We start from the raw sequence: 72,089 nt of genomic DNA on the forward strand, positions 1-72,089 counted from the left end.
GATATGGTTACCAATCACGTCTCACAAGTTTTGAGTCAGTAAGCAAGAGGCGGAAACTGGAAGATTTACTATTGTTGAGGAGTAGTAAGGCTCCTATTCGTCCACAATTATTCGGGACAGTCCCAGTTTGCAAGAAGTTATTCGATGTCCCCACAAGGCACCGCTGGGACAGGTACTTGTCTGGAATTTATATTTAGATTACTATTTTTTCGTTTAATTTTCAATATAATAAAACGGATGGTGTGTTGCGGGAACATTTCATACCTAAATAACATATTTCAAACGTTTACTTGGGTCTTCACAAATTAAAACATTGGTTATGTTGATTAGTAGATAGCTTTTTGTGTTCCTTGGCGTTCTTTTTGTTCTATGCTGTTGTTGATGCCCGTGTTGTGCCTTCATGAAAGTTAAATCGATGCAGGTGCTTCAAGAAAAATAGAGCTTGTTGAAGTATCCAGCAACGAAACATGAAACATTCTGTACGTTTTGCAATGTTACACATTGAAATGCCCGTAGTGGAAGTGCAGGAAGGAACCTGTTAAAGATCTTGGAAAGAGATAGAAAGAGAATATGACAATTAAAAAGTAAGTGGAATATCACATTAAATCATGTTAATAACAAGTCAAGTTGTAACTTGAAAATTTCTCCTCTTTTATTGAATTGTCTGTTTCATGACTGGGGTTTAATGTCAGTATTTAAATGTTTTATTTTTTCAAATATCCACCCGTATTTGGTCTTCGGACAAGAGGAACGTTTCAGTGTCAACTGTTTCTAGGGCAGTGAATGCCTTGTTGAATGTAAATTAATCCTCCGTGGATATGTAAGGTAAATTCCTTTAAACCAATCAGTTGCAGAAACAAATCAACAGTAGGGAAAATTATTTCTAAAATATAGATATAATATTGTGATATAATAGCTATTATTAAAGCAACAAAATGTTAAATAAATTAGAGAATTGTTTTTTTTTTTTTTTTTTTTTTTGCTAGTTGCTTTACGTCGCACCAACACAGATAGGTCTTATGGCGACGATGGGACAGGGAAGGGCTAGGAGTGGGAAGGAAGCGGCCGTGGCCTTAATTAAGGTACAGCCCCAGCATTTGCCTGGTGTGAAAATGGGAAACCACGGAAAACCATTTTCAGGGCTGCCGACAGTGGGATTCGAACCTACTATCTCCCGAATACTGGATACTGGCCACACTTAAGCGACTGCAGCTATCGAGCTCGGTAGAGAATTGTTAGACTATGGGATAATCATATTAAAATGCATTTAATTGACAGATATTTAGTTTATGATTTGAAATATAAAGTATATTAGAGAGTTGTCATGTGACATTACGGGAGGCATCCCAATCTGAAGATAGAAAAATCTTGTGGGGTTAGGCTTGGCGAGATACCTTCTCTTTAGTATTTAACACACCTACACTTATATAGAATGTTTATACTGCTCATACGCCAAACACGTTTTCAGTCTTTGCTTAATTAGTGTACTTTACCCCGATACAACAAACTCACATGACAATAAAAACAATAGGCTACGTTATTCGTGGTCAAAACTGCTTTATTTCCACTCTAATGAGCAACACTTCGAGTATGTGAGCCATAGAATATTCTTAACCAAAAATATGTCTTTTTCCTCATTTTCACGAGACAACATGCCTGTCCTTTACATCGTGGCGTGTAACATATCACTTATCTCCTTGGTATCGTTGCAGTCCTCCTATCTGATCTGTTTACACAGCTATTTTATTTGATCACCAAACAAAATTGATTATTGTGTGCTGACCTACAGAAATATCCATATTACTATATAAAATAGGTAACGCTAAACAATAAGGCTTCTAAACGAACATTCGTGTGTTACGTAGCCCTACTGGTTGCCCATAACGGTGCATTGATCAGATAATGGTTGGTTTAAAATGTTAAATAAACCATTATTCCCTAATACTTCTGAGCTTAACCGACCACTTTTGTGCGAGCCTATAATTTATTCTCTGTGTCTTTGCATCTAGTGGGGTGATTTAAAGACCGCTTACTCCATAAGTCTGCCGGAAGGGCTGTGGTTTGCTTGGTTTCGGTTGCTAGCAATATTTCATTGCGTCGTAGCAGTTCCCATGAAGAATAAAATGTACAGCATATTGTGCTGGAAGGAGTCTGTAACTAAACTGTAAATATGTATCTAACTACTTAATTAATTAATCATTACTATCACTATAATATACAAAATATTCTGAACCTGCATTCAATCAAATCTATCAGTCACTACTGATGTGCATTTAGGGCAGTCGCCCAGGTGGTATATTCCCTATCTGTTGTTTCCCTAACCTTTCTTAAATGATTGCAAATAAAAAGGAAATTAATTGAAAATCTCCCTTGGTAAATTGTTCCAATCACTAACTACCCTTCGTATAAATGAATATTTTCCCTAATCTGTCCTCTTGAATTCCAACTTGATCTTCATATTGTGATCTTTCCTACTTTTAAAGACACCATTCGAACTTATTCGTCTACTAATATCATTCCACGCCATCTCTCCACTGACAGTTCGGATCATACCACTTAATAGAGCTGCTCGTCTCATTTCTCTCAAGTCTTCCCAGCCGAAATTTTCCAAAAATTTTGTAACGCTACTCCTTTGTTGGAAATCATCCTTAACACATCGAGCTTCTTTGCTTTAGATTTTTCCAGTTCTCGAATCAAGTAATCCTGGTGAGGGACCCATACACTGAAACCATACTCTAGTTGGGGTCTTACCAGAGACTTACATGCCCTCTCCTTTAAATACTTACTACAACCCCTAAATACCCTCATAACATTGTGCAGAGATCTGTACCCTTTATTTATAATCCCACTTATGTGATCACCCGAATGAAGAGCTCTCCTTTTATTAACACATAGGTACTTACAATGATCCCCAAAAAGAACTTTCAACCCATCAACGTAGTAATTAGAATTAAGAGGACTTTTCCTATTTGTGAAACTCACAACCTGACTGTTAATCCACTTTATCAACATGCTGTCCATCTCACAACATTATCGAGGTCATTTTGCAGTTGCTCACAATCTTGTAACTTATGTATTACTCTATACAGAATAACATCATCCGCAAAAAGCCATATCTCTGATTCCACTTCTTTACTCATATCATTTATAAATATAAGAGAACATAAACGTCCAATAATACTGCCTTGAGGAATTCCCCTCTTAATTATTACAGCTTCATCTACTCTAATTCTCTGAGAATTATTTTCTTGAAATATAGCCACCCATTCAGTCACTCTTTTGTCTAGTTCAGTTGCACTCATTTTTGCCAATAATCTCCCATGATCTACCCTATCAAATGCCTTTGATAGATCAATCGCGATGCAGTCCATTTGACCTCCCCGAACGGAAATATCTAGTATATTTTGCTGGTACCCTACAAGTTGAGCTTCAGTGGAATAACCTTTCCTAAACCCGAACTGTCTTCTATCACACCAGTTATTAATTTTGCAAACATATCTAATATATCAAAAATATGGTCCCTAGAAAGAAACCATAATTAAATTTCATCAATTGCAAATGTTAAAAACATTGCTACACAGCAATCCAACTGATGAGTCCACTGCTACACTGGACGTAACGCTGGTAATTTCACGATTATAAAGCCTAAATAGCTTAAATGTCTAATATAATCAGAAAGAATGCTTTCCCAAGGCTTACATTCAATGCATGTCAAACTGACTGGCCTGTAATTTTCAACTTTTATGTCCAATACCGTTTCCTTTTTACACAGGGGCTACTATAGCAACTCTCCATTCACTTGGTATAGCTCCTTCATGCAAACAATAATCAGTTAAGTACTTCAGATATGGTACAGTAATATGTCCCAACCAAGTATCTTTATTATATCCCCATAAATCTTATCAATTCCAGATGCATTTTTGGTTTACAACTTTTGTATCATATTGAAAATGTCATTGCTATCATAGGTAAATTTTAATACTTCTTTAGTATTAGTCACCTCCTCGATCTGGAAATTATCCTTGCAAACAACCAATACCGCTGACTGAGTACTTCTCGCATACACCCTCCCCTTGTTCATTAATGATTCCTGGAATGTCCTTCTTGGAATCCGTTTCTGCCTTGAACTACCTATACATACCCTTCCAATTTTCACTAAAATTTGTATTACTGCCAATCATGCTTGCCATCATGTTATCCTTAGCCGACTTCTTTTCTAGATTCAATTTTCTAGTAATTTCATTCAATTTCTCCTTACTTTCACAGCCATTTCTTTCTTTCCAACCCGCACCTCCTTCCCAGTCTCTTTACTTCTCTATTATAATAAAGTAGGTCTTTATTACCACCTTTAAAAGTAAAAACCTATTTTCACATTCCTCAAAAATTTCTTTAAACCCATCCCAGAGTATGTTTACATTTTATTTACCGTTTTTCACCTATCATAGTCACTTTTTAAAAACTCCCTCATGCCTGTCTTTCCAGCCATAGGGTACTGCCTAATAGTCCTACTTTAATACCTTCCTTTCTAACACATTTATTTTTAACTACGACAAAAACAGCATCGTGATCGCTAATACCATCTATTACTTCGGTTTCGGTATAGAACTCATCTGGTTTTACCAGCAGCACATCCAGAATATTCTTCCCTCTAGTTGGTGCATCACTTTCTGAATAAGCTGTCCTTGCCGTTTGTTGATTATGTTTCTTGTCGTTCGCATTACCTTCCCAATTGGTAAATTGAGATCACCCGCTACAATCACGTTCCTTTCCATATCGTTTCATACATAGCTGATTATCTTATCAAATAATTCCAAATCAGCGTCAGCGCTATCCTTTCCCGGTCTGTACACTCCAAAGACATCAAGTTGCCTGTTATCTCTAGAGATGAGCTTTATACCTAGAATTTCATGTTTGCCATCCTTAAGTTTTTCGTAGCTTGCAAATTCTTCTTTCACCAGAATGAATACTCCTCCTCCTACCATTCTTATACTATCTCTACGATACACACTCCAGTTCCGTGAGAAAATTTCTGCATCCATTATCTCATTTCTCAGCCATGACTCACTCCTATCCCAATATCTGGTAAGCATATATCTATTAAATTACTTAATTCTATTCCTTTCTTTACAATACTTCTACAGTTCAACACTAACTGTACCCTTATCACCGCTCCCTAGACCACCCCGTTTCCCTGAAAGTACCTCCATATAACTCTTCTAAACACACTTCTAAACAAAATATAGACCTTTATGCTACAAAGACGCGTGCAAGAGTCATCCTGTACTCGAAGAGGAAGTGCCTGAATAAATCGACGTATTTCCATGGTTATAATCTATATTAATTACACCATCACACAATTACACTTCTACTTTGTTTACACACCGTGGCCATTTCTCTACTGTTTCTAACGCTAGGACAGCTTGTTCATCCAGTGAATGCTAGTAGGCGAAATATTTGTATCTTGAAGAACAGGCAAAAATTCCTCATCATCTTAAAATGGGAGGTGGTGAAAGCTTTGAGGGACCTAATAATGCGTTACGAAGTCGTGGTGTTTGCTATCTTGTACAGGGCGGAAGTGCTAAAATTGTCACCCCATTGAATAATTGAAAATGATCCTCCTATCCCCAGCACAATCCTTCTACAAAGAACTAACGCACACTAGAATACTTCTGTTATATGTAGAAAGTCAAGACGTAACTCAGAATGCTGATAGTTAATTGCAACACGCTTTGAAAATTTAATTCTTGCATTCATAATCTAAGATATAAATAATTAGCTGACCCGGGCACATTTTCATGTGAAATTATTGTATGCCATGGGTTAGCTATAAATAAATTGATTATTATTATTATTATTATTATTATTATTATTATGACAAACCCTACTGTTAATACAACGAGAGTCTTGGACTGTTGAATATTAGAGATCTCATAGAGAGAAAAGTGTACAGATAATGCAGGTGAAAATTAAGGACTATCCACATATCATCAAAGAACTTAAAAATCACAGTGAATTAGAGTTGTACAAAGAACATACACAATATGCAAGGAAGGATTCATTCACACCTGAAAATAAGCAATATTCCAGTTTCATGAAAACAAGGAATACAATTTTCACCCACTTTTTCGAGTGTTTAATTTACTACAAAGAGGAAAACGTCAGAAAAATAATTACGAAATGTAAATATGTGTCCGCATCCCAGGGTGGTACAGTTATTTTCAGGTACACTTCCAATGGCGGTGAGTTGCATGTACAGTACATGTTTAAGCACATACCAGCCCTCCTGCAATCTTAAATTTCTGGCAGTACTGGGAATCGAATCCCGGACTCCAAGGACGACAGCTAATAGTACTAACCGTTACATTACAGAGGTGGATAGGAAAAAAACAATTATTATATATTAAAGGAATTATTTATGCATTCTTGCTCTTACATTAAAATAATGACTCGAACCTCATTTAATGTGGTCAGTTAATGTGCGATTAGTGGTACCCGTGTGCTACATCTCAATGATTAAGAAGAAGGAACCTCAACGATAAATGCGTATTACCAATTGAATGGACATAGCGAACTCGATAGCTGCAGTCGCTTAAGTGCGGCCAGTATCTAATAATCGGGAGATAGTGGGTTCGAACCCCGTTGTCGGCAGCCCTGAAGATGGTTTTCCGTTGTTTCCCATTTTCACACCAAGCAAATGCTGGGGCTGTTCCTTGATTAAGGCCACGGCCGCTTCCTTCCCATTCCTAGGTCTTTCCTGCCCTATCGCCGCCATAAGACATATCCGTGTCGGTGCGACGTAAAGCAAATAGCAGTAGCATCATCATCATCAACAATAGAATGGACAGTGTTAACAATAATATTCATAAACAGGTGAACTCTAATATTATACTACTACTACAGTTTTCGGAGACACAGGGTGTCGGAATCTTGTCCCACGAATTATTTTACGTGCCACTAGAACTACCAACATTCAGCTGACTTATTTGTACCACATGAATTATTTTACGTGCCACTAGAACTACCAAAATTAAGCTGACTTATTTGAGCACTTTCAAATACCACCGGACTGAGCCAGGATCGAACCTGCTTATTTCAACTCAGAAGGCCAGCGCTCTTGCGCCTGAGTTACCAACTCCGTCCGGCAACAGGTAAACTAAAACCATTGTGCTTTTTTCAAATTAAAAGACTAAGATACATTCAGGGAGATATGTGCATACATTATTTCTTTCGTATAGATTTATTTAACATTTGTAATACTTTAAGTGTCAATACAAGTGTTCTGTTCCTGGTCACATTTATCTTATACCTTTGGAAAGTAATTTTCCCACTGGATGAAGGAAATGCTATCGGTCGCGTACTTACGTTGTTTTACTTCTGAGCTCCAATTTCGAAGCCCGTAGCTCGGACTCGACTCTTGGGAACTTCCCATACTTTTTAGGGATCTCGGCGCTATTAGGTTCTCCAAGTTTTATGTTCACGGGAGCTTGGAAGTGCCTCGTTAATTCATGACTATTTTACATTTTACCTAGCGTTACAGATCACTACCAATTACTTCCTGTTAGTTCGAGAGATTGCCTCCTCAATATATACAAAACTTCCCTGAACTTTTTTTCAGCATTTGAAACTAAATGTTAAGCAAGACTTTCAGGAAGTCCGGTCCAGCGGTGTAGGGGGCAACGCATCCGCCTGTCACCCGGCCGGGTCATGGGTTTTTAATTGTAATGATTAATATTCCTGACCTGGGCACTGGGTGTTTGTGACGTCCTTAATCTTCCTTTCCCCACACACAACATTCCACACTATCGCCATTCCAATTACATGAAGGTTCATACAATATGGTGCCAGTAGGAGCAAAAGATCCACATGGGTCGGCGCCCCGAACAAATATCATTTTAATAACAAACAAAAAAAGAACTTTCAGGAAACTCCAAAGCCCACGAAATGCATAGGCCATTTCTTCGGCAAAAAGTTTCCGAAGGAACCAAAACCCAAACTCCACAGCACTTGACGCCCTTGAAAGGGCTTTGGCCTGCCCAGCGACCGCCGCTCAGCCCGAAGGCTTGCAGATTACGAGGGGCCGTGTGGTCAGCACGACGCATCCTCTCGGCCGTTATTCTGGGCTTTCAAGACTGGGGCCGCCATCTCACCGTCAGATAGCTCCTCAATTCTAATCACGCAGGCTGAGTGGACCTCGAACCAGCCCTCAGGTCGAGAGAAAAATCCCTGACCTGGCCGGGAATCGAACCCGGGGCCTCCGGGCGAGAGGCAGGCAAGCTACCCCTACACCATGGAACCGGCAAATTGTTTCCCACTGTGCGGAAAATAGATTATGCTTCCGGACTCATGCCATTTTGATTCTGAGACCCAATTTCCAACCCCGCCAGCTCGGAAATTTCGAAGAATTTAAGGAATATTCTATTATTTCAGCGATCTTAAGAGTATGAAGTTTTCTGGTGCCAAGTTTTATGTTCTTTGGGTGCCTAAATGTACGTCATATGCGTGACTATTTTGACTTTTGTACCTACCTTTATAGAGAGCCACATTTCTACACTTAGCATAAATGTTGTCTAAAATTGCCAGCCCCACGGTATAGTGGCAGCGTGTCTTGCCTTTATTTCCGGTTACCAGACGTTCACTCAACCTCATGAGAACAACTGAGGATATGTTGATACGACAAGCAGCGGACTAGTTCACGAAAACAAAGTAATACGGCTGAGAATGTCGTCACACTGTAGGCCATCTGGCTGGGCAGCAGTCGTCGTGGTAGGCCAAATCTAATAGGCTGCTGCCTTACAGGGGTGTCTGTAATAATTAGGAAACATGTATTGTAATTATAATAAATAACTGGTAAAAATCCAGAGGTGAACATAATACTTAATGAGAAGAAAGCTGTACATGAGATGGTCACTGCCACCACCCTAACTAAATATTGAACATCAAAAATTCCAGGTCCTTCGTCTATTGGTCTAACGACACTTTTCAAGAAGTTTTTCAAGGAATTAAGCGATTATATAACCATGGAAAGCTTGAAGAACTTGTTTCTCTTTTTCCCAATTGTTTTGTCCAACAAGTACTGAGAAACAGGACAGACACTTTCTGGTTGAGCAACAGCAGCAATTTAATAAACATTGAATAAGAACGTTACGTAACAAGTAAGTAAATTCATAATATCTCGCTCTGATACACTGTCATGAACCCAGATTGAGACGAGGAGTCCAAAGCTTTTAGGTTCAAACCCAGCCCACGCTAACATCCGGAAGGTATTTAGAGTGTTGTATTTGTTCCAATTATTTTCCAATGAATAAATGAAAAGATGATTTCATGATACGTCAAACCACTCCCAGTCTCAGTCCCAGTTACCATTAAACACTTCCGTATACCGTGCATCATACTTCCAAAGATATACAGATATTGCATGTTTCTGATGGCCACAATGTCTCTAGCCACGGAAACTAAGCAATAGTAAGCATGCTGTAGTTAGTCTTGAAACACTGTTACCAATGCGTTTTCACAGACAATAATGCTTTACCGTGAAGTTTTCCTATCTTTATTGTCACGGGAATTGCTGCATATAGCTTCATTCTTGATCTATATGTGTTCAAGAGTTCGAGTCCACAACTTCTAAGGCTCCGTATTTACTTCTTTTTTAGTTTAGTGGTTTTGTTCTTATGTTCCTTCTCTTTACTTTTCCTGCCCATAACTGCCATGAATTTCCGGAAGACGAACCACAGGATCACTAAGAGGACGAGTGGAACTAGAAGTAAAAAGGCGATGACGTCGAGAAGCAAGTACTGGTAAAGAGGCAGGTCAACTGCAGCTGATCGGAGATGGGGTGCTCCACGATGTCTGATGACGTATTCAGTCCAGAAGACGGCGGTGTCAAGGGCTGACTGAGGCCGATCGTGGAACAGCTGAGATAGCCGCCTCGCGTTTTCCCGATAACTGGAAAAGAACAAAACATTTGATATCCATTAGTACAGAGCATATGAATGGTAAAAATAAGATGCAGTAGAACCTCTTGGTTGAGGAAGCTGAAATGGACTTGTGAATCAGTCAATTAGAAAAAGACACGTGCCTAGCAAATAGCTCAAAAAAGCTAGTAAAATAAATGGCGAATGCGTGAATTTTTGAATGTTGCAATTCGTCGCTCGTCGCTCTAGAACTCAAATGAAGAAGTGAAGGGAATTAAGTTTTGTTAAAAGTGTTTGCTCCAGTATTGTACGTTTTTGCTTAGCGGCGGGAAAGCATGGTGGCAAAGTCACTGTCTTCTCACAAACATGATCGTGGTCGAATTTCAGCCAGTCAATGTGAAACTTCTGGAATGACGCCTCCGAGGCTAGATTTCTACGAAAAACTTGATATGCTGTCCTATTATCATGATTTATATATAATTTTAACGTGAGCAGTTTTATTTTGGAACTGAATCTTATTTTTCTGGGGGTTCGTTGTTTAGACAGCATCTCTGTCAATAAAATTAAGCTTAGAGAGGGTTGCAAGCCCTAAATGACATCATTAACACAGTATTTTCACATTATTTACCTACTTTTACAAGTAGGATAGATTAATCTTATGTTACTGCCCTGTCAGAGTTGAATTAATAAATATACCAGTTGATAGAAATCAGCCGATCAAAACTGAACTGGTGACTGTATAGCTCGATGAAAATTATTTTTATCCTTCCTTCAACCCAGAGGATCGCGATCTTTGAGGATATTCCTTTGTATCCGTCCATCCTTCGCGGTCGTCTCCCAAACGATTGCTTGTATGAGGGATGTGTTGTTTATATTATTTATACGGTCTGTCTAGCGTGTAGGGCTCGTCCATGTTTCCTATTCCCAGACACATTACCTAATATTTATGGGCTTTCCAAGGATTCCTTCTCTGCGTCGCATGATGTGACTAGAAAATTTGAGAACCTGGTATTGAAAATCAACTCCTTCAGGATGGATTCGTTGGTCCAAGAATGTTGTTCAAGAAATGTGAAGCATTTTTTCTCCAGCACCACATCTCAAACGAGTTGGTCAAAAATGAGAGTTAGGATTCTATTAATAAAGATATCAACCAACAATTTTCATTTATCTGTCAGCTTTTACAAACTAACATAGTCTGATCTTACGCTTATGGCCCGGAATTACATTGTACTTGTATGCCAAATTCTTAGGTAGCAATGTGAATTCTAAAATCGACCCAGCAAATTTTGTGATCACAATCAAGGGACCCCTGGTACTACGTGCAATCCCCATCACAGGCACGTAACTTTTTATTTCGTAACAAAAGTCTGACAGTGACTTACATTTTGCGGACACTTGGGATATCATATTATTTAACAAATATATCATAAATCCGGCATTACTGGTTTAAAAAGTCAACACATCATCGAAACTGCCAAGCTGGGTTCAGAAGGCCAGCGCCTTTACCATCTGAGCCACTCAGCCCGGCTGTTTTAATACACACCTCCACATCCCCACATCACATTACATTAGCAAACCACACGTCAAGTTGACGGGTTCAATCGTAGTTCAGTCCGGTAACATCTGAAGGTTCGCAATATGTTAGTCAGCAGATTAAAGTAAAACAGCTGCCGTGGGACAAAATTCCGCCACCTCGGCGTCTCCGTAAACCGTAGAAGTAGTTAGTGGGGTACAAAACCAAGTATATTATTGTCATTTACTACCTATCACTACAGAAGCATACACCAGTGAATACATTCTTCCATATAGAGTGTCATCAGGAAGGGCATCCGGCCATGAAACAATGCGAAGTAGTCATGTGTGACCACCACAAGGATGTGCGAAAAGCAGCTAAATAAGAAGAGAGATAACAATGCAATTAATTACATTTCGTGTTTTTAAAAAGCGAAATACCATACATATATATTTGGGATGAAGAGAATTGTACTGAATAAGTCTAAATCACATTCAGTGGATATTGTTATCACAATTAAATATGAGTCCAAGTAAAACTAATTTGTAACTGTGAACCTGCTTTAATAGCATGCGTTCAACAGCACTGTTCCTGACTAAATTATTTGTAAAATGATATGAGCGAAATTATTTGTTTGTATAGTCCTAGTCCTCGTCTCATTATCCAGATATAAATGGATGTAGAGCATTAAAAGCAAGCATTTTTCGGTTACTTGACATTTGAGCAAAGAAATGTTACATTTCACCTGGTAAATGAACCGTGAAGAATCCGGGAATCATTGGAATAAGCAGCGTAGTACGTTTACAAACACTGAGGAACAATCCATTAAGACAGACTGCGCTGCGTGCTTTAAACACTTAATTTCTAGAACAGCAGTAATAAATCATAACGTAACAATGATGACGTTAATTGAAGCAGCCTAATTCAAGATCTCATGTATTTCAAACACAGGAATCAGGACCTATTAGAATAATTTGTCAAATGAAATGGGGACTAGTTTTCGACATTTGTGTTATTATGTATTACAATACCTAAACTACTTATTATGCAATATTAACCAAGGGCAATTTATAAATACAGTACGTACAAAAGTAAATAATGAATTATAGACCTAACTATTAATAAGAAATAATTTCATCTCGTTATGAAAGAGTGTAAATACATATATATGTATTATTCATATTCATGATTTTCATTCAGCGACACTGATAAACCAATAGATTTTTGCAGAGCAATCTTGGATGGAGTTTCTCTTGAGAATTTTCCCTTCTTTTTCGCGTTAAACCCTTTCAAGTTCTTGAAAACATTTCTCCATCACATTTTGTACTTTTGACCGTTACACTCTTCAAAGCGGACATCAAGTTATTACGCATATCAAAGGGCCTGTCTATCCTAGGCGGAAAGTTGTGTTTGATTCACCCAGAAGAATATGGGTTAAATTCTCCGTCAGGAAGTCGAACATTTAAAAAAGAGATTTCTACTTCTGGAATGGCACATGTTGTCGAGAAAACTTAGCCTTCACCAAAATAGATTACGAGGTTAATTCCCGAGGAAAAGGCGGCTGGGCAAGAGCTAACCATCTGTCTAACAGTACAGTAGGTTGAAAGGCTATACCTTTGCCTTCTCCAAGGGATTGCATGTACAGAGATGGCTTTGCTTTGCTATTACACATATCACGTCGAAGTATTTATAGAGCTCATGAACACCATATTCTTACATGTTAAATTGTTAAACTCTAAAAACTTCGGTAAGTGGTTATTGTAATATTGAAATAAATAGTAATTTTGTCCAATATTAATATGATGTGCGATAGGCAAATGAGTTTATTTTCTAATTGTCTTTGACTTAATCCGGAGCACCACACACAAAACATGTCCACATCATAGTGTACTTTTCCTTCCTGATGTCCGGCTCCATGGCTAAGTGGTTAGCATGCTGGCCTTTGGTCACAGGGGTCCCGGGTTTGATTCCCGGCTGGGTCGGGAATTTTAACCATAATTGGTTAATTTCGCTGGCACGGGGGCTGGGTGTATGCGTCGTCTTCATCATCATTTCATCCTCATCATGACGCGCAGGTCACCTACGGGAGTCAAATCAAAAGACCTGCACCTGGCGAGCCGAACATGTCCTCGGACACTCCCGGCACTAAAAGCCATACGCCATTTCATTTTTCCTTCCTGATGACTACGCAGTTTTATTAAAGGAGGCCCCGGAGCAGCATTATGCAGTCGTCAAGTCAATACCAATTACATCATCAAAATGTGCCAACTGTTTTACCTCACTTACGGGATACACTTATAAGTTTAAACAAGTTTCAGCATGACTGGTAGAAAAATACCGGCATCATTTGTGTAGGAGTAGAAGTGGATGTCATGCAATGTGTCAGATCTCCTCAGCTCCTTTACCTTTATTTCTTGATTGAAAATAAGATGAAACTACGCTCTTAATTCTGACTGAAAGCCTTTATGTACGAGAAGAGGCTCTTTGCAGAAATTGTGCGACATGACTAAAAGGATGTCATTCTAACAGTGCTGTACGGTGTGCATTCTGGTATGGGGTACAGCAAGTGTGATAATGTCATCGATATCTCATTGTTTGATTTAGACAGTTCGAAATTGACTTAAGATATGAACGACTGTAGACTTACTAATATTTTGTTCTTCCAGTCCGTGTAGCGCAGGGTGTGAAAATCTCGCTTGTGAGGTCGATTTTTAATGTAGGGCAGGGCCTCTCAAACGCCCAAAATCTCACGAGTGCAAACTGCGGCGCAGAGTTCCTGTGCACAGTGCATCGGTCCTACTTGGCTCGGCTCGGACCAACGCTTCGTCTCTGGGCTACTCGGCTAAGCTCGGCTCCACTCGGCTCGGATTTGGAGCGCTTCGGAGCAAGTGAGGAAGAGGGGGACAGGGGGAGAAAGCGAGACAGGCGTGGGTAAAGAGAAAGGCAGCGCTATTGCTCCAAATCGAGGAGCGGGGGTCTGCACTCTGGTCAATCAAGCGAAGTCGTCTTTTGCACCATGCACCCTGAGAGGCCCTGATGTAGGATTCCCATCCAGTGTGTTGTGCAGCTCCATTTGGTGTATTGTGAAATGTTAGAAAATATAATTAATTTAACTGTTGTACCCACCATTAATGGGACAATCACTTAAGCATGTACATGATTACATAGTTTTTGATACCTCAATTTCAGTAGACTCATTTGTTCAGTAAAGTTGAGCGTCTTTTTCGAGTTTGTACTTTCACACCGTTAACCAGAGTACTGTACGGCTCCATGGCTAAATGGTTAGCGTGCTGGCCTTTGATCACAGGGGTCCCGGGTTCTATTCCCGGCAGGGTGGGGAAATTCAACCTTAATTGGTTAATTTCGCTGGCACGGGACCTGGGTGTGTGTCGTCTTCATCATCATTTTATCCTCATCACGACGCACAGGTCGCCTACGGGAGTCAAATCAAAAGACCTGCACCCAGCGAGCCGAAATCCTCGGACACCTCCCGGCACTAAAGGCCATACACCATTTCATTACCAGAGTACTCGAACAGGAAATTTTCAACGAGTCTAGACTTAGAATTATAAAACGAGACCAGTGAGTCTCAACGAGTCTACATGTCCTTTTGCACAGCTCTAGTACCTACTGTACGGGTTATATGCACCACAGCCTTTGTTTGAATTAAACTAATGTTACTAAAACGTTGTGTCTAAATGATAAGAACTTCTTACTTGACTTTTTTTCTGTATAACAGAAAAGATAGATTTTCTGACTTTTGCAGGGTTCTCACTAAAGAAACATTATATATGAAACTCTTTCATAATCCTTGAACTAATTGCTTACCAGTATAAACTGTTACAATTGCTTTAAGAAATAATGTTAATATGTTTGTAGAAATATTACAGATCACATTTGAGAGCAACATTGGTGGACTGAAACAGTTTGGGAATGTTATTTTTAATCCAAAATATGAGCCTAGAAAATTTCTAATAACTGCGTTAGAAATTAATCTACTGAGCGAGTGGCTGCGTGGGGGTTTCCGTTACACAACTGTCAACTTGCATTCGGGAGATAGTGGGTTCGATCTTGGTTCAGTCCGGTGGTATTTGAAGGTGCTAAAATACGTCCGCCTTGTGTTGGTAGATTTACTGGCACGTGAAAGAATTCCTGCGGGACAAAATTCCGGCACCTTGGCGTCTCCGAAAACCGTTAAATTAGTTAGTGGTACGTAAAAAACAATAACATTATAGAGATAATGGGTTCGAACCCTACTGTCGACGGCACGGAAGATGGTTTTCTGTGGTTTCCCATTTTCACACCAGGCAAATGCTGTGGCGGTACCTTAATTAATGCCATCACCACTTCCTTCCCACTCCTAGCACTTTCCCATACCTTCGTCGCCATAAGACCTATCTGAGTTGGTGCGGCGTAAAGCAATATATTTGTAAGAAAATAATGTAAACCAGAATCGACATTGCAAGAAGTGGTTCCTGAAAATGAAACACCTTGTCTGAAACAGTGACCTCCTATTCGAAATTCGCTAGCCTGACGTGAACTTGTACATGTTACTGGTGTTGTTTTTACAGTGTCGAAGGATGGGCAATAAAGTCAATTAACCGCCTGCACGCCTTTGAAATGTGGCTGTGTAGTAGAATGTTGAAGACCACGTAGGTAGACCACGTCATCAACGAAGAGGTACTCTCTGCTGTCATGAAGTCATGTAATGTATTAGCCCTCGCTAAACGCAGGAAAGCAGCTTATCTCGGTCACATATTCATAAATTACAAACACAGCCTGATACAACTAATCATAGAAAGCAAGTTAGAAACGTGGACGTGGGCGGAGAAAATTATCCTGGACGCGGAACCTCCGACGGTGGTTGGACATCCACGATACGCCGAAATTGATATGGAAAATAGCAAAACCTACTCCTTAATGGTCACCAACCCTCCGTGAGGAGAAACAACAACAACAACAACAACAACAACAACAACAACATTAATAATAATATTAATAATAATATTAATAATAATATTAATAATAATAATATTAATAATAATTTTATTAATAATAATAATATTAATAATAATAATATTTATTATAATAATATTAATAATAATAATATTAATAATAATATTAATAATAATAATTATTATAATAATAATTATTATAATAATATTAATAATAATAATTATTATTATTATTGGCTGTTGAGTTAATTTACTCCATAAAAAAGCCGTTATATGTTATTTTGCGTCAGTATGGTACTTAGCGGAATTTAGCGGATTTTCAACAAAAATGTAGCGGAAAAAATATTTTTGCGTTGGCATAACTGCTAGGCCCGATTAACAGTCCAACAAGTTTGACGCTAGAAATTCTGTAGGAGTGTTTCAAATATTCTATTGTAGGCTCATATACGGCTCTTTTTCCCTGGTCTACCTCTTCACTATGGCTAGAGCTCACTTCAAATCTGATAGTTGGATCAACGATCACAGCGCTTTACTTACTTCCATTGATGGTGATTATGTCGATCCGTCTGCTGCTCCCTCCAGCGGCAATACAAGGAAATTCTCATACATACACTTCCATAACTTGCTGAGAAAGGGCAGTTGCAATCTTTGTCCGGGTCTCGTGATGTCTGGTGTTTCTAAGAAACTCCCCTCTTGGACAAGACCGAGAACGTGTGAAAGGGTTTAGGTCTAGCTGCACTGTCTGCAGCGGGTTCCGTCTCGCCATCGTCCTGGGAGAGCAGGCACTGGAACGACATTATAACTGTAGCTTGAAGGGTTCCGTCAACTCAGATCTCGACAAACCGTTCGGATTCTAAAGTCATTCCACGCCATTTCTCCAGTGACAGCTCGAAACATACCACTTAGTCGAGGAGATCGTCTTCTTTCTCCCTTCCCAGCCCAAACATTGCAACATTTTTGTAACGATACTCTTTTGTCGGAAATCACCCAGAACAAATCGAGCTGCTTTTCTTTGTATTTTTTTCAGTTCTTGAATCAAGTAATCCTGATGAGTGTCCCATACACTGGAACCATACTCTAGTTGGGGTCTTACCAGACTTTTATGCCCTTTGCTTTACATCCTTACTAGAACCACTAAACAACTTTGTAACCATGTGCATAGATCTGTACACTTTATTTAGAATCCCATTTATGTGATTACCCCAATGTTTACTAGATTCTCCATGGTTAACAATGATATACCGTTTCGCATTTATAATGCAGTGACAATATCTGCATCGTCCCTGCTGGGGATCACTGGGAAGCTTAACAGCCAGTCTCTTATGAGACTAAGAGACTGGCTGTTAAGATTCCACTCTCTTTGACATAGTGATAGCTGCTTCTGTGGATCAGTGGTAGAGTGTCGGCCTCCGGATCCCAGGACAGCGGGTTCAAACCCGACAGAGGAGGTCGGATTTTTGAAAGCCAGAAAAAAGTCCATTCAACACTCCATGTCGTTTGATCTCTGGTAACACATTTGGTGTTTACCCGACAAAATTCATCAAATCTCAGCCATAGACGCCCAGGTAAGTAGACCGAATCCTCAGCCTCAGCTTGTCTGCATTTGTTTGGTGTTGCAATCGTTACTGTAATCCTGCTGAGCTTCGTAGCGACCACGAGAGTTTCGGTTTACACGGTCTGCCATCTAGTAGGCGTAGAGTAAATCAGAACGTCGAAATTGACGATCAGGCAGCCAGATGGCGTGAAGTTGAAATGTCTGCACACGGTACCTGAGGCCGTACGATTATTATTATTAGCATAGTGATGTGCCAGAAAGAACCTAATTTCCACATAAACACACCAAGCTCATCAAGATTATAGTAACGATTGTAACACCTAAGGCTAGTTACTTTACGTCGCACCGACACAGATAGGTCTTATGGCGACGATGGGACAGGGAAGGGCTAGGAGTGGGAAGGAAGCAGCCGTGGCCTTAATTAAGGTACAGCCCCAGCATTTGCCTGGTGTGAAAATGGGAAACCACGGAAAACCATTTTCAGGGCTGCCGACAGTGGGGTTCGAACCTACTATCTCCCGAATACTGGATACTGGCCGCACTTAAGCGACTGCAGCTATCGAGCTCGGTGATTCTAACACCAAACAAATGCAGACAAGCTGAGGCTGCGGATGCGGTCTGCTTGTCCTGTAGGCCAGAGCTGGTGTAGAAAATGAGTGAAATCGCTTAGGGAACCAATCCGCTGAAATCCGTTAACAGGAGTTTGAAAATCCGTGAAAAGAACCGCTATCCGCTAAATGAAACAATATCCGCTATTGCATTAAGAATCCGTCAAATTTAGCGGAAATACCGCTGATTTGGCAACACTGGGGCCTAGGGGAACAATGCTTATTTTGTGTGAAACTTGTGCAAAATCTGGGGGTTCCTAATAGCATCCACTTAGATGTATCCATATTAGTGATCAATGGGTTACTTCAAATTATTCGCAATCACTTTTACAACTATGGACTACGCGTAAGTGAGGGTAGCATCCTGCTTCACAGAATTTCCACCGAGCATGCTCAGAACGTTTTAAGTAAGCCTCGGACGTATGGGAGTTCCACTCCCATTTGACAGGCGAACGATTCTTTGCTTCTTGGCGAACTAAATGGAATTCGAAGGGGATCTATCAGTATTAATGGGGTTTATGGAATAAATAACGTAGAACTGACTGAGATGTGTTAAGAGAATGATATTCCGGTAAGGGGAGATAACGATGAAGAGATAGGAGATTGTAAAGTGTATTTGACGGGTGTTGAAAAAGGAATGGCAGGGTGTGGGGTAGGATTGTTCATCAAGAATACTATTGCACACAAAAAAGTTTCTGTTAGGCACGTAAATGATTGAATGATGTGGGTAGATTTGGCATTTGGAGGAATTAGGACGATAACTGTCTCAATGTATTCAGCATTGGAAGGTGCAGATGAGGATAAAGATGACAAGTTTTACGAAACACTGAGTGACATTGTAAATCAGGGTCTACAGCAAGGATAGGATAGTGCTAATAGGCGACTTCAATGCGAGAGTTGGAAATAGAACTGAAGGATACAAAAGTGTGATTGGTAAATGTGGGGAAGATATGGAACCTACTAGGAATGGGAAGCGTTTGCTGGACTTACAAGCTAGTATGGATTTAGCATTTAGAATACATTCTTCAAGCATAAGGCTATTCACCTCCACACATGGGAGGATAGGGGCACTGGATCCACAATAGACTATGTCTTAACCGACGCTGAGCTCACGAAATTTATTAGGAATGTGAGGGTTTCCTGGGATATTTTCCATGTTACGGACCACTACCTAATCTGTAGCGAACAAGGTATCTCCAGGCCTAGGACAGAGAAAGTGAAATCTGTCTGCAGACGAGTAAGGGTAGAAAATCTCCAGGACGAGGAAATTATACAGAAGTACATCAATATGATTAGTGAAAAGATCCAAACAATGGGAAGTAAGCAGGTTCAGGATAGAGAACAGCAAGGGAATTGCTAGGAGCAACTGTGTGTAGATATAGAAAAAACGAGCATCTTGGTGGAATAATGAAGTGAGAGCAGCTTGTAAACGCACCGTAAAAGAAGGCGTATCAGAAATGGCTCCAAACCAGGACTGATGCTATTACATGCCAGTCTGCCAAGCCCACTAAATTACACTCATCAAGTGACATTTTCACACCATTCGTAACAGGGACTGGCTGCATAAGGAAGGGCAATACTAGCATCGCTCATACCTCAGTTATTTTCATATTGTCAAAGTCTAGGACGACATTGAGACAGTTGAATTAAAGTTTGTTCTAGCTCCCTCTACAAGACATAGTGCAGTGTAAACACTAGATCTTAACAGCAAAGGCATACGTAAATAATAATAATAATAATAATAATAATAATAATAATAATAATAATAATAATAATAATAATGTGGCCTCAGATATGAAGTTCAGGCATTTTTATTTGGTTCCATGAAGTTTGCCTACGCATGTTTCGGCCCCGGATCAATACCAAATGTGTCGCCTGTGTTCTTTTACATGCGACGTACGAAATTGAGTGTTGAATGGACCATTCTCCCTTCTTAAAAATCGGACTACCTCAGTTAGGTGTGAACCCGCGATCTTGAGACACGGACACGGACACACTATGTAAGGATGTAAGGAAATCATTCAAGGTGTACGTCACTGGAAACTTACCTCGGCTGCGTAAGTATCTTCTTTAAGGCGTTCAGCACAATATCTTTCGTTATCGGCAAACGTGGGTCGATCAGCTCTGCCATACCTCGGGATTTATAGTATTGTGCGTTATGGTGCTGGTCGCCAAAGAACGGTATTATCAGCAAAGGAACCCCATGGTGAATTGCCTCTTGAATGCCCATCATCCCACCGTGGGTTATAAACACCTCCGTATTACGGTGACCTAAATAAAGAAAGCAATTGCCATTATAGAAACTGTCACATTAGAAGCAAGTCATTTCTTTCTCTGCAAATTAGAGAATGTATAAATAATGAATGAATAAATTAATGCAGCCTATTATGAGTTTTTTCCTTACCCTTCTTCGTAATATGTTGCAGCATTATCTGTCACCGAGTGGCAAAAGCCACTTCTAATATAACACGCCATTCGGCGCATAGACAGATAAGAAATTATTATAAAGTTTTACTTCTCCTTAATAGAATAAATACCACCACCATCACTCGCTAATAGGCACCTGTTACTGGTATACCAAATAACTTCCACAACCTCACGGCCGACTTCAGTTGGAAGTATTCTAATGAATTAAAGACACATATAGGAGCGCTGTCCTCCATTGCTTTCTCCCAAACTCTACAGCTACTAGACCCTAGACTGCATGTGCTCATCGTTACAAGTGATACAAAGAGAAGGTCAAGAATCTTTCCAGAATATACTTCACATTAAATAGAAAATAGTAGCATAGCGTACCCAAAATGTCGAACTGAGGCATCCACTTTGCTGCCTTTATTTTGGCTGGTAAGCCACCTGGGATAGCATCTCCGTTACATTTCCAAAGAATATTCTGCGGCAATTCCTGAAATGCCTCCACGAAAGCTTTCAGCGTTTCTTCTGGGAATGTTTCTGCCTGTATCAGGCTTCCAAGGCTGAAGTAGATCACTCCTTGATGGGATTTGTCCAGAAATGTTTTAATATCCTAGAAGAAAAAATACAGACCAGGTAGGAAATGATTTTACAACAAATAGCACATTTGGATATTCATCTTTTCCACACACAAAACATTGATTCAGATTGCAACAAGACCGTTCGATGTACTGAGAAAGTGAAATGTTTCCACTTGGTTGAACAAATTTTATAACAAAACAAAATGTAAAATGCTATTCTAATGAATATTCATCCTGGCGAAACGTAGAGGTTCAGGGCCCCACATGGGTCTGTTTTAGGACCTCTTCTCTATTTATATAACTGTATAACTTCACCAGTTCTCAGCTGCAGGCATCACTTATACATGGACAATGTACAATTATACTAACACTGTGAACCGGAAGGACTGCTTGAAGCAACAGAGACTTTCAACAAAGGTTTCAAAGAAATATGTAACTGCATGGACTTGGACTAAACGACACAAAATCTCATGCAATCGTAACTTCGCACCCAAAAATTCACGCTAATAACCTTGTCTCTCTCAAAATTATATCTGGGTGAGTCAACAATTGAATATGAATCGGTCAAGGCTCTAGGGATACCCCTAGATAAACACCGTTCCTGGACGCAACACATCGCGAGTGTTTTCAGAAACTTATTTCCAGCTCTACTTGATACGAGATTCCGAAGACTTTTTTCTCGGGTTTTGAAAGACCGGCTTGTCTATATGTTAGTGGTATCTCATTTTGACTATTGTGATGTAGTTTACAGTGGCCTGACTGACACTCATGCTGATAAATTACCGCGTGCTGAAAACGCTTGTGTGCGCTGCATAAAGGACCTTCTGTACTACGACCACGCCACGTCTACGACGAACGTGCTAGTTTTAAGACTAAATCAACGCCGAAACCTTCATACCCTATTTTCTCTTTACCGAATTCTCTCTATATCCTCCCCACCGTAAATCGGAACGTGGCCAAGAAAACACACACACACACACATCTATACCATCCACTGATCTCTATACATGGATGGCTGGTAGCTTGGGTAGCAGTAAGCCGAATAGAAGATGACTGGCGTAGTAAGATGGCAACGAGCGCACGGTGCAGTAGACAACGAGGAGCGCGCTTGCTTTGTTCATGCTCAATTCAGTGACGCCAGGCCTCTTGATTGTAGTTCCACGGGTGTTCTGTGCTGTGTTATTACAATACCCCACACATTTACAAAGGAATTAAGATGAAATACATCAATGAGAAATCACTAGTTTAGATATTTCACACGCTGAATTGAAACCACATGTTACTTCTGCATGTTAGTAAATATAAACAAACAAGGGAGCCATGCTTGTACTACTACAATCAACACAAATACGAATTCCTAAATATAAATAATACAAATACATAATATATTTAAACTATCAAAGTATACGTGTGTGGCAGATATAAATTGAGTACTACATGGAAGAGGTACAACATTCTCTCCGTCAGTTCAAGTTACAATATTTCCTAACATAACGTAATTGTATTGATTACGTGGTAAACAAGTGACTGTCAGCATGCCGAAGTGTACTTCTACGGCAAATACGCCGCGAAATACTTGAATATCCAGCGAAAAACACACAGTAAACTATATCATTATGCCGTTACAGGAGAAGTGGGTGTAGTTCTGGGCTTTTAAATGTCTGCGGGCTCATATTAAATGGCCTCTACAAGCTTTAAACAAGCCGGAATTACTAAAATAAAAACACCGAGCTCGATAGCTGCAGTCGCTTAAGTGCGGTCAGTATCCAGTATTCGGGAGATAGTAGGTTCGAACCCCACTGTCGGCAGCCCTGAAGATGGTTTTCCGTGGTTTCCCATTTTCACACCAGGCAAATGCTGGGGCTGTACCTTAATTAAGGCCACGGCCGCTTCCTTCCACTTCCTAGCCCTTCCCTGTCCCATCGTCGCCATAAGACCTATCTGAGTCGGTGCGACGTAAAGCAACTAGCAAAAAAAAAAAACAAAAAAAAACATTTTCTGACAGAGGAAGAATAGGGCTATTTTTTTGTGAATAAAGAGAAAAACCGAGTTTTTGGCTCAAAATACGAAAAATTCAGTCATACTTCCCCTTGAGAACGCACAATTTCGTGGCATACATGTATAAAATTTACAGCAACGTTTCCAGAAACTGTTTTTCACTCCTATTATATTACCGATCGCTAATTGCATGTATTCAGCACCTAAGTTAATATTTGTCGGCCGTTATTATACACTCATTTTTATTGCTATCCCGGAGTTTTACTGACCTCGAAATGACTTGCCGGTGTTCCCAATGTCCTTATGCTTTGAGTGAACATGTTTCTATATTTTTAATTATTCCAATACGCCATTAATTGCGGTTTAAAATTGATTATATTATCATTGTTCCCCCATAAGGAGAGCTCTAGGATGGGTACACCAACATGGCAAACCGCGCACTCAACTTGGCGTACTTTCTCCTGCAGCGGAGAGCTGGCATCAGCGATCCATGTATAGAGATCAGTGATACCATCCCATCCTACAGGTGACCGGACATTTGCGGTCACCACAAAATCACGGACATTTGCGGTCACTGAGATATACTTGTGCCCACTCACAGAAATTCCCCCGCAGTCATAGGAGATTTGTGGTCACTGCAGCAGGCGGTGGGCCTCATTAGCTTAATATCGGGGCATCCCCGCTAAGCTGCCTGGGCTCCTGCTCGCTCATTCTAGATGAAAATGTTTCTTTCGCGCGGAAAAACACCATTCTATATTGAAACTTCCTGGTGTAAGTATTTACCGGTGTGTCCTGTAATGGAGTTGACAGTTACTAATAAGGCAGAATTGTATGTTTCCAAAAACATGGCATGACTTGTTCTTCCATTTCATACTCAGGTGACGATTTCATGTTGATTTTCTCTATACTTTCCATACATATAAACATTGTAAAGTGCCTTCAAATGTCCGGTGATCGCAAATGTTTGACCGCAAATATTCAGCAACCGTCCTACAATACGATATATAAACTCCTTTTTCGTTTCTACAGCACTACCTAGCACCGTCAGAGAAGCCACCCCTGTTAAATTCAGGAAGCAGTGACATCATCTTAATAACAACTGCATTTCCTAAATTGTATATTGTTAGCAGTACCGATTCTAAGTAGTTATTTGCTTATGTGTAGTTCCTAAGTAGTAAGGATTCATTTGTATACGTTAATATTTGTTGTAGATACTTTATTATGTGATCCTCATCATTATCATCATCATCATCATAGCCCATCACTTGATTACTACCATTATCTTTATTGGTATTCCATTAAAGTAATAGTTGTAATTGTTATTTCTGACTAGTATTGTGCATTGTATCTCATAATCTGGTCAAGTGGAAGAGAGGGCCAAATGGCCCTAATCTTTGCCAGAAAATATTAAGCAAACCTACTTTAAATTAATTACACTTCCTGGAGTAGTAGAAAGTGAACATGTTGTACGATTTAAAAGATTCTGGCCAGTTTCTCAAATAGATAGACTAACCAACAATGTGTGAGTTTATAGCGTATAAAAATTGCAGTTTTTGAACAAAGGACTGTGAATGCTGCACATTTGCAACAGATATTTTAAACAAGTGACGATTCGACCATCTAAATATCAATTTTGACCTCTCATATTCAGTACTATTAGAAAGCTCCCTTTAAGCCGGATATGTTATTACTACAATGGTTTCCCTATGATCCTTAGGGACTATGTTATATCGTTTCAAATATTTCAGATTGTCTTTATTTGCTTCGTGTCTACTCATGTTGTGTGCATCATTGAATAGAGAATCTTACCCCCTACAAAGAGGTATCATTGAGGTACAATAAGGTCAATCAGTGCAGATGTTACATAATGTAGGAAATGTTACAATTTTTGTGGTTTAGGACTCATGAGAGCTAGATGGGAAGCATATGTTCAACAATTTAGCATCTGAAATCGCCTGTTTCATGTTGATGATGCACATCTTTACTGGGTGAAAGACTGCGAGTCTGAGAAAATCTCAGTGTTCACTAAATTAAATATCAGTCATGTTGAAGCAAAGGAATAGGTCGTGGCTTCTGAAAAGATTTGCGGAACCAGGCTTCTCAGTAGAACGCGCAGTGTCCGGGAGATGTGCTACCACGCCCCGCTGTCTGTTTCCAGACTGCAGCGAGCTTGAAACGTTAGGATACGTGTTAGAATCACGCTCGATACGCGGGGTGCTTACCAATACAAGACACCACAGAGTCAGGACTTCAGTGGCCACAGATCTGAAGTCTTTAAAATGGGAAGTATACGAGGCATTCCATTGTTTGCCGCAGGGTCGGTTCGTGAGGTACCGGTAGTGCCGGTGTGTCATAGTGCAACAATGTAATGAAAAGAGAATATGAGGACTTTTTTAATTTCAATACAATCGATTAAACTTCCAAACTTCCAGTTTTAATATTTGATAAGCAGGACTTTCCAATACTCTTCAGTAATCTCTCGTACTTTTGTAAATGCACTGTTTTGAATACTTTAGCCAGGGCAAGAGATTACTATCTTTCAGTACCCCTGTGGTCACTCATTTTGCATGAGCTGTTGCTTTCCACAGATGCACTGTGGAAATAAAAAGAAGGATTTCCCTGTGTAAGAAAGCCTTTGAGGAGAAGAAGCAGCTCTTAACTAATAAATCCTTAAATACTGAACAAAAGAAATTATTTATCAAAACGTTCATTTGGAGTGTGCTGCTATACGGCTGTGAAGGATGGACTCTCTTTAAGGAGGACGTGAAACGACTAGAGGCAGTGGAAATATGGCTATGGAGGAAGATGACTAGAACTAGCTGGATTGAGAAGAAAACTAATGAAGCAGTGCTTAGAGAAATAAACACCCAGAGACATTTAATAACAACGATAAAAAGGAGAAAAGCATCAGTTTTCGGTCACAATCTCCGGCATAATAACTTCATAAAGAACTTGTTCGAAGGCAAGGTGATGGGAAAGAAAGGCAGAGGGAAACCACGGAAGAAGATCATTGAAGAGGTAGTTGAGATGATGGGATGCCAAGGTTATGGAGAGATGAAAAGGATCGCAGAGAGAAGAGATCAATGGTTGCAGCGACAAGGCGAAGCCTTTAGATGATGATGATGATGATGATTTTGCTTTCTCCATGGATAAATAAAACGTATGCGTGAGCTATATAATTAACCATCCGTCTCGCTAGGCGACAAACCAAACGAGTTAATTCGGAATAAATAGGTAACAAAAACGGCCAAAAAGATAAAAACCGTTTTTTAAATTCCATTTTGTTGATTTATTGACGTGATAATTGCCCACAGTGATGCTATTCGTCTCACACTCTAATTATTAGGGCGGATGTTGTTGATCTAAAAATAACTGAAAATGATCAACAAAATGCCCTTAAATTTCTGGAAAAATGCTGTAAAATATATAAACAATGACTTCAAAATATTTGACCAAACTGAATTCTGGTGACTGTGTAACAAAGATTTGATAAGTACTGTAATATATCCTTATTCTGTTAACTGCTCAGCTCTTGCTGGCTGTAGTAGTTTGCCTCCCGAAGAACCTGGGAACACGTGTTGTTCTTCGCAGTCCTTACAGCTTTCACATGTTTTTATCGTTGAATGTGCTGTTGTACAACAAACTTCCTTTCCGCACTCACTGTACCATTGCACAATTTTACAAAATAAAGTACGCCCATCTGCTGTAAACACGCATTTTACAAATTATAAATTAAAATTAAAATTTAAAAAATTTAAAAATTAAAATTAAAGATACACTTTGTGATACCGAGCAAGTGGCTGCGTGGTTAGCAGTACGTAGCTATCAGCTTGCACTCGGTTCGAGCCCCTCTGTCGGCAACCCTGAAGATGGTTTACTGTAGTTCCCATTTTCACACCAAGAAATTCTTGGGGCTGTATCTTAACTAAGGCCACAGTCACTTCCTACCCACTCCTAGCCTTTCCTACCGCGTCGTCGCCTAAAACAACGTAAAGCAAATTGTAAAAAATAATAAAAAAACATTGTGATGGTTTCACATTTGGCATATTTTTGCACAGCACTACTTGGAAGGATAATTCTGTACTGAAGCGGAAAGTTAGATAACTGTTTCCAATCCCTTCTCCTTTCCATTCGTTCTTGGCTCGCGGGGGTGAGTGACTGACTGTAGGGGCGGGGGCGAAGGCTGGTGCATTCCCTGAGATAAGTTAAGAAACACTTTCACTGGGCGAATTGGCCGTACGATAAGGGCCACGCATCTGTGAGCTTGCAACCGGGAGATAGTGGGTTCGAACCCCACTGTAGGAAGCCCTGAAGATGGTTTTCCGTGGTTTCCCATTTTCACACCAGGCAAATGCTGGAATTAAGGCTACGGCCGCTTGCTTAATACTCCTAGGTCTTTCCTATCCCATTGTCGCCATAAGACGTATCTGTGTCGGGGCGACGTAAAGCCAATTGTTAAAAAAAAATGAAATACAGGCTTTCTCCTAATTATCAGAATTCTGTGTTGTGTCCCTGCACATATCTTGAGAACACCAGACACACAGGTAAAAATCCTTTCCTCAACCTTTCTTAGTCACCAACAACTGCTATCCGTTTGCTTGGTCTTGGAAGATGTTTAGCAAATTTAACCATATGTATGAAAAATGTATTATATTTTATGTTGTCACTTGTGGACTTTTATCATACATGCATAAATTTTAAAAAAAACATTATAAATGATCTCAACATTCTTCAAAACGCTGTACATTGACCTAAAACTTTGTAGAAAGTTGAAATAATGACTTATCATCCCAAATCGGCAAAATATGCAAAATAATGCGAAGTAAAAACGTGTTGTTATAGTTTGTTAAATCGCAGAATGAAATTCTACGCTATTGAGCAATGACCTAATGCAAAGGGGGGGGGGGGGAGATGACATTTCAACAACATCCGCCCTCTATTAATTACCATCCGCTCCTTGTAAATAAACATGTATTGAACTGATTATCCGACATGTCTTTCATCACCTAAGTCAGACTGGCGCCGAGCGACATTGTCACAAAATCTCTGCGCGACAAGCCCTACCCTGACCCCGTAGGTATTTTCTTAAAAATTTGCTTGGAAAAAGAACAACTAGCCTACTTACCTGAGGTAACTTCTTTCCCAAGTTGATGTGTAATCCGGCTACTTCTACCATAGCAGGAACCAAGGGTCTCGTCTCCGTGATGCTGAAGTGGCCGTTGAAAAGTACCAGGCTGACATTTTTCTGGAGCTGTGTCACTGAAGGTACATCGTCGCCGAAGTATTGGCTTACCAAGCGGTCAGTACGGAGATCAGAGAAGATGTAGCTTCCTACCTTTAAGGTTTCAACAAGCAGAGTATTATACACTCGTTCAAAGAAACTCATTGGTGCACTATAGTCTCCGAAGTAACATGGGATATATGAAGGATTGTCTGGATTTGCAACTCTTTCATTGGCCCAAGGATAAGGTACTGCTGTCATAACGTTTACAATGGGAGCTTTGAATTTATGACCAAAAGCCATAGCGCAATCGACTGCAAATATTTCTGTTATTACAAGATCATATTTCTCCTTAGAGTGGATTAAATTCTGCACTTTTGGATGATCGAATACGGTTTTACACACGTCCATGTTGTGAAACCAAAAGAACTGTAAGGTAGGAAGCATTGTGGAGAACTGAAGTGCGAGTTCCACAGTGAAATTGTTCATGATATTGGGTAATGATCCCTCAACGCTGATATCCTTATAATTTTGAAGAGGAGTCTTCTGTGGAAAATGGCTGACAACGTCGACCTCATGTCCTCGTGCAGCAAGTGCCTTCAGAAGAGGTTCAAACATCTGCCAATGGCTGTATGCATTCAACTGTACTACGGCTAAGATTCGCGCTGATTCGGTCGGTCTGACACTGTAGCTCACTAGCAGTAGTGTCAGGAATAATCCAGCGACCACCTGCATCTGTAACATAATAATAATAATAATAATAATAATAATAATAATAATAATAATAATAATAATAATAATAATAATAATAATAATATTGAGAAGTAGAATATAATAAGAAGAAGAAACAACATTGGACCGGTGAAAAGAAAGAAGATGTAAGAAGAGAATGAAGGAATACTGGTGTCAAACAAAACTGAAATCATAAAGAATTATTTAAGTGGTCCGTAGTTGGCCAAAATCGATTATGAATAATAATAATAATAATAATAATAATAATAATAATAATAATAATAATAATAATAATAATAATAATAATAATAATAATAATAATAATGTCTATGCCGAGCTGAGTGGCTTAGACGGAAGAAGCACTGGTTTTCTGACCCCAGTTGATAGGTTCAATGCCGGCTCAGTTCGATGGTACTTGAAGGATTTCAAAAACGCCCGTCTCTTGTCGGCAAGTAAAAGAACTCCTGCGGGACAAACTGCCGGTATATTGGTGTCTCCGAAACCCTCGAAAGTAGTTGGTGGGACGAGAAGCAATTATTATTATTATTATTATTATTATTATTATTATTATTATTATTATTATTATTATTATTATTATTATTATCCGCCTTCGTAGCCTAACGGTTAGCAATATTAGCTGCCGTCCTCGGGGGTTCGGGTTCGGGTTCGATTCCCGCTACTGTCAGAATTTTAAGAATGTCAGGAGGGCCGGTAGTGGTTAAATGGTAAATGCAGCTAACCTCCACTGGGGGTGTACCCCAAAAGAGCTGCACCACCTCGCGATAAGGACACGAGTTTACATATTAATATTATCATTATTATTATTATTATTATTATATTATTATTATTATTATTATTTTGCTATTTGATTTACGTCACACCGACACAGATAGGTATTATGGCGACGATGGGATAGGAAAGGTCTAGGAATGGGAAGGAAGTGACCGTGGCCTTATATAAGGTACAGCCCCTAGCATTTACCGGGTGTGAAAATGGGAAACCACGGAAAACCATCTTCAGGGCTGCCGACAGTGGGGTTAGAACCAACTATCTCCCGAATGTAAGCTCACAGCTGCGCGCCCCTAACCGCAAGGCCAACTCGTCCGGTATTATTATTATTATTATTATTATTATTATTATTATTATTATTATTATTATTATTATTGTCCAGCACATTGGCTGAATGATCAGTGTAATTAACTTCGGTTTGGAGAGCCTCAGGTTCGATTCCAGGCCGGGTCAGATATTTTAACCGTAACCCTTGGCTCGGGGACTGGGTTTTGTGCTTTCCCCAACATTCCTGCAAGTCATGCACCACACACAATACAATCCTTTATGACAAAAGCACGCAGTTTCCTATACACAACAGATGCCAACCACCCTCGTTGGAGGGTCTTCATTACAAGGGCCTCACCAGGCTAGCAAAAGCCGCACGAAATTATATTTTTGCTATTACAATTCTGTATGAATAATGTTGAAATGTTGTCCGTCGGTCTGGCCTTTCATTATTTTGATGGTACATGAGATTACTTACTTTCTTTCGGTCATAGTTTGACGATTGTTATATCTGCATTCTGTCTCTCGGTCTGGTTATTTGTTTGTTTGTTTGTTTGTTCGTATTTTGGTTTTCGAGCACCGCTCACTTTAGCAGCGAAACTTAGCGAAATTTAGTCAACATTCTTTTAAGTTTATTTTGTAGTGCCGGCTTCAAATGGGTTACTAAATTTGAAAGGTGTAGTATTTTGGGATTGACTCATTTGCACTACTTACTTTATGAACCTATCCAGTCTGAAACACCCTAGTGTGTACAATTCTTTTACAATGTTCGACTTTTACTCTTTGATATATGGGGGAAAACCGTCTTGTTCCGACGAACAATCCACTATCCATCACTGCCACGACTAGCATAAAGAGACTAGACGTCAAATTAAGTTTAAATTAATCATGTATCGGTTGTCCGGCTCCATCGCTAAATGGTTAACGTGATGACCTCTGGTCAGAGGGGTCCCGGGTTCGATTCCCGGCAGTGTCGGAAATTTTAACCATAATTGGTTAATTCCACTGGCAGGGGGGCTGGGTGTATGCGTCGTTTTCATAATCATTTCACCCTCATTACAACGTATAGGTCGCCTACGGGAGTCAAATCTAAAGACCTGTATCTGCCGAGCCGAACTTGGCCTCGGACACTCCCAGCACTAAAAGCTACAGGCCTACGCCATTTCATTTTTTCATGTGTTGCTTGTTATGCGTAACACAGCGACTTGTGTCCCTAAATTTACCAGGTAAAATAAAATTTAGCCTTATCTCGACGTGTGACTCATACAAGACGATCTTTTTCTACAGCTTTTCTCATATCCTGACTGTATCGCAGGTGCAAACTGTGTCGCACAAGGGGATTTTTGCCCTGCTTTTACTGCCGGATGTCCTCCCTGCCGCCAATCCTATGTGGAGGGATGTATTTACTATTGCGTGTCTCTGTGGTGGTTGGTAGTGTTATGTGTTTTGTGTTTTGTGTATGGAGAATATACAAACACAAATAACTAGTCCCCAAGTCACACGAATTAACCATAAGTGATTGAAATTCCAACCCGAACACGAATCAAACCTAGGATCCTCTGAACCGAACGCTGACCTTTCAGTCAAGAAGCCGGACAGTGAACTACATAATATGACCGAAAAATGTATATAACGTACTGTAAGTTATGGAACGTTTTGATTATACGGGGCGAATTGGCCGTGGGGTTAGCGGCGCACAGCTGTGAGCTTGCATCCGGGAGATAGTGGGTTCAAACCCCACTGTCAGCAGCCCTGAAAACAGTTTTCCGTGGTTTCCCATTTTCACACCAGGCAAATGCTGGGTCTGTACCTTAATTAAGGCCACGTCCCCTTCATTCCGACTCTTAGGCCTTTCCTATCCCATCTTCGCCATAAGACGTATCTGAGTCGGTGTGACGTAAAACATATTGTAAAAAAAGTTTTGATTTTACATTAACAATTTAATCTACCTAATTATGAAAATGTTAATGTTTTTACGTCCAACTAACTGCTTTTTCGCTCTTTGGAGGCGCCGAAGTGCCCGAATCTTGTCCCGCAGGAATTCATTTGCGTGCCAGTAAATCTACCGACACGAAGCTTACACCCCTGAGCACCCTCAAATATCACCGGACTGAGGCAGGGTTGAACCTACAAAGCGCTCTACCGTCTGAGATACTCAGCCCGGCTTATGAAAATGTTCACAGATAATATAACTGTCTAGTGTATCCCTCTTAACTGTCTAACCATCCAACTTGCAGCCAGTTACTTATATCGTAGATCTCATGTCCATAAAGGCTTTGATTTTCAACATAGCAGGTGAGTCAACTACATAATACATATCATCTTCTCCAATTATTGATAAGGTGAAAGTTCCTTATGGTGATCATTGTAAGTACCTAGGTGTTAATATAAGGAAAGATCTTCATTGGGGTAATTACATAAATGGGATTGTAAATAAAGGATACAGATCTCTGCAGATGGTTATGAGGGTACTTAGGGGTTGTAGCAAGGATGTAAAGGAAAGGGCATATAAGTCTCTAAGGCCCAAATGGAGTATGGTACGGGACCCTCACCAGGATTACTTGATTCAAGAACTGGGAACAGTCCAAAGAAAAGCAGCTCGATTTGTTCTGGGTGATTTCCGACAAAAAAGTTTGGGCTGGGAAGACCTAGGAGAAAGGAGGCGAGCTGCTCGACTCAGTGGTATGTTCCGAGCTGTCAGTGGAAAGATGGGGTGGAATGCCATTAGTAGATAAACACATATGAGTGGCGTCTTTAAAAGTAGGAAAGGTCATAATGTGAAGGTAAAGTTGGAATTCAAGAGGACAAATTGGGGCAAATATTCGTGTATAGGAAAGAGAGTTAGGGATCGATACAACTTACCAAGGGAGATGTTCAATAAATTTCCAATTTATTTGCAATCATTTAAGAAAAGTTTAGAAAAAGAACAGATAGGGAATCTGCTACCTGGGCGACTGCCCTAAATGCAGATGAGTAGTGATTGATTGATTGATTGATTGATTGATTGATTGATTGATTGATTGATTGATTGATTGACGCTGTATTTTTATATACCACGTGTTGTGCAGAAAATGAAATGGACCACAGAGTGGCCGAAGTACGACTTACGGATAAGAGCGTATAGTCTTGGACGGAATTTTGCGTCAAGAGAAGCTTGGGAATGTCGGTAACAACATGATGGACAACGTATTTTATTTATTACTTCCCAAAATATATTCACTTCCTAATCAATGGAGAAGTGACAATGAATGAAGGGAAAGTAGTTGGTGCACGCAGAGAAGTTAGACACTGATCTCTGAATGTTGCCTACAAAAGCTGTTAGAACTTTCGCCCACCACATTCAGTTAGACATCAGGGTGCCATTCTGGACTAGACGTACCTATAGGAAAGTTGTTTCCCGATCCTTGTATGGGCTACTTCAGTTGCTGCGCAACACTGCCAGTCATCCTGTATAGGGTAGTCTGAGGATGAAGCTAACACTGGCGAGTAAATAGATAAAGAAAGAAAGAAAGAAAGAAAGAAAGAAAGAAAGAAAGAAAGAAAGAAAGAAAGAAGGCCGTGGTTGCTAGTAAAAGAAGGAAAGAAAGAAAGAAAGCCGGGATTACTAGTATGGTTACTAGAGGTAGGAAATGAAAGTGTCCTCTTCGTTTAAGACCGGATGCCCTTCCTGACGCCAACCCTTCATGGTGGTGGTGTTGGTGGTGGTGATTATTGATTTAAGAGAAACTACAACTAGGCAATCATCCTCTATTAACACTAATCAGAGAGAAAATAAGCAAGTGTCCCAGTACTTCGAAAAATGAAGGTATCGGCCAAAGAAAGGCAAAAGCCACGAAGGGCGTGAAAATGAAGGACTCCCTAAACTTATTACCATCGATGTCGGAAAAGTATAACAATGGCCAAGGGAAGTCGGATATGATAGATGAAAGTAAGGAACCTTGAACAAATAAATGGAAGCAATGCCAGACTCGGCTAGGGGAACCGTGGTCACCAACCCACGCTCCAAAGTTGAGAACCGCTGGTCGCCCTTTCAGTCGCCTCGTACGGCAGGCAGAGGAGACCGTGGGTGTTATTCTACCACCTCTATCCACCTGGAGCGATATATTCACTATTGCATGTTTCTGTGCTGGTTAGTACTGCGATATTAAGTGTGTAGGTGAAACTGTGTACGATCACAAATACCTAACCCGCGCGCTAGAGGAATTAACCATACGGAGTTAAATTCCCTGACCCTCCTGGAATAATCGAACTAAGAGCTCTTTGAACAGAAGACCATTACGCTTGCCATTCAGCCAAGGAGCCCGACAGCAAATGAAAGCGACTGTGGAAATATAAAAGGAAACATGTATTACATTGATTCTTTCATTCAACCTGGGCAACTGATTCACAAGTGTATCTGCTGTAATGCATCGTTTAATCAGTTAATTATGGTCAAGCTAGCGACTGGTTTTAGAATTTATTACGGATTTATATATTTTGATATTTAGAGAGAGCGAAAACTAGGGAGAGAGTTACCCCCATCGCCAACAACAGCGAAAAAACAGCTGCCAAATTGGGATCAATGCTCTAGTTTCACCATCGGGTCTCGTACTAGGCCAAAAAGTGATTAAGCATGTCAAGATTTTAGCAGATTTGAACAGTGCAATATCATTTGACATTTATCATTTATTTCCAAAGAGTCTATACAGAGCTTACCTCCAACTTAGACCTTGTGCTGTTAATAGTGAGCAAATCAATTTAATATACAGTTATAAGTAATAAACATGCTGTGATAGGTATAGTGGCCCTCCACGCAGTGATCACTGCCCGGTGGAGCCTGGTGTTTACTATAAATTCGACGATTGCCAGGGAATCGTGAGGAAACTCATGATAATACTAAGAGTTTGTAATAATATTGAGAATAGCTCCCTCCTGTAGTGATAACTGATGGATGGAGCCTGGCTATTAACAAAAGAAAAAACGAACAGTGCAATATGTCTGGCCTAGGATGTGTTGTCGATCAGCCCCGAATTCCTGTGAATGCAGAAGATTTCTATTCATTATATACATTATAGACTGCTATACCGTTCAGTATTCAGTCTGCAAGCCCCTGTGAATTAACTAAACGCCTCATTCCCCTATTTGTAACTAACACCGTGGTCTCCTTTAGTTCTAAATCTCTTACCGGGAAATCATTAATAACGGAGTTCAACTATAGTCTCCTTGATAGGCATTATCTTCTGCAGTTACATCATGGACGAGCCATTTCTAATGCCATTGGTATTACGTCCCACTAACTACCGTACTATTACGGTGTTTGGAGATGCCGAATTGCCGGAATTTTGTCCCGGCGGAGTTCTTCTTACTTACCTGTAGATCTACCGATAGAAGACCGGCGTATTTAAGGAACTGAGCTGGGATCGAGCCCGCCAAATTCGGCTCCGAAAGCCAGCACTCTATCGTCTGAACCACTCATCCTGGCATAATGCAAGCCTGCTTCTCCTTGCCCCCATCTGCCGTAGCCGGAAATAATGTTAGTGCAACGTGAAACTGCTAAGAACTACGGAAGTCCCAAATGGGAATTACATTAGTGAGTCCATCTTCTCCGCTGAATGGTCAATGTACTGGCCGTCGGTTCAAACGGCCTCGGATTCCAATCCCGACCGGGCCGGGAATTTTATATGCATATGGTTGATTCCTCTGACTGTGCATTCATGTTCATCTTAATACACACTACCTCACAGCCACATAATACGCTACCAACCACCACAGAATCACGTAACAGTGAATACATCCATCTATATACGGTTGGCGGCGGGAAGGGCATCTGGCCATAAAACTAGGATAACCAGGCGAATTGGCCGTGCGGTTAGAGTGGCGCAGCTGTGAGCTTGCATTCTGATAGTGGCTTCAAACTCCATTGTCGGCAGACCTGAAAATCGTTTTCCGTGATTTCACATTTTCACACCAAGCAATTCTTTATTTATTTATTTATTTATTTTTTGCTAGAGGCTTTACGTCGCACCGACCAAGCAAATTAAGGCCACGGCCGCTTCTTTCTCATTCCTAGGCCTTTCCTATCCCACCGTCGCGGTACGACCTATCTGTGTCGGTGCGAAGTACATTGTAAAGAAAGGAAAAAAGAAAAAAGAAAACCAGGATAAAACCAGTCGAAATGAAATGGCGTATGGCTTTTAGTGCCGGGAGTGTCCGAGGACATGTTCGGCTCGCCAGGTGCAGGTCTTTTGATTTGACACCCGTAGCGACCTGCGTCTCATGATGACGGTGAAATGATGATGAAGATGACACATACACCCAGACCCGTGCCAGCGAAATTAACCAATGATGGTTAAATTTTCCGACCCTGCCGGGAATCGAACCCGGGACCCCTGTGATCAAAGGCCAGCACACTAACCATTTAGCCATGGAGCCGGACAACCACTCGAAATTCCGACCCCATTTAAGCTGGGAAAACGTTCAGAAAGAAGAAGCGTGCTCATAGCAGTTGATGGGTTAAGCACCGAGTGAGTTGGTCGTGCGGTTAGGGCCGCGCAGCTGTGAACTTGCATTCGGTAGATAGTGGATTTGAACCACTCTGTCGGCAGTCTTGAAGATAAATAATAATAATAATAATAATAATAATAATAATAATAATAATAATAATAATAATAATCGTATGGCCTCAGCTACCGTCTGCAGTCATTTCAATTTGACGCCAGCTGGCTGTCTGCTCGTCAATTTCGACGTTCCGTTTTACTCTAGGCCCACTAGATGGCAGACAGAGTAAACCGGATCTCTCTTGGGCGTCTGTGGCTGAGATTTTAATGAATTTTGTCGGGTAAACACCAAATGAGTCGCCAGAAATCTTTTACATGCCGACATCGTACGACATGGAGTGTCGAATGGACTTTTTTCCGCCCTTCAAAAATCCGACTACCTCTGCCGGGTTTGAACCCGCTATCTTGGGATCCGGAGGCCGACACTCTACCACTGATCCACAGAGACAGCTAGTCTTGAAGATGGTCTTCCATTTCCACACCAGACAAATGCTGGGGCTGTATCTTAGCCTTTTCCTATCTCATCGTCGCCATATGACCTCTCTGTGTCGGTGCGGCGTAAAGAAAAAGAAAAAAAGGAAAAGAAAAAAGATGGGTTAAACACATGGAGCTGTTGAAGACCTTTTTGCAAGTTTCTTGTAATACAATATGTATTTTTGCCCTTTTTTTATATGATCTCGAATTGTATAACGTCGCATCAATACATTTTGCTTCTCAATGGCGATGGGATTGCTATGGACTAGTGACTAGTTACAGACTTTCCAACTTTGCCCGAGAAGTGTATATTATCCCACATCACGTAGTTGTCGCCATGTTGGTCTGCCAGCAACAATACTGCATTCTAATACAAGAAGTCCTCAAAATATCAACCATGCGCCTGAATGCTCGCCTAAAGACGCCTTCTCATTACTGACGGGCACTTTCGAACACTCCAGGCATAGCACGCATTCGATATAAACTTGTTCCGCACGCTGGCGAAGTATTGCATTGTTGCATTGTCCATAACGACATGTCTGACTCCAAACTTAATATTAATTACGAACTCTCCCTATATTTGCAGCTAATATCTAAAAGAGGCGTGATTTGTAAACGATCCACCGTAGGGACTTATGTTTTTTGGTGTGTACTGTCCACATGTATTTCCCACATGTTTGGGAACACACTGTGTAACTCCTAACACACTGAATTACAGCGGTTTGCTCGTTGTCAATACGAGTTGACGCTGTATAGGCGACCTGCACATCTTGATGAATTCTAATGGTGATGGCACACACACACCGAGCCCCTGAGCCAATCGGAATTAACCAACCGGCCGGGGATTGAACCCAGGACCCTCTGAATCAATGGCCAGCACGCTAACCATTTAGCTATGGAGCTAGACGTAATGGTCATAAAGGCTGTCTGAACTTGTTTATTCATCCAGTGACTCGCTTAACGAGTCGTCCTTGACAGATGCTGCCACAAAAACTCAAGGTCGTTGTTGTCAAGCAGCCGCTGTCTTAGTGGGTTATTGCTCTCGACCTTGACTTCCTGCAGGTTTAGACATTCCTTGTTTTGCATTCGCAAGTACAGAAATCATAGCTGCTGCTCGCTGGCAATTAGGAGAGCGAAAATAAGTAACCCTCGATACTATGAATTACAGAGAGCTTCCGTGGTTCAGGCGGCAGCGCGCCGGCTCTCACTGCTGGATACCGTGCTTCAAATCCCGATCACTCCATGTGATATTTGTGCTGGACAAAGCGGAGGCGGGACGGGTTTTTCTGCGGGTACTCCGGTTTCCCGGTCATCTATCATTCCGGTAACACTCTCCATTATTATTTCATTTCATCTGTCAACCATTAATCATCGCCCCAGAGGAGTGTGACAGGCCTCGGCAGCCGGCACAATTCCTATCCTCGCCGCAAGTTAGGGGCTTCATTCATCCCATCCCTGACCCGGTCATTGACTGGAAAACAGGTTGTAGGTTTTCATTCATTCACTATGAATTACAGTATTTCCTATCTGCAAATGACTTGGAATATTGTAGTCAACATAGCCTTATAGGTTTCTTCTCACTGTATTCATGTAGTCTTTGCAGTAGTGTGTGTAATCGTAATTAATTGTGACTAGGGTGGAGGAGGAAGGAAGTAAACTTGTTGTTTCAAAACATATGACCATACGATCCACCCGCGCCTTTTTCTTGGTAGATGAAGTCGTATTTTTATATCTGTCGGTTTTCACAGGCTAAAGTCTCAGCCTCATTTAGGGCCATGAAGGGTGACAGTATGGGGTATGAGTGATGCTGAGTAACGACATTCAAAGCGCGACTACAGGGTCTGGATGCTGTGAAATTGGGGTCGGTAGATGCAGAGTGGCCAACCGAGCAGAGGAGGGGTGGCCACGGCTTTAGCGTGGATCTACGCCTCTGCATTCGGGACAGGATTGGACCTCACGGCTGGCCCTAACCGTCGGCTGTCCTGAGAATGCTTTTCCGTGGTTTTCCACTCTCCTGCACTAAGGCGAACGCCGGGACAGTTCCTGGTATAGGCCACGGCCGCCAACCCCTCCACCATCTCCGAGCATCTCCTTCACCGTAACAAATCTTCCGGCCTGAGAGACAGCGTCACCGTCTACGAGATCCACCTTCCCCTTCAGGGGAGGATTGAAAATAGTAGTAGTCTGAAATTCGTTTCTCTTTGGACAATTCATGCTGGAATGAATGGCGCTACCTGACTCAATGAGGAAAGCAACAGCAAATCTCAATCTTCATCTTACTCCGTACCCCTTATTATAATGCACCCATCGGATTTGCAGCTTTCTTACAACCGCATGGTGGCTGCCTAACAAAGGCGGTAATGGGCTACTCAGTTCACCTGGAAGGATGTGGGTTCTATTTCCTGTTAGGATGTCGAAATATTTAGAAACGATATTTCCACCTCTAGAGCGACATATGCAGTACCTCTAGAGATCACTCAACCTACACCACAAATAAGTACCAGGTTAGTTCCCGGGGCCAAAAGCGGTGAAACATAAAGCTAACCATGCAATCCGAGCCTGTTAGACCTATATGAATATGGCTTTTCTTTACAGCTGAATAACCTACAATGGTGCTATTTGAGTATCCATTTAGCATCCAGGTTAATGACTTGATAAACAGATCTAGAGTTTCAGGGGTGTCGACAATGGGGTTTGAACCCACTATCTCCCGAATGCAAGGTGATAGCTATGTGACCCAGACCGCACAGCCATTTTGCCTAGAGTTCTACATCGAAGCTGAATCACATGGATTTGACTCCCCATTTCAAAATTTCTACTGGCATTGGCGGGGATTTGAATCCTGGATATATATATATATATATATATATTGCTACTTGCTTTACGTCGCACTGACACAGATAGATCTTATGGCGACAATGGGATAGGAAAGGTCTAGGACTGGGAAGGAAGCGGCCGCGGCCTTAATTAACCATCTTCAGGGCTGCCGACAGCAGGGTTCGAACCCACTATCTCCCGGATGCAAGCTCACAGCTGCGCGCCCCTAACCGCACGGCCAACTCCTGGATATCTTAGTGAGAAGTTTGACAGTGTTCCTCAGGTATAAAATTTTACAGAATATGTCTAAGTAAAATTTACCTGAATGTCCCTAATAAAGTTCTCTGTCTGTTTTCCACGTTCGAATCCCGAGTTTAATGAGAATTATTTCAACTGCAAAGCAACCAAGCTTGTAATTTTACATGTATGTTGATATCGTTATCGGAGCCACGAGACCTCCATGAGTACGTGGAATGCGAACGACGGGAATGTTGCATTTCATTTCACAAATCGCTCATGCATTGGCCGGAGTTCGAACCACGGTCGACTTGAAAATTTAAGTTTTAAAAGTTAAAACTACGTTCAATCAACGTTATGAGGAGAAGAGTGGTGAGTTTAAATACCACTCTTGGCTTTCCTAGATGTGCAGTTCTTTGGTCTTACAGTGTACTTCAGCCTCAAACATAGCATTTACGATCCCCTTCTTTCCAAATTCAAATCTCTATTAAATGCACTCGTTTAAAGGGGCACGAGTGCACAATGGAAAACTGATAGTGGTTTTTGCCGGACTGAGTGGCTCAGACGGTTGAGACGCTGGCCTTCTGACCCCAACTTGGCGGATTCGATTCTGGCTCAGACCGGCTGTATTTGAAGGTGCTCAAATATGTCAGCCTCGTGCCGGTACATTTACCGGCACGCAAAATAACTCCTGTGGGAAAATTCCGGCACCTCGGTGTCTCCGAAAACTGTGAAAGTAGTTAGCGGGACGTAAATCAATTATTATTATGGTGGTTCTTAATATTCATGTCACCATGAACAGTGTTGTATCATGAAAGACTTCTTTTTTAAATTCTATTTGTTCAAGGCGTCGAACTAGAAAGATCTTTTGCCCCTACCTGCACCCTATGTGAGGAACCTGCGTGTATTTTGTAAATGTCGGAAGTGTAAAGTGTTGAATGTGAGGAAAGGAATGTTAAGAACGACACAAACACCCAGTCACCAGGCCAGGGATATCAATCATTTACAATCAAAAGCCCCTGAACTGGCAGCAGATTGACTGCCGTCTCTGCCATATTCATCTAAGAGTTCAAGGCCAGCGGTGAGTCATTTCCCAAGAGACAGTCGCCTTTATCCGCGAGATTGCCTGTTTGTGGGAATGGTTGTCTTTCTACTGGGCCTTGTTATCAAATCAAACACATGGCTGTATTAGTTACTAACGCCATATTCGGTTATCACCTGTGGCACACAGTGGTTTGGAAATGTGGTGGTGCACAATGAGTATCAAGGAGGGAGGAGAGTCAGAACATAGTTCAAACTTTAAAACTTTGAACCCGAACACTTACAGAAAGCTTACTGAAAAGTGATTTAGTAAGAAAAGTGGCATGCCTATTAATATAGAAAGTTCATCCGCATTTCAAACGAGGGAACAATCATGCGCTTTCGCTTTACGACTTTAAAATATTAGTAATCGTTTTCGATCAATATCTCAAACTGTATTGCAACATTTCAGGAGGCAAGTGAGATAGGAGCATGGCGGGTGCTACTGTGCCGGTTGTGTGTCTGTGTGTGTGTGTGTGTGTGTGTGTGTGTGTGTGTGTGTGTGTGTGTGTGTGTGTGTGTGCTGCTTTTGATCAAAATATGTGACACTATATTGCACAAGACAAATAAATAAAAACCGAGCTCGATAGCTGCAGTGCGGCCAGTATCCAGTATTCGGGAGATAGTAGATTCGAATCCCACTGTCGGCAGCCCTGAAAATGGGTTTTCCGTGGTTTCCCATTTTACACCAGGCAAATGCTGGGGCTGTACCTTAATTAAGGCCACGGCCGCTTCCTTCCCACTCCTAGCCCTTTCCTGCCCCATCGTCGCCATAAGACCTATCTGTGTCGGTGCGACGTAAAGCAACTAGCAAAAATAATAATAATAATAATAATAATAATAATAATAATAATAATAATAAACACAAACTTTCCCGATGTTCCTTTAGTTTCTTCTGTAAGTATGTTGGTTCACATGTCAGGGAGTTTAACAAACTTATATCAATAGAAAAGCAAGCTACGCCTCGGAACATTCTATCCTCCCTCCCCATAAACCGAAATCCCCTATGAACTGTATCTTCCGTAGTTTTCCAACTTGACTGCAAGGCTCATGGCACCTCTACAGACGTACAACACCAGACGCCGGCAACATACAGTCATGAATAAAGGCTTTAAAATAATGATCAAGTAAGAGAATCAGTGCGGAAGTCGTCTGATAACCTGTGAAACTGCGCAATATACCATACTGTTCGTAATTAGGTGGTGGGTGAAGATAGTTTTCTTGGGACTTGACGTAGATTCTACTGCAAAAACGTTACGGATTCGTCCGCCTCTGTGGTGTAGTGGTTAGTGTGATTAGCTGCCACCCCCATACGCCCGGGTTCGATTCCCGGCTCTGCCACCTCCTGTACCCATAATTGACTGTACAACTGCAAAAATTATTTGGAATAGGTATCCTCTTAGTGGATTCGTCGTGCTGACCACCCGACACCACTGCAGGCCTTCAGGTTGAGCAGCGGTCGCTTGGTAGGCCAAGGCCCTTCAAGGTCTGTAGTGCCATGAGGTTTGGTTTGGTTTATCATCTTAGTTAGTTTTCGTTCCCAAAACAGGTGCACTGCTCTGGTGGAATATCCTGAGCTTCACCCTAATTAAGCAATACAGTATATCAAGATACTATTAATTTATTTTTTCCGGATTGAACCATGTTGTTGCTAATTAATCAATTAAGCGATACAGTATATCCATGTTGTTGCTTTTTGTACCCAAGTACAGGTTGCCAACATTTCGAATACATTACGATATTCTTTGTAAAGGTGATTAAAGTACTCCTAGTCAATCCAGGGTAATCAGTCTCTCCTGGCAACTAAAGTCAACTACGAAAGTGATCAATGTGCTTCGCCTTATATAATAGCCTCTACTCTACCAAACTAGCGCAAGTCCCAAGTTTAGAATAACCCGCTCTAGATTATTTACCCAATCTTCCATATTCGTTTAGTTATTCACTAGCCTTGGAAGGAGTAAATCTGCTATTGATGTTGTTCAAAATAAGTTTTTTTAGGTATGTATATATTCAAAGAGTTTTAAAAAACAGCTTTGGCAAATCCGTCCGCCATTCTACTGGATGAATTTACTTCATTTTTGTTCTATTATCTTGGGAATTAGCTGCCAGTGAATCATGGGACATTGACAGATCTCTAAGTTCAGCCAACTTTGAGTAATCACACCATGAAATCAGTACATGATCACGCCTATAATTGCAGGCGAAAGCTTATCCTAACCCGCATTACATTCTGTACTTAGCAGGTTGCTAAGAGACTAACACTTTGATTAGTATTCTGATATAATGTATGTGACTTTCATCCTTAGTAAAGTCATTGCATGCAGCCATGTTTGATTACTACCTGTTTAGCCAGAGAGTACACACTTCCTCTGATAACGGAAGAATATTATTCTGAGGTATATACTCTTTGATTCTCTGACCTTCTCCAGCTTCTAAATATACTCAAGAGATGGCAGAACTTTCTTAATAGCTTACAAGTTGCCAATAGAGACCATTGACGTACGCACAGACGGGAAAGTATCGTATCAAGTGTTGTGTATGGCCAATACCAGTAATAAAGCGCAGAGACATCCTCTTGAAGAAGTGGGTGTCTACCTACGCGAACCAGCATAGTCACCGCCAATTGTGTGTTGCACTATCTCGGGGAAGATCGTTTGAAAATGTTAAGCTCCAGATACGCCGGAATGATCGAGCACAGAAAATACTGTATGGAAAGAAGTGTGATAAACTACATTACAAATGAATATATTACCATTACCCATACCGGTATTAAAAGTTCGTAAAACTATTGGAAATGGAAGGCAGAAAAAAAAAAAAAAGACTACGACAGGCATATCAAGACGGGTTATCTGACCTATTCATAACGAATGTTACGGAGCAGCATGGATCCACGAGTTTTTATTATAAAACACACAAAAATATTTTGAACTTTTGATACACTAACACAGTGCTTAAGAAGTATTTTTAACCTCACATCGATACGTAACAGAAAAGTGATTAATTCGTTACGCACTCTTCTTCTTCTTCTTTTCCGTGGCTGATGACGCTGAACAATAACTGTAGAAATATACCAATAGTTCTGTTTTTAAAGATACATAAAACATATTATTCATGAAACGAGATTTTTTACTACACAAACAGAATTTCACGCTCTGCAAACCTATTTTACTAACTTATACAGTATATGAATACTGTACATCAAAATATTAGTCTTTATGCTTATCTATAATCCCAATAACGCGGCAATGATTATAGGCCTAGCAAAGGACCACTGTTCATCCCGAAGGCAGGTGATACGTGGACAGTGCGATATACTGTATCCTCTCGACCGTTATTCTTAGCTTTCTTGTCCATGGCCGCCGTCTGATCACAGAGAGCTCCTACTTGTAATCACCTAGACTTAGTGGACCTCGAATCAACCCTTAGATCGAGGTAAAAGCTCCTGACCTGGCCGTGAATCGAATCCGGGGCCTCCTAGCAAGAGGCAGTCTCACTACACCTAGGGACTGGCATATCGTTTATAATGGAAGCGAAAATATTACGCAGTAGGAAAAACTGTGTGTAAAGATGGGAAAAAGCGAGTATCTTGCTGGAATGATGAATTACGAGTAACTTGTAGGCTAAACGTAAAATCCAGACAAGGATTGTTGCAGACAGGCAATTGTACGTAGATGAAAGAAACATAACGGAATAAGTAACTGATGAATCCAAGAAGAAATCGTGGGAAGATTTGGTAAAAATCTGGAAAGTGTAGGTCAATGTTGGTGAAATTACGCTTGAGGAAGTGGAAAGGATGATAGAACTCCATTGTTAAATCAGGAAGAACAGATGAAATTAGACCGGGAATGGTGAATTTTAGTGGGAATTCAAGAGTGAAATGGCTTCATAGAGTAATAAGATTATCGTGGAATGTTAGTAAGGTATCTTCTGATTGGACGAAAACAGTAATTGAACTTACAGTATATATAAGCAAGGGAACAGGATGGATTGCAATAACTATCGAGGTATTTCATTGATCAGTATACCAGGCAAGGTGTACACTGGTATTTTGGACGAGAGGATGGGACCATAGGTTGAGAGTAAGTTGGATGAAAACCAATGTGGTTTCAGACCAAAGAGGGGCTGTCAGCATCAGATTTTCAGTATGCGCCAGGTAACTGAAAAAAGCTAAGAGTGGAATAGGCATTTATGTTTATGTTTCGTAGATATAGAGAAGGCATATGACAGAGTACCGAGAGAAAAGATGTTAGCCGTACTGGGGGAATACGGGATGAAAGCCAGATTATTAAAAGCAATCAAAGGTATTTATGTTGACAATTGGTCTGCATTGAGTACTGATGGTAAAATGAGTTCTTGGTTCAAGATATTTACAAGGGTTAGACAACGCTGTAATTGTTCACATTTGTTGTTCATAGTTTACATGAAAGGTATGACGTGGCAAAGAGGGATTCAGTTAAGTAGAGATGTAGTAAGCAGTTTGGCCTCTGCAAACAACTTGGACTTAATGGTGCAGATTAATAATAATGTTATTTGTTTTACGTCCCACTAACTACTTTTTAAGGTCTTCGGAGACGCCGAGGTGCCGGAATTTAGTCCCGCAGGAGTTCTTTAACGTGCCAGTAAATCTACCGACACGGGGCTGTCGTATTTGAGCACCTTCAAATACCACCGGACTGAACCAGGATCGAACCTGCCAAGTTGGGGTTAGAAGGCCAGCGCCTTAACCGTCTGAGCCACTCAGCCCGGCAATGGTGTAGATTGTGCTGAAAGCCTGCAGTCTGATATCTTAGAATTTGAAACATAGGTACAATGAGTATGATACGAAAATTATCCTATCCAAGACTAAAGTGATGTCAATAGGCAAGAAACCTAAGGATGCAAAGCTGGAACAGGTAGATCATTTCAAGTATTTAGGATGTCTATTCTGCCTGGATCGTAGTATAGTAAGTGAGATTGAATCGAGGTGCAGGAAAGCTAATACAGTGAGTTTGCAGTTGCGATCCACAGTGTTCTGTAAGAAGGCCGGGAAAGTGGCCACATTGTTTGGGACACGTAGCTATCAGCTTCCGTTCGGGAGATAGTGGGTTCGAACTCCACTGTCAGAAGATGTTGTTTTTTCTTGGTTTCCCATTTTCACACCATATAAATGTCGGGATCTGTATTTCAATTAAGGCTACGGCCGCTACCATCCCAATCCCATCACTTCACGTTAAAAATCTAGAAAAAAATTCAGCATCTTTTCTTGCGGGAAGGCGAGTGGGAGTTAATTTTTCCTCATGGGTCGAAGTATTATTATTGAAGCGGGAAATGAATATTGTTCTGTTGAAAATTTTGCAGTAAAACACTATTTTCAGAACCAGTAATGTGTACTATTTTATTGTTTATAGTGCAGATCGTGGGCGTTTTCTTTCCTGAACTGAAAATATTTTCAAAGTTTATGCATTTTAACAAATATTTTCTATAATATACCAATAAACGCTAACGGCGTTTTGAAACAGCACGCGCGGGGCGATCTCCGAAGTTCATCAACACTGGTAACCGCTTGTTTATGTAACGCACATGCTGCTGGCTGGATGAGGATAAAGGAGTTGGGCGCTCTTCATCTGAGGAAGTCAGGTTTTACATGTAGGCTCTTTCTTCTTTCTGCCTATGTGGTTTTTCCCTGACCCTTCATAACCATACTTCAACACCATATACCTAACACAATCTCGCCTGGTGACGTGTCTGACATGGGAACAGGCAGATACTCCTTGTATCACTTCCCACTCTATCCAGCTATCTCTTTTCTACTTAGAAATTAATAGCATGTCGGAGGCCATGTAGATTGAGTCGATGGTCACGGCGGGGGAGCGAGCTACGGGGGCCCCCCGTAGAAAAAAAAAGAAAATCCAGCTGAGGGTACTTAGCTTCTGGAGGCACTGACTAGGTCACCAGTGTCCACGTTAAATCATTACGTCATTCAAGTTTTTTGAAACAGCATAAGCCGGACCATTTGGTCAAAATTCGGGTGAGTTTTCAGTTGCACTCATGAGTTTGTGTGCACTAGCTAATAACGTCGGGAAATTCTTTGAGTGCGGATGATACACAGCATGTTAATTAGGTTACTGACCGACAGGAGACGCCCTGAGAAGGTAGGATGATGTTTGTAAGATGAGAATGCATGGAAGATTTGGCCAAGCAATGAATTAAACTACTTCAGTCTCGTCAATGCGCTCGTTTGACTCCATGACTCTTTGCAATTCGGCGACTTCTTCTTCTCACTGAAATAATAATAATAATAATAATAATAATAATAATAATAATAATAATAATAATAATAATAATAGAACACCTACCAAGTAGCTTAACATATTAAATTGCCGGTCATTGATACGATCTTCGCATACTAGCCTTCGGTTCAGGCGGACCCCGGTCGATTCCATGTTGGGTTGAGGACTTTAACTGCGCATGGTTAACTCCTGCGATTCAGGGATTGGATGTTTGTGGTCATTTCACGTGTATACGTTCATGTCAGCACGTCAGTTCACAATTTATATATACACAATAGATAGATTGCCTTCACACAGGTTTGGCGTCAGGAAGGGCGTCCGGCCATAAAACTGGACCAAATCCATATCAAGTGGCAAACCCAATAAACTGGGGTTAATACCGGGAGGAAGAAGAATAAAATTCTCGTAAATCTTTAAAAGACATAGTAGCAATTTGAGTGACATCGAGATAAAGGTTCCTGGTGACTAGTCTTGCTCATTTCGCTCACATGAAGTTCCGGAGCAAGATATTACTTTTAGGCAAAGTAGTAGAGGAATCCAAGCTAATGGTGCCTTCTTCACCTCGGACGTTCGCTTATCAAGGGAAGGAAGGGACGGATGGAAAGTCTATGTTCACGAAATTCCCATACAAGAGAGAGGTGAGAGTTTTTCCCTTGTTCACGATGGTTCAGATCCGTTACATTCTGACTGTACTCCCCAGAAACGCGAAATAAGATATACTAGGACATAAACCTATTTAAATACGTTTGCTCTAATCATAAAACAATATGTTATTAGTTTTACACTCCACTAATTACTTATTTTACCGTCTTCGGAGATGTTAGAAAGTGTGTCCCTCAGGAGCTCTTTTACGTGTTGGTAAGTCTACCGAAACAAGGCTGGCGTATTTGAGTATAATGAACCAGGATCAAACCTGCCATCTTGGGCTCAGAAAGCCGGTGTCTGGGCCTCTTAGCTATGCCTCTTCCAGCTGAGAGTACTTACCTATAACTGGAGGCACTGACAAGGTCACCAGCATTCACGTTACGTCATTACGTAATTGAAATAGCATAAGCCGGACCACTTGGTCAAAATTCGGGCGAGTTTCAGTTCCAGTGATGAGCGATAGTAGGATTTTAACGCAATTGTCTAATTACTGTACTATTGTTACCCGAGGCTGAGTGCAGTATTTCACACTAACCTAAATTAGTGGTAATCAAGTGCCATGTTAATCCGTAGACAAAGAAGCACACATACAGTAGTTAACATCAGCATGCCACAGCACTAGTCGTGTGGAGAGTATTATATCTAGTCTGTATACACTGCAGACAATTACGGTTAGAATCCTCAGTCGACCGTCCTGAATATGTTCTTCGGTAGAATCCCACTTCACCTTCGGGCGAGTGCTACGATGGTACCTTTCTAGATACCACGAGCTCTCCCTTCCTATTCTTAGTTCATTGAAAGTAGGCTACACACACACATACATATATATATATATATATATATATATATATATATATAGAGAGAGAGAGAGAGAGAGAGAGAGAGAGAGAGAGTAAACTCCAATAGAACACAGGTTTGCATAAATAATTTGAACACACAGTAATAACAGTGAGTTGAATACAGTGCCGTAAGGCCGTAACATTAAACCACCATCACCACCCCAGTAACTTACCTTGGTCGTTGTATCGCTGCCACGTTGCGTATATTTTCAAATAAACAAGTTTAAAATGGAGTTTAAATTGATTTGCACACACACGGATATTCCAGTTTGCCGATGTCTGACAAGAGATAATATATTGTATCTTCTAAGCGACTTCCTTGATCCAAGTTTGGTTGCACAAAGACACAACTTATTATTAGCCTACGCTAGCTTACATCATCAGAAAGATTTGCTGTCGCTTCCTTCACTCACTAACGCAGAGGCCAGTGAGCAAATGCTCCAGCTCCAGCTGATAGCAGCGTGCAGTGGTCAGTAGTCTCAAGGTCACTATTCCCAATCTTGTGGTGGAAAGTCGTCCCGCCTATCGAGGAACTGTGAATCATCCACTAAACATAAACAAATACGATCAAAACTATGAAAATATCTTCTCAGTTCGGCCGCCTTTTCTTCTCGCTGTAATAATAATAATAATAATAATAATAATAATAATAATAATAATAATAATAATAATAATAATACGAGTATACCTACCAAGTGTCGGTCATTGATGTGAACTTCGCTATACTCGTTTCTTGTCTCTAGGAGATGGAGTACAAGAAAAGAAATCCAAATCAAAAGTAATTATCTACGTTCCTGGATTGTTCCAGAGCTTACCGAAATTTCTCGGTACAATTCGGGTGGAGTGGATTCGGTTTTCGGACATTAAATCAACTGAATAGTGTTCTAATTAAGCACGTTGCTGAGTCAAAGAAATTTCAGAAGGTATCTATGCTGTATTTTTTTAAATGGGCCGCCTTTTATAGAACAGCAATAATTATTGCGAGAATGATTAAGAAGGACGTACTGTCAACCAATGTATAATACACTTGCCGACATAGAAAATGAGCGTCCCCTGGAAAGTGTGACTGCTTACAACCCATACAGGTTGTAGGATAGGAATGCAACATGCCCTTGCCGAGTTACGGGCTATTTTGTTGTAAGTAAGCAAGTAAGTAATGTTTTATTTTACATGGAAGATTAAGGCCTTCAGGCATTCTCTTCCATTTAACCAAGCACAGAAATATATTACACTGTATTACAATAATTAAATTAATAATATAAATAATTATAAATGATACAATTTAATTAAACAAAAACTTATGTTAAACAAAAATAAATTATATATAATAAGGGAAAAAATTCGTCAAACTAGTAGTCTATGGTATATCGTACGTAAAAAAGTGTGTAAAGCATGAAATGTAATAATATTTGAAAAAATTAAGAATTTTAAATTAATCTTGTTAATAGAGTGGTTGTGAGTAGCAGTATAAAGTTTACATGCGATCGTTATTGGTGCATAAAATGCTTCCAAAGTGCTTCTTTGAAAGTGCGAATCCCTCTGATACTTTCAGGAAGGAGGTTCCACTCACGGCAGGCAAGTACAGTGGAAACAATGGCAAGTGACAGTTCTCTGGGTAGGTAAAGCAAGGGTGGAATTATTAGTAGATCTAGTGTTACGACTGTCATAGATTGAGAGGCATTTGAAATATGCAGTAAGGTAAAATGGCTGTGAAGGATGAAGGAGGTTATGGAGGTGCCGCAGGGTATGCACAGTGCGATGGATTTCAAGTCAGGGCCAAAATACTTGGAGGTATGAAAGAGTTACATGCTCATAGTAAGCCTACCGTCGGTTAGAGACGTACCTAACATATCATCCTTGCCGGGACAAAACCTCCTATGTGAAATATTTTAGCTTAGAACTTTGGCCGGTAAGGTTCTGTTATCTAAGATGCAATATTGTGTGAATATTGTCAAGGCATTCTCGCTCCTCATAATGTATGTGCTGCGGGTCAGTATATCTCCAAAAATAGGAAGTTTTGTCCGCCGGCCTCGTGGTGTAGGGGTAGCGTGCTTGCCTCTTACCCGGAGGCCCCGGGCTCGATTCCCGGCCAGGTCAGGGATTTTTACCTAGACCTGAGGGCTGGTTCGAGGTCCACTCAGCCTACGTGATTAGAATTGAGGAGCTATTGACGGTGAGATAGCGGCCCCGGTCTAGAAAGCCAAGAATGACGGCCGAGAGGATTCGTCGTGCTGACCACATGACACCTCGTAATCTGCAGGTTTTCGGGCTGAGCAGCGGTCGCTTGGTAGGCCAAGGCCCTTCAAGGGCTGTAGTGCCATGGGGTTGGGTTAGGAGGTTTTGTCCCGGCAACGACGATTTTGCATTTTGCTCACGTTGCAATCTGCTCAATAACTTGCGCCAACGTCTTTATCAATCACATCACAATGGTCGAAAGGAGTGAAAACTAGAACTTCTACCAGTATTTTTATTTTTTTCAGGAAATACGTATTTATACTCGCGCAGCATGTGAAATGCGGAGAATTATTTCTGTTCGATGTTCGTAATTGCGTTGTCCATGACACGTTCTCGTCGAACGTTACGCCTAGGACTTTTACTGACAACATGAATAGTATGTTAGTATTACATAACATAACAGATGTAATCTAGGGTCTACTGATCTTCGCGAGTAACTTCGGATATGATGGCTTGGGTTTGTTCTAGGTTTAACGTAAGAGCACATCTCAAAGATCATGAAGTAAACGATGTTAGATCCTATTTGATTTGACCTGGAGATGTGTGGAGGTAAATTTGTAGATCAACAGCGTAAATGCGGTATCTGTAGTGCGTTAGGATTTGAGAGACGTCATTAATGCGGACGCCTAGTGGATTTGTTTATCCTATCTGAAACACACTGCCAACGGCCATACAAGTAGGAATGCAACCGAAAGAAGGCACTGTCCGAGAAACGGAGCTAATACAATTTAGATAACAAAATAGCAATGTCAACAGAGTCAAAAGCTTTGCTCATGTCTAGAAGTATTAAAACTGTCACTTCCTTGTTGTCCATTGCGTGTCGAATATTCTCAGCGACCTTTATTTTTCACTTCCTTATTGTCCATTGCGTGTCGAATATTCTCAGCGACCTTTATTTTTCACTTCCTTATTGTCCATTGCTTATCGAATGTTTTCAGCGACCTTCGTGTCCGACTCGTTGGCTAAATGGTCAGCGTACTGGCCTTCCTTTCAGAGGGTCCCGGGTTCGATTCCCGGTCGTGTCGGGGATTTTAACCTTCTTTCGTTGATTCCAATGACTCGGGGGCTGGGTATTTGTGCTGTCCCCAACATCCCTGCAACTCACACACCACACATAACACTATCCTCCACCACAATAACACGCAGTTACTTACACATGGCAGATGCCGCCCACCTTCATCGGAGGGTCTGCCTTACAAGGGCAGCACTCGGCTAGAAATAGCCACACGAAATTATTATTATTATTAGCGACCTTCATCAGTGCCATTGTAGTACTGTGTGCTTGACGAAAATTGTACTGGATTGATTAATTTGTAAGTCGTCATGTAGTCTATTATTTGTCTATAAGCGATGAACTATGACACTGTAGATAAAGCGGAAAGTATACAAATACCTCTGTAGTCGTATGGTTCAGAAGGGGAAGCTAGTTTTCTTAGGTGATGTGTAATGCCCGCTTTCCATGTTTTGGGAAATGCGCTGTAGCTTTGTACTTATACGGCCACAGGATATGGCTTCTTACGTCTCTCGGCCTAGGACATAGGCTAATATACAGTATTTGTCCAGTGGCCACATGAGTATTACTCGCGCAACTTTCAGTAATACATGGGCTCCCTAGTGCTGAATCGGTAGACCTCGGTATCTTCGAAATTCGTATTGGCAACCTTTGAAACACAAACTATGAATCTGGAATGCTGAGGCTGCACTTTAACTAAGGCCACGGCCACTTCTTTCCCTTTCCTAAACCTTTCCTCTCCCATCGTCGCCATAAGATCTATCTGTGTCGGTGCGACGTAAAAAAAAAAAAAAAAAAAAAAAAAAAAAACTATGAATCGCTTATGCATCGCCGTGAGACATCTGGCGTACACTTTACTTACTAGTACTGTTGTTGTTTACACAGCAAAGCCAAACTATAGAATTCATGCTAGGAACAAGATTCTCATCGATAAATGTTATATAATGTGTGTGTGTGTGTGTGTGTGACACAGTTGTTGGCTTAATAAAGGTTTAGAAAATTCATATCGATCGATCATATTATCGATTCAATTCAGCTTTCAGGTCCATTCAGTTGGCAGTATTACCGGAACCGGGAGAGCTCCCTCCTTACTCGTCACCCCCTGTAACAAGAAATATCACTAAAAGTTGCGCAAGTAATAGTAATGTCGTAATCCACGCTCTATAGGCCTATTTTATCCGGCGGTCGTGTTCCACTTTTTTGAAGTGCCTCCGAACGTGCAGGCTTTGGCTGCCAAGGTGGTAGCCGTGTGTGCTAAACTGGTGTCAATAGTTCGATTCTCCTTACGGAAATATATTATGTTTATTTTGATTCCTATACTGACTTCATGGCGAGTCACGTAACATCCTTTGCTTTATCGTGCCATTATTGGCAGTGAGTGGACCTATTTGTGGACCTGAAATGTTGCGTTGGGTCGTCTTCTCAATAAGAAGACCACGCACCGCCGTTGTGCTCGACCTCTTCGGGGCGTGTGGTCAGGGAATTGATTTGGCCATGGTATTTGGCGTGGGATCGTGCCAGGTCTTTTTTTTTTTTTTTTGCTAGGGGCTTTACGTCGCACCGACACAGATAGCTCTTATGGCGACGATGGGATAGAAAAGGCTTAGGAGTTGGAAGGAAGCGGCCGTGGCCTTAATTAAGGTACAGCCCCAGAATTTGCCTGGTGTGAAAATGAGAAACCACGGAAAACCATTTTCAGGGCTGCCGATAGTAGGATTCGAACCTACTATCTCCCGGATGCAAGCTCACAGCCGCGCGCCTCTACGCGCACGGCCAACTCGCCCGGTCGTGCCAGGTCTCCACCATTACTCTCTTTGTCTCGGTCCACACGCTCTCGATGGGATTCATGTCTGCCGCACAAAGAGGCGAGTCGATAAACTCGACCTGACTTGACCGGACTTGCCTTGCGAACCATTCCTGAAATAACCGGGACGTGTGAATCGGAGGTAGGTCCTGCTGAAATTGTTTAACACCGGCTTGATGAAGCACCCTATTGGAAGAAACCTCTCTGAAACGTGCACGGCCGTGAGACGCTACTCCATTCTGTGCAAAATTTCCTATCCCACGAGAGCTCATCCAACGCCAACACGCAACTGACATATTGCGATAGCGCCGATGTTCAGCCACGTACATGGATTGTGTCGGGTGACAAAAGAATGAAACACGTGCAACGGCCTATCGTTCACCGATAATGTGCTCTCGTCGAAGAATATGACATTGGACCAACCACGTAACACGTTGCCCTCGGCAAACGCAAACGCAAGGTTGTACACCTATCCTCTCACTGAGCTTTGGTTTCTTAGCTGCTCACCAAGATCGCCCTGCCTCATTCAGCGCCTCAAGTTCGTCGTCGAACTGTCGGGGAAACGTATAGCCTGGAGCAGCTGCACGGCGTTCATTAACAGAATCAAGTGGGCCTCAGCAATCAAGTGATCGTCCTGTTTCCGGTTCGAGACTCGACACAAACCCGCACGTCAGATAACGTCTCCCGATTCTCGAAAACGCCTTATCCAACGCGTCGGCGTACTCTGTGGGGTGCCAAGCGTCGACCAGCCGCTGTTGCGGTTAGATTTCCTTGTTCAACGAGAACAGTCTTTAGTGTAACAAGCGTGTTGGGAGCATCCTCCAGTCTGGTTTGTTTGCCCGATGTTGTTGCCGACGGAGTGAGGAAAACCCATCTCAAGCATATTCGAAGCAGTGACCTTCCACCTTTGAACCCAAGTCCGTATCCATTGCGCTGCGGCTCTTAATGAACAGGCACGCATAACACACCTATTAGTCTGCCTGGTACTTTCCACCTCGCTCGTACTTACTGTCGTTTATAGCAGACGGTGCTACGTAATTGTTTCCCGCACTCTTAGATACTCCAGTTATTACAGCAACTTTTATACGAGATTCATTGTCCCTGACAGTCGAACTACGAATCACAACATCATGGTTTCACGTAACGATGTGGCGATGTTAGTCACTGTACAGTTGAACTTCGTATTTTTCAGCGCGTTCACTTTTTGTGTCGGCAAGTGTGCATATTAAGAAGAAGCGTAAATATCATAAATATGATGTAAGTTATTTGAATTTTGTTTATTTGAATTTTGTTTTACATCAACAAGAAATAGGAGAGACTACCTAATTTTAATTTCGTTGACGAATCCTTTCGGCGAAACAGGGTTTCAGCGGTCACTGCCAAGCGATTATTCCACTGAAGCTCAACTTATAGGATTCCAGCAAGATACAGCAGATACCTTGGATTCGGGAGGTCAAATGGACTGTATCGCGATTGACCTGTCTAAAGAATTTGATAGGGTGGGTCATGGGAGACTATTGGCAAAAATGAGTGCAAATGGACTAGACAAAACAATGACTGAATGGGTTGCTGTATTTTCAGAAAATATACATCAGAGAATTAGAGTAGGCGAAGCTTTGTCTGACCCTGTAATAATTAAGAGAAGAATTCCTCAAGGCAGTATTAATGGACCTTTATGTTTTCTTATATATATAAATGATATGAGTAAAGAAGTGGAAACACAGGTAAAAAACTTTGCGGATGGTGTTATTCTATATAGAGTGATAAATAAATTACAAGATTGTGAGCAACTGCAACGTAACCTCGATAATGTTGTGAGATGGACAGCAGGCAATGGTATGTTGATAAACGGGGTTAAAAGTCTATTGTGAGTTTCACAAACAGGAAAAGTCCTCTCAGTTTTAATTACTGCGTTGATGGGGTATCAGTTCCTTTTGGGGATCATTGTAAGTATCTAGGTGTTAATATAAGGAAAGATCTTCATTGGGATAATCACATAAATGGGATTGTAAATAAAGGGTACAGATCTCTGCACATGGTTATGAGGGTGTTTAGGGTTTGTAGTAAGAATGTAAAGGAGAGGGCATATAAGTCTCTGGTAAAACCCCAACTAGAGTATAGTTCCAGTGTATGGGACCCTCACCAGGATTATTTGATTCAAGAACTGGAAAGAATCCAAAGAAAAGCAGCTTGATTTGTTCTGGGTGATTTCCGACAAAAGAGTAGCGTTACAAACATGTTGCAAAGTTTGGGCTGGGAAGAATTGGGAGAAAGAAGACGAGCTGTTCGACTAAGTGGTATGCTCCGATCTGTTTGCGGAGAGATGGCGTGGAATGACATTTGTAGACGAATAAGTTTGAGTGGCGTCTTTAAAGGTAGGAAAGATCACAGTATGAAGATAAATTTGGAATTCAAGAGGACAAAGTGGGGCAAATATTCATTTATAGGAAGGGGAGTTACGGATTGGAATAACTTACCAAGGGAGATGTTCAATATATTTTCAATTTCTTTGCAGTCATTGAGGAAAAGGCAAGGAAAACAACAGATAGGAAATCTGCCCCCTGGGCGACTGCCCTAAATGCAGATCAGTGTTGTTTGATTGATTGATTGATTGATTGATTGATTGATTGATTGATTGATTGATTGACTGAACGCAGAGAATCTTCAGTTTAATTCCGTGATTTAATTCCATGATCTTGAGAAAATAGACAGTAAGGATCAGATTCACCCGTCCCACGAAATTTATGTTTAGTCGAAACTGTTCATTATTGCATAATTTTTTAATGTACAGTATATCTATTACACTTATTGTTGTGCTGAATAGGCCTTTCACACCAGGCAAATTGCTGGGCTGTACCTCAATTAGGGCCACAGTCGTTTCCTTCCAACTCCTAGCTCTTTCCTATCCCATCGTTGCCACAAGACATATCTGTGTCGGTGGGACGTAAAGCAAACTGTAAAAAATTGGCTTTAATTTGTTTTTCTTATCTATTTTACTTCATTGCACTCACAAGTTGTAATTATTAGGTATGTTTAGATCTAGAACACCATGTGCATAAAGGACGCCGTGGAATGAAAATGTCAGGGAATCACCGGGTTTTTAAATCGATGCAAAATTCAACGGGAAATATGTCCCTATAATGTAGTGTATTATCTTACGACCATCCTGTATATTTATCTTCTGTAATAAGCTGCTCATTGAGCTAAATCTTAGGTCATGCCTGCCATCAGACAGTACGTCTTATCTGACACGTGTCACTATGGTATGAAGAAAATTCGTTTCTCTTGAATACAAATTTTCTCCCTCAAGCACTAGTAACGCGCAGTGGAATCTGGAGCATGTAACTTTCTACCAGCCATCCGTGTTCTGTCCCGTCTTTCGATCGAGAAGTTGGAAGCTAGAATATCTTGCCTCTATCGTATCCATAATGGTAGGGAACGAGGACTGAATTACCAACACCGTGGTGAGATGCTTTCCTGAGATTCATCGATATTATTACTCATTCAATTCCTAATTTTGTGTGTTCTGTTATCGTGTAGTGTAGCGTAACCAGTCCAACTTTAATTGCCTGTAGGACAGATTTAGGTTCTTCGGTACTTTTAAATGATGTTCTGTTGCTGCTTCTTCCTGAAATATAACATGCGTAAAATCCCCCCCCCCCCAAAAAAAATAATATGAATCTCTGTACGACGACCATCTTGGCGAAAACGGTGATATTTTCAGTTCTATATTCTATACTAGAAAGAGTCCGGCTCATTGGCTGAATGGTCAGCGTTGAGGCCTTCGGTTCAGAGAGTCCCGGGTTCGATTCCCAGCCGGGTCGGGGAGTTTATTCGTCTTTGATTAATTCTCCTGGCCCCAGGACTGGATGTTTGTGTTTGTCCCAACACTTTCTTCTTCATATTCGCACAACACACTGCACTACCAACCACCACAGAAACACGCAATAGTGATTACATCCCTCCATATAGGGTTGGCGTCAGGAAGGACATCTGGCCGTAAAACAGGGCCAAATCCACATGTGCGATATAGTTCGCACCCGCGACCTCACAGGTGTTGGAAGAGCGGTATAGAAAGGAAGAAAGAAAGAAAGAAAGAAAGAAAGAAAGAAAGAAAGAAAGAAAGAAGATCCTATACTAGAAAGAGAAAGTCCACTGAGAATAGGTGTCCTAATACTAGGGAAATCAAAAAGGTTTAGTCTACTGTTGAATGCATAAGGACAATAAGAAATTAATTTTGTCCACCTCTGTGGTGTAATGGTTAGTGTGATTAGCTGCCACCCCTGGAGGCCCGGGTTCGATTCTTCGCTCTGCCACGAAATTTGAAATGTGGTGCGAGGGCTGGAACGGGGTCTACTCAGCCTCGAGGAGGTCGACTGAGTAGACGGGAGTTCGATTCCCACCTCTGCCATCCTCGAAGTGGTTTTCCGTGGTTTCTAACTTCTCCTCCAGGCAAATGCCGAGATGGTACCTAACTTAAGTAACTTAAGGCCACGGCCGCTTCCTTTCCTCTTCCTCTTCCTCTTCCTTGCCTATCCCTTCCAATCTTCTTATCCTCCTAAGGGTATCGGCTCAGCATAGCAGGCATTGGTCCTCTTTCCCAGTTGTATCCCCTCGACTCAAAGTCTGCCCTTGAGGTGGTAGAGGTGGCATCCCTCGCCAAGTTCGAGGGAAACCCAACCCTGGGGGTAAACCTATTAAGAAAGAAAGAAAGAATGAATGAAAGAAAGAAAGAAAGAAAAAGAAAGAAAGATATAAGAAATTAATTTTCATTGGAATTTTTAAAATGTTGCCTTTTTCGTTGTTTTCGGGCAGGCAACCCCCGATGCATTCTATTTATCCAAAGTACTTTTAAATTATGCGGATTATTTTGTACAGCTTGCAGCGAATCTCTTAAGATCGTAGTTAACATATTTTGCAGAAATTTAGTAGGGAGTCGAAACATTTTGAAAATATTCACAGAAAATTTGTGATTATTTCGCGCGCAACAAACAGCATACCAATAATTTCCTAGTTATTAATTATGTACTTGTGTCCCAAGTCACGAAAGTAAAATTCATACTGCCTTTTCTATTCTGTATCAATATCTTTTGACTGTTTTTCATCTCGCTCAGATCTGAATGTTGGATCCAAAATGACGCCTTTGTTGGATTTCCTATCGATGACTATTTACTACAATGTCCGCTCGTTTAATGGAACCCTCAGTAGACGTGCTGGTTACTTCTTCATTTACTTCGAACTGTTTTGTATGTCTAAAGCAGGAAAAAAGGCTGACTCGTTTAGAAAAGAGCTCGAGAACATAATCTTCGTTCATTGCGGTCCATAATGATAATTTCAGAATCTTGTTTTTTCTTACGTAGACAAAAGATAAATTGATAAGCTGCAACAATTCTCCTTAGACAAATAGTTTACGAACATGCTCAAAAATAGAAGTAGGTAAGGTTGCGTCATCTTCAGCTTTTTCGGAAAATAGGCAACCTTAAAATTCATGACATGTCTTAAAATGTTTGACATGAAATCCAGTTAAATCTATAATTAAAACCTTAACTCATTAAAAACTATTCTAGGAAGTAAAAACTTGCAAGTCAGTCGTATGATAAAAGTTCCTTGGTTAAATGATATTCTTATGATCAAGCTGTTGTGGAGTCCTAAAATTTGTTGAACGATAGATAAAATATTGTGTTCGATTTCACTACAACTTGTATACTGCTGAACCATCTCGAAAAACGTGAAGGTTGGTCATATGGAATTTTCTGCATAAAATCTATGTCTTAGGCCTATGAGACAAGTGAAACATGCTATTAAAACGAAGAAGCTGTAGAGACGTTATGAACTATTCTGATGAATTTATTTGTATAAATGCAAGTGCAAGTAAGTGCGATAAAATGAATCGAAGGTATGATAATACGAAAGTAGTATCGGAAACGGTACTACTGTGGAGAACGATGTTGATTGGTTGAAGTCCCTGATATTGTTGTACTAGTTTGGTCATGGGGCCAGGTGCTAAATAGCCACCTGTTCCATTTCAGTACTTCTACCGCAGTCGAAGTGTGAGCATACAAGCAGTAATAATAATAATAATAATAATAATAATAATAATAATAATAATAATAATAATAATAATAATAATCGTATGGCCCCAGCTACCGTTTGCAGACATTTGGATTTGACGCCATCTGGCTGTCTGCTCGTCAATTTCGACGTTCCGTTTAACTCTAGGTCCGCTAGATGGCAGACAGAGTAAACCGGATCTCTCTTGGGCGTCTATGGCTGAGATTTAATTAATTTTGTCGGGTAAATACCAAATGTATCACCAGAGATCTTTTACATGCCGACATCGTACGACATGGAGTGTCGAATGGACTTTTTTCCGCCCTTCAAAAATCCGACTACCTCCGCCGGGTTTGAACCCGCTATCTTGGGATCCGGAGGCCGACACTCTACCACGCATCCATAGAGGCACTAATCGTGAACATGTCTCAGAAGAGAAAATGAAATATGTTTAACAGCAGATAATGTTCCACGAAACATTCATTAGGGTTATCTTTCGGTTGTTGGCCGGTCTGGAGGAATCGTTGTGCTGACCACACAACACTTCGTAATTTGCAGGCCTTCGGGCTGAGGAGCGGTCACTTGGTAGGCCAAGGCCCTTCGCGTCTCTGGTGCCATAGGGTTTGGTTTGGTTTGGTTTGGTTTGGTTTGGTTTGGTTTGGTTTGGTTTGGTTTGATTTGGTTTGGTTTGGTATGGTTTGGTTTCGCTGTTGACGATAGCCTATTCTTACTGTGCAATAGTTTTCGAAAAGGTCATTTTAGTGGATTTTCTCAAGCAGTGCGATTTTAGAGACTTTATACGATGACTATAGCTCTCAGGGTCGGGAAAGGGGAAAACGTTTTCAAATGTTGTATTACTGTATTTCACATATTTTTCACGAAGTGAATATTTTAAGTCGTATGTGATTATAGGATAAAACACTCACAATAAATACAATCTATATAAATAAAATTGTAGGGGGTCCGCTGTCTGTAATTTCTTTTGTTTTGCCAATTTTTCAGATATTTATCCGTTTTAGGTCAACTCAAGACCGAATTGGTGGTTTTTACGTTTCGTGTCTGTTTGTTTGTCTGTTTGTCTGTTTGTCTGTTTGTCTGTTTGTCTGTCTGTCTGTTTGTCTGTTTGTCTGTTCCACCATCACGTCGAAACGGCTGGATAGATTTCAACCAAACTTCATATTTAGAGTATACTCATCCCGGGGAAGGTTTCGATATGCATATCATTTTAAAATCTTTGAATAGACGGGGGGTTTATAGGAAAACCAGAATGGTTTTTCCACCATCACGTCGAAACGGCTGGATAGATCTCGACCAAACTTCACATTTAGAGTATACTCATCCCGGGGAAGGTTCGACATGCATATCATTTTAAAATCTTTGAACAGACGGGGGGTTTATAGGAAAATCAGAATGGTTTTTCCACCATCACGTCGAAACGGCTGGATAGATCTCAACCAAACTTCATATTTAGAGTATACTCATCCCGGGGAAGGTTTCGATATGCATATCATTTTAAAATCTTTGAATATACGGGGTGTTTATAGGAAAACCAGAATGGTTTTTCCACCATCACGTCGAAACGGCTAGATAGATCTCAACCAAACTTCATATTTAGAGTATACTCATCCCGGGGAAGGGTTCGATATGCATATCATTTTAAAATCTTTGAAAAGACGGGGGTTTATAGGAAAACCAGAATGGTTTTCCTCCATTTTCTCTTATAATATTGATTTTCTGTAAACTTCGTTTACCGTACGGGAAACGTCTCTTCATTATAAACAACTTTCGTTATGTTCATAATTTACCTTACTCTTCACATGACGGAGAAATTTACAATTTTCCGCTGGTATCATGCTCTTCATTGAGTGACAGACAGACCGACAACGAACCTACAGGTTACCATGGCAAAGTTTCTGACTGCATGCCAGCAGGGAAGTAACGTATTGCCATTTTTCTCATCATGCTTTTAAATTCGTGGTTGTTCCTTGGGTAGAAGACAAGAGAGGCGTCAATCGGCCTACCTGCGGGATATTGGCGGAATATCGTTGGTTGTTATTACAAACCTCGAATAGATTAAGTAATAACACCATTAGTCATCTTCTTATTATTTGTTTACCTAGGAATCACTGGACCTAAATTTCTCCTCTGTTACCGCTTTATTATATCCATAACACACACTAGCATAATTTATTGAGGGGCATTTGATTTTCCAATACATTCACTTGGCATTTACATATTTGTCGTTATCCGGCTGTCCTCAGTTATAATCCATTTTCTATTAGTTTCAACTTTCTTAACTGTGTTATTTTCTTCCTTAATTACGCCGTATGTACGCGAGTGCTAGAAACTACTGGATGTATTTCCACCAAGACTCATATTTAGAATACGCCTGTCCTTGACAGGTTTTAGGGCAAATATTGTTTCTAAATCCCTGAACTGACTGGGGGTTTATACGAAACAGAAACAGAATTTTGCACTTCCACAAAATATACACAACCAACGTTAATTTAAATCTGCCTGCCTTGGTAGAAATTAATTTCTAAACCTTTTTTCTCATGTGCATCATTTCGATACGAGGATTAATAAGGGAGATATCATTAACGGACCGTTTTTCTGTACAAGTCCCATCGGACTTAACTCACGAGCGGGTGCGTGTAAAGCGTATTCCTTACAACTTGAAAACTACTGAAGACATTCGAACCAAAATTTATATTTAGCATCCACCTGTCCAAAGGTAGGTTTTAAACTTAAATAACATTTCATGTTCCGGAATGGACTGGCGGTTTATAGGGAACCGAAATGGTGATTTTACTCTTCCACAATATATACAGAACAAGACCAACCTGACTGGAAATCGACCAAACGTGATGGAATTCCACCTCTAAACCTTTTTTTCATGTGCATTTTTTCGTCAGGAGGATTAATAAGGGAGATACCATGAATGGTCAGTTTTTCAGGTTAAGTCCAGCGGACATAGCCACAAAGGTGTTTTACATGGAGCAGATTCCTTATTTATATAAATCAAATCGTAACGACTGTGTGCCACTACACGGACTATTTTGGCGAAATTTCCGTACAGCTTTCCGTTTAAGGGGTAATAATGACCATCTGCACAATTTTTGGTTTAGTTTCCTGAAAGTCCTAATTTTTAACCGCCTCGCCCAAAATCCAGATTGCGGCATAATCTGCCAGAAGAAAAAAAGAAGATAATTGAAATTTGACAAAATTATACGTTTCAGCCTGTAACGAACGGAAAACATCCTAGATTATTACATTTTTCACTTTTTATCCCCGAAGAATATCGAAATATGCAGGCAATTTTAATGATGGTGCAGACCTCCGGAAATTCCTATCACATAACAGAATGCACAATCTCCGTTCAATTTGGAATGATCTACAACCTTGGTCTTATGACTTTTTGCCGTATCTCTATCCCTTTTACGCTTGATTTTGCTCTATTAATCGATGTTAAGTCAGTTTAGAATTTTCACAAGCATAATTCATACTTTCGATTACTTATATGAAATACAGAATCATCAAACTCTTCACGAAAATTGGCCCACCCACTAGCCATATGTGAGCCAAATGCTATGTATGTAGCTGTCACATAATTATCCGAAAAGTAATGTAATGTGAGATAATCTTACAAAAACGTTACCCTGTTCCACGTTTCTAAATCTGAACCTAGAATAGATGACATATCATAGGACCAGCCATTTAGGGCACTAAATCCGGCGTGTCTTATAGTATAATTCTTTGTCGATATGACGTACGTTTAGTAGCAGTTAATCTGTAAATGAAGGTCTTCAATATTGTAAACACGCATATACTTTCGTATGTCGATCTATATATATTCACTGATGTCGATTTGTAGCGATCGAGAAAGGGCGGGTCTGCTAATGTAATCAGTACTCCCCACACCGACTTTGACTGGCTGTATGAAAGGGCCCTTCTCCAACTCCCGTGTAACTGTCATTAGTAAGGAAGGTCTACAATTGTAATGAATAGTTCGCTTCTCGATTTGACTTGCAGAAGGCAAGTGAGCATTAAGTTTTGTGTAAAACTTCCCTACCCGATTGTGTTTGGCAGAAGGCAAGGGTGCCCGCCATCATAAACAAATGTCCTCATCTAAAATGTGACTGGCATTAGGCATAGTGGCCTGCTATTTTGATGGAAACTCACCAACTTGGTGTGACTGGCAGTAAGCTGGCTGGCAGTAGGAAAATCGGCCTGACATTATAATGATAACGGCACAACTCAATTTTGAATGGTGGTAGGGAATTTGCCTGCCATTATAATAAAATCTCCTCGACTGTAATCTGTTTGGGAGTAGGAAATGGGGCCTGCCATTGTAACGAACACTCCCAACTTGATTGTGACCGCGCAGTAGGCAATGGGGCCTCCAATTATAATGTAAACTTCCCAACTCGATTGTGAATGGCAGTAGGCAAGTGAGCCTGCCGTTATATCACAAATCCGTAACAAACACTTTACATTGGAAACAACGTACGGGGACCTCCCCATGCTCTTTCTCGGATAACGCTAAGAGACATGCAATTTTAAAACAACCTTATTTACTGCATGTACACTATTTACATCGATATTCGAATACAATGTAGAATACCGTAGCGAAGCACGGGTACATTCGCTAGTTTGGTTATAAATACTAATACACAAGAACCTCCTTTATCCGTCCCTCATTAATCCGGATCTCCAGTTTATGCGGATCGAAAATAATAAAAATTTAATTTTACTTCTACAGTATTTATTTTACGGCGTCGATTCTTCTTGAATTTCCGCCAAGAAGGGTAGTTGAGGACAGGAATTGGAAGTAATTCGGCCACGGTCTATCAAAGGTACCGTCCCGGCGTTCGTCTGGAATTGAGAATGGGAAATCACGGAAAATCATTCCCAGGACGGCCAATGTGGGATTCGAACCCACGCTCTTCTGAATGCATCGCACTATTAATTCACTGACGGTGAATTCGAAAATGAAACCGGCGCTCCATCAGAAGGAACAATGACTCATGGAGGGGCAACAATGCAGCTGGACAAACTGATAGTCTGTTTAGAATTCTTGGCTGAAACCACACCGGCAGAACTGTTGTTAGTAAAAAGTCTTCGCGATCGTGCTGCGTGCTAACAAATGTAAAACAGAAAAAAAAAATTCACACATTCTTTTAGTGCATAAAACAATCATAAATTACGAAACAAGTTCTGATATGTTTTTGTACAATTGAGAAAAAAGGTATTACCGTACAACTTACGTTAATAGATTACCGTACATAACATGTACTGTATTTGTTTCTTAGCTTTTCCGGATCAGATCCGGTCCCACTTAATTCGGGTAAACGAAGTTCTTGTGTAAGCCTTAAGAATCAGAAAATCTTGACGGTTTAGTAAACATTAATTATGTTGTTATGCACGGTGGCTTTTTATAAGTACCGTATCGCTAATCTTTTAGCTCTCCCCTCCCCCCCCCCCCCCACAAAATTGTATATACGAGTATATATAGGGTGCAGAAAAACTCTGTTTCATAACTTAAAGAAGTGTTAGTGGGTAGAAGTATTGTGAACATAGGTCTGCGGTGATTAGTTTCAGCTGCCTACCTCCCAGACGCTCGAGTGTTAACGAGCCACGTTGTTTTTGCTGAGGCTGTCGTTCCGTTTGTCTGTCGCCACTCTTGCACATCGTGTCCGAGAAGCATCGGGCATTTTCCAAGGATCATTATTGCGTCGATATGAATTGTGCCACTAAGTTTGAGGGAGACATTTCGAACAACTACTCTGAAATATTGTCAGTTTGTCCCTTTTCGTTGTCTGCATCTAAAATCTAAACCAAAATCAAGCACTGGGTCACATTTACGCTCGAGCGTCTGGGAGATAGGCAGCTGATTTGAAGGCACGTCGAAACTAATCAGCGCAGCCCTGTGGTTCCTGTATTCAAATTACTTGTACAGTATTTGTATCATCTAACACTCATTAAGTTTACGAAACAAACTATGCCTTTCTTGAATTAACAAGAAGCCGGTAATAAAAAGTGTGTTTGACGTTCAGACATCCGAAGAAAGAAGATGAAACACTATCTTCAGCTTATCCAGTTATTTCTGGGGTCACTGGAGCCACCTCGATCCACGCTGGGGAAGTAATATCTGATGCCCTTCGTGACGCCACATGAATTTTTAAGTGAAAATTCCAACCCGAGATTGACTGAGATTCGGACCTCAGTCGCCCGGGTGAAAAGGCAGTGTTTCTCGAAAATACAAGCGATAATTTCAGAGATGCACCAGAAAGCCTCATACTAGGGAGACTAATTGAGATATTAAGTTCAGACTACATTGTTTTAATTATTTGAGACATTTTGATCAGTGATCCCACTAACTTAACATTAGCATGAATCTGCGTGAATGTGATATCTGCACTGGTGAATATATTTTAATTTATTGCACCTATGTTTGAGGAGGAAGTTTTTCTTTTTTCTTTTTTGCTATTTGCTTTACGTCGCACCGACACAGATAGGTCTTATTGCGACGATGGGAGAAGAAAGGCCTAGGAAGTGGAAGGAAGCGGCCGTGGCTTTAATTAAGGTACAGCCCCGGCATTTGCCTGGTGTGAAAATGGGAAATCACGGAAAACCATCCTCAGGGCTGCCGACAGTGGGGCTCGAACCCACTATCTCCCGATTACTGGATACTGGCCGCACTTAAGCGACTGCAGCTATCGAGCTCGGTGAAGAGGAACTGACTATGTTACATGTATTAGATACCATCCAAGAATTGACCTGTATTTGAAATGGATAATCCATAGGACGCCACTTCTAGAATGACCTAGAGTGAGATTCAAACACATTATTTCTCTTCGTAACGAGGTTGAGGTTAGGCAGTTCAAACTTTCATACCTAGGTATGAATTCTCCGCGGGGAAAGTGATGATCGTAGCCAAGCCAATCGAGTGGAAAGGCAAAATAATTTCCCACGGAAAAACGGCTTAGTATTCGCCTGACCTTCTGAGTGTTTTCTCTCCCATTAACTACAGTCCATCAATAAAGTGTATTGATATCAATTAACAATCATATTTTATCATACGTATGTAATTTATTCGGAGCAATATCCCATAGATTTAAGTAATCATACTGTATGTTCTGATAGAGGAAACTAGTATAATCAATTTCAATGACTATCCATGATACAACAGATAAATATAAATCTTGAAGTGTTGTGCCTAGGTTATTCATATCACACAACGGTCAATATATCGTTCATCGGAATTATATTCGGATGTGAATGATTGGCATACACTTCTTTGCTGGATTCAGTTATCATATGTGCTGTGAACCCTTCTTTACTGAAAAAGTATACATTTACCAATCAAACCGTCACACTTGAAAAATTAAATGCAATGTGCGGCAGTAAACCGGCTTCTTCACACAAACTTCTAGGAAGTATGCGAATTCTTTCTTAAAATGTATTGATCTTGCATGAATAGCATATACTGTAAATGCCAAAATTTTTCCACTGTGTTCCTTATAGTTACAGCAGTGTATGTACTAGCAGCCCCGTAATTTTACACCTTGCATATTCACAGCTCTTGGTAGAAACAAGGAAATGACATTTCGGCCACTAAAACTTCACAAATGCATCTGTTAAATGTTAAAAAAAAAAAACTTATTTTGAAACTAATCCTTGTCTTGTGATATCGTCTTTCGTAGGAGCTGTGATAAGTTGATATGAGCACTGACCATTTACAGTAAGCTGTGTTCATAAGGATTTTTATAACTTCCTCAAATTACGCCGAAGCTTCAATGGATAATGTTGTAGTCGTATGTTCCACTTGACGAATGCTAGGTCCCATGGCATCTTTCAGCCTTTTAAAAACCACGTCTGTGTTAGTTTCAGCTTCTTTTTTGTCCGGCCACTCCAAGTACGTTCTCGTGTCCATCAGCAGCTTGAGGTGTCTCGGTAGAGCTCGTCGTTCCAGGATCTCCAGTTGAATGAGGATCAGGAAGCAGCTGGAGTCCTCGAACGATTTGTGATTGGCCATATCCAGCTCCCACTGACACCACTGAAACGAAAAACAGTCCATGAAATGATGTATGGCATTCCAATGAAAACCAACAACGTTTCTGTAATTTTATAGTGTGGTCAACATAATTATTATTGATGAAATGGCTGCTAGAATTACATTATGTTTTTGATGTAATGATTTTAGATTATTGGTTTTATATCCCTCTTAGTACTTTTAAGATTTTCGAAGACGTCGAGGTGCCAAAATGGTGTCCAACATGAGTTTGCTATTAAATCTACCAGTACGAGGCAGGCTGATACCTTTAAATACCACCTGCCTGAGTCGGCATCGAACCCACAATCTTGGACTCAAAAGCCAACGCTAAACCGTCACAGCAATTTAGCCCGGTACAGAAAATAACTCAGTGATATAAATATTAGTATATACCGCCTAATATTTTCTGACACATCCAATTTTAAATTCTGGCCGGGCTGATTGGCTCAGACGGTTAAGGCGCTGGCCTTCTGTCTCCAACTTGGCAGGTTCGATCTTGGCTCAGTCTGGTGGTATCTAAAGGTGCTCAAATACATCAGCCACGTCTCAGTAGATTTACCAGCACGTGAAAGAACTCCTGCGGAACTAAATTCCGGCACCTCGGCGTCTCCGAAAAATTAAAAGAAGTAGCCAGTGGGACATAAAGCAAATAACATTACATTTATATCCTGGAAGGATGTTTGGACCCAAATCCCGTGCTCTACTATACTATAAATGGGAGGAACTTCTACGTAACATCATGTCACAAGAGTTTCAAGAGCAAATCAGAGCAAACCAATGAAGCAAACATGCTGGCAGTTCTATATTACTGATTGTATCGTAAGCATTACCACTAACTTTCAGCATTACGTGAAATCCAAATCACAGGAACGTGACTTTTCACTTGAAAAATCTTAAATACATTGGTCAAGATTTGAAAAGCGCTTGCCTTGGAGGGAAGCCGGGGATGATTTTATAACATTCCATGGTTTCAATCGCTTGTCACGTCTCCCCATACGACATTTTCTTTCTCAAATACAGGAAGTGAAGCTCAGCTAATCTGCAGTTACTGAAATATAACGTTATTGCGACTTTACCTCAACGTGAGAAGCTATGATCACTTATTACTGAACCCTTGAACTTACCATTCCATCGTTGGTCGGCCACGGCTGCTACAGTAGAACAATTTAGAACTCTTAAATCCTGGGTCGTTGCGGGAATAAATTCGGTCACGATCTTAACCAAACGATGGGGTTCAGAAGAGAGCCTAACTACTTGAAATGAGGAGCAAAAATGTGCTTACTAACTTTTATTCAATTGAAAGAGCACGATAACATCATTAATTTAATATGCATTCTTGCAAAATAAAAAAAAAATATAAATTATTGATTTTTGAATGTTCCAAACACAGTCACATTACATACCGTCACTTTGTTTCTTACAATGTCGAAGAGTTGCTTCGGAGAAGCTAATATGTTAGTGGACAGCGAAACTGAAAAACTGAAAAAGGGAAGACCTGAAAACCGGGCACCTATTATTCCAAACGAGAACTGAGAGTTAATCCACACGATCCGTGGAAAATCTGACTTTCAACAAGTAGAACGCCTGATTTTCTCTCAATTAAGGTTATCCACCAGTCGAATACCCTTAACGGATACGGAACACCCGCCGAATGGACCCTTAATCGAACCAAACTGACTATCAGTTGCTTTGGATAGGTTGCGAAATATTATGGGAAAGCATGGTGTTCACTACAAGTTAACAGCACCATTCACAATTGAAATAAAATCCCACCATGTATTTGTCATTCATGACACCCTTAAGTGATAAGGTAATCCCGATGCTAAATGTGCATCACCCCAAACAGCTGTTCGGAAGGACCCAACAACAACAGGATCTGAGAGGATCTTACGTTATGTCGTTCTAAAGGAACAAAACTGCGAAATGCAGGAAACAATTACTAATCATGCATTTAGAAGAAATGCCAAACACTGAAGATAATTAAAAAGTGGAAAGTCACTTGAAAAATATTATTATCGAACCGATTTTCAGGTTAGAAATGGGTTTGTTATGCTTAATAAAATTACCAGTCCACGCTAAAATTTACTACAACTTTAAGGAATTCTTTCCCTTGAAAAACAATGCTACCAGTACAGATCTCTCTATTTACTGTCTGTCCCAACACACTACTTGTAAAGTGATTACTTACTTACTTTAACTATGAATAAAATGAAAGTACGACAAGATTGAAAATAAAATAAAATACTGGCTGACGAATCGAAACCGCATTCGCAACTCAAGTCTCACACTAATACACTGAGTGTCAATATGCACACTATCAAACGAGAACGGACGTTAAAACGAGAAAAACAATGAAGTCCGTAAAAATAAATCAACATCTCGAAGTCATTAAAGCTTAACACGCACGGAGAATCACAGTAAAAAATATTAAATCTCCATCAGATCGATATCCAACACTTGGACAACCCTCACGCGTCAACAGCTGTCCCGTTATCTCAATGGAGAGCTACGCATTGACCCTCTTCATAAAATCATATCGTACTGTAACTGCTACCTTCATCCAGGCCGCTTCGACAAAAAAAAAAAAAAAGAAACATCTAAACTGAGACTTGAGTGTGTACAGCTACCATCCCAGACCTATCGTCGGGCTCACTTGAAATCTGTACACCCTAACACTAATCATTATGTACATGATACCTTCCAAATTCTATCGTCGGGCGTGAACTAGGACGTCTCATCATCAGTGACTCCAAGAATAACATGTGACGTCCTAAATCTATCGTCGGGCGTCAAAGTGGGTCGTACTACGCCTCCCTTAACATATCAGGCGAACTAGCAATTTCAAACACCTCCGACATTTAATACAAAATCTGGTCAGACAAATACCACACGATCGGAACCACGTCTCTTACTATCAAATGAATGCAAGTCGAAAAAAATACAGTAAGTCTCTACCATTACAATACGTGAGCTCAAAAATAACTATACGTGACGAACGATTCTCCACCTCGAACACAATCTCAGCCTGTGCACTGAAGTGTTAGGGAAGCAAATGAAAATTCCCAACACACGTTTTCAATTTAGTGGATGCCTTCAAAATAATAATCATCACTACCGCATTCGAAATTCTCAAATCGCCTATCATCAATTCCAACTCTTATCAATGACCTCTCCAGTGAACAAATTCAGTACAACCCAACCATGGGTCCAAAGTGCTCTTTGATCCTTGAGGTCGCTCATTATCTTATTATCCATACGGGCTTTACGTAACAAGAATTACTGGATGTTTACTACCAAGACTTTAACATTTACTAAAGTCGTTTTTACTTGGGATCTTTCTATAAATTACCGATGCTCCACACCATAGTCGTCTCAAATTCGGATTGATTGCGGAAAACAATACAGCCTGCCTCAACACAGCCTGTTTCCTAAATACTTCCTCTTTAAAAATATAGCTTGTCTCAAACTCCTTCTCCTCGCTTTATTCCAGCGGTA

The 72,089-nt window shown here is 40.7% G+C and overlaps 2 protein-coding genes across 2 annotated transcripts in view; both read right to left on the reverse strand.

The window, feature by feature from the left end:
* Window positions 1-8,854: 8,854 nt before the first annotated feature.
* On the reverse strand, window positions 8,855-49,858 carry LOC136865164 (UDP-glycosyltransferase UGT5). Its single transcript, XM_067142390.2, has 5 exons — window positions 49,610-49,858; window positions 28,656-29,486; window positions 21,339-21,564; window positions 20,591-20,813; window positions 8,855-9,942 (listed from the first exon to the last, which is right to left on the reverse strand). Exons 2-5 carry the CDS (start codon window positions 29,484-29,486, stop codon window positions 9,636-9,638), a joined length of 1,587 nt encoding a protein of 528 aa, XP_066998491.2. The 5' UTR covers window positions 49,610-49,858; the 3' UTR covers window positions 8,855-9,635.
* An 18,395-nt stretch (window positions 49,859-68,253) lies between these two features.
* The window catches only part of LOC136865181 (toll-like receptor 2), a 15,444-nt gene continuing 11,608 nt past the window's right edge, over window positions 68,254-72,089 (reverse strand). Inside the window, exon 2 of the mRNA XM_067142391.2 lies at window positions 68,254-68,597. Within this exon, the coding sequence (XP_066998492.1) occupies window positions 68,322-68,597 (276 nt within the window). The 3' untranslated portion in view covers window positions 68,254-68,321. The remainder of the gene's footprint in view (window positions 68,598-72,089) is intronic.

Source organism: Anabrus simplex, chromosome 1, assembly GCF_040414725.1.
Source record: "Anabrus simplex isolate iqAnaSimp1 chromosome 1, ASM4041472v1, whole genome shotgun sequence".
Lineage (NCBI taxonomy): Eukaryota > Metazoa > Arthropoda > Insecta > Orthoptera > Tettigoniidae > Anabrus > Anabrus simplex.

What these genes read in the sequence shown, in the direction of transcription:
- LOC136865164 (XM_067142390.2), bottom strand. Translation starts at nt 29,486, where the DNA reads ATGCAGGTGGTCGCTGGATTATTCCTGACACTACTGCTAGTGAGCTAC. An exon ending in TGGGAAAGAAGTTACCTCAG is followed by an intron (nt 21,565 to 28,655) that starts GTAAGTAGGCTA and finishes TTTTTCTTCTAG; the next exon opens with GATATTAAAACATTTCTGGA. An exon ending in GCCTCAGTTCGACATTTTGG is followed by an intron (nt 20,814 to 21,338) that starts GTACGCTATGCT and finishes TTCTTTATTTAG; the next exon opens with GTCACCGTAATACGGAGGTG.